The 72,089-nt window shown below is 34.2% G+C and overlaps 1 protein-coding gene and 1 pseudogene across 7 annotated transcripts; one reads left to right on the plus strand and one right to left on the minus strand.

Moving 5' to 3' along the window:
• The first annotated feature begins 13,354 nt into the window (after nucleotides 1–13,354).
• On the plus strand, nucleotides 13,355–36,398 carry LOC145962503 (fatty acid synthase-like; annotated as a pseudogene). The gene is made up of 14 exons (XR_014435870.1): nucleotides 13,355–13,672; nucleotides 14,602–15,101; nucleotides 15,382–15,683; nucleotides 15,779–16,183; nucleotides 16,358–16,887; nucleotides 19,799–20,000; nucleotides 31,897–32,195; nucleotides 32,569–32,810; nucleotides 32,900–33,606; nucleotides 33,718–34,549; nucleotides 34,637–35,103; nucleotides 35,216–35,470; nucleotides 35,851–36,102; nucleotides 36,193–36,398. The product of XR_014435870.1 is annotated as a fatty acid synthase-like (transcript).
• Nucleotides 20,589–31,557, minus strand: LOC145962501 (uncharacterized). Of its 6 annotated transcripts, XM_083083586.1 has the most exons (6): nucleotides 23,999–24,157; nucleotides 23,836–23,925; nucleotides 23,123–23,361; nucleotides 22,846–23,005; nucleotides 21,386–21,499; nucleotides 20,589–21,049 (listed from the first exon to the last, which is right to left on the minus strand). In XM_083083586.1, exons 3-6 carry the CDS (start codon nucleotides 23,204–23,206, stop codon nucleotides 20,919–20,921), a joined length of 489 nt encoding a protein of 162 aa, XP_082939712.1. In that variant the 5' UTR covers nucleotides 23,207–23,361; nucleotides 23,836–23,925; nucleotides 23,999–24,157; the 3' UTR covers nucleotides 20,589–20,918. The 6 variants fall into 6 exon arrangements, 5 of the variants coding, with proteins under 5 accessions (XP_082939712.1, XP_082939710.1, XP_082939709.1 ...); XM_083083584.1 differs by lacking the exons at nucleotides 21,386–21,499; nucleotides 22,846–23,005; nucleotides 23,123–23,361; nucleotides 23,836–23,925; nucleotides 23,999–24,157 and adding exons at nucleotides 26,934–27,155; nucleotides 27,243–27,456; nucleotides 30,002–30,075; nucleotides 31,262–31,557; XM_083083583.1 differs by lacking the exons at nucleotides 21,386–21,499; nucleotides 22,846–23,005; nucleotides 23,123–23,361; nucleotides 23,836–23,925; nucleotides 23,999–24,157 and adding exons at nucleotides 26,934–27,155; nucleotides 27,243–27,447; nucleotides 30,002–30,075; nucleotides 31,262–31,555.
• Nucleotides 36,399–72,089: the final 35,691 nt, after the last annotated feature.

Here is a 72,089-nt window from a genome sequence, read left to right on the forward strand (position 1 = left end):
AGAAACTGAACAACTTTGCGCTTACGTATATTAATGTTACATAAATGCAATAAAATTGATTATTACAGATGCTAAATATGAGTATATTTGGCAAGTTATCAGTTAATTAAAATTTTCTTCTAATGTGACGTATAATATATGTTATATCGTAGTTATATCTCATATAGCCAAGGACTAGTTCAATTTAATTAAATTAATAATAAAGTAAATGGTAAAAGTTATTAATTTATAAAATTTGAGATATAATTTATATTATTTTAGAATTAAATTCTTGCTTTAAATAGGCAGTAAATGAATAATTTTCTATTTATCTTATTTATTTTAATCAGTTTAATATTCTGAATTTCATCTCTGCTTATACCAGATATCAGAAAAGTGAAATAGTTACTATATTTTTGATCTTTTATTAATAATCGCGACTTTATCCACTTTTGTTCCGCTTCTGTCGTCAATCTGCTATCAGAGATTATATGCGTAAATCCTGCTCGATTTCCACCGGCAAACTGACATCAAATTGTATCGTGCAGAACCTGCTCGATTTTTGCTCCCAATCTGCTATGATAATTTTGTGCCAATCCTGTTCGGTTTCTGCTAGTGTCCTGCTATCAAATTATGTCGGATTTTGTAACATTTTTGCTAACATTCTGTTACCATTATCTGATATAACAGGTTTTGCATACAATCTGCAATCTTTCCGCTAGAATAATTTGAAATAGGCACTTGGCAAAATCTGTTAGAACAGATTTGTTAGAACAGTTAGCCAAGACTGGGTATATAATATATATATAAGATGATTCATTTTAATCTTAACAGGCAAATATTTTGAAAAATATGCGAGATACGAAAAAATGTTTCAGACAAAAGTTATATGGTTTTAAAGGAGACATAAGATGGTGTCATCAATTTGACCTTAAATAGTTACTTGAAGGACACGTAAAGGTCACCCTCAATTTTTTAAATGAAACTGCCTATTTTTTATTACATATTCTTGTAGCTTATCTCGAGAGCTATCCAATACACTATAATTAAGTTAGTTTTCATTAAGTACTTTCCGAGTTATGAGGTTTGAAATCGTTTCTTAATTTTACATAAACCGTAAAATATCTTGTAAAATATTCATTTTTCGATTACCTCACCTTAATACTTTTATGTACAAAATAATGAGAGGAATCAATTGGTGTAAAGAAAACATAGTTTTTTTTAAGAAAAAATATGTAATTGTTAATTGCAAATTACATTTTTTTTTTCGAAACAAATATGTGTTTTCTTTACACCAATTCATTCCTTTCATTATTTTGTACATAAAAGTATTAAGGTAATCGTAATTAAGATAAGCGAAAAATGAATATTTTACAAGATATTTTACGGTTTATGTAAAATTAAGAAACGATTTCAAGCCTCATAACTCGGAAAGTACTTAATGAAAACTAACTTAATTATAGTGTTTTGGAAAGTTCTCGAGATAAGCTACAAGAATATGTAATAAAAAATAGGCAGTTCCATTTAAAAAATTGAGGGTGACCTTCACGTGACTATTTAAGGTCAAATTAATGATACCATCTTATGTCTCCTTTAAAACCATATAACTTTTGTCTGAAACATTTTTTCGTATCTCGCATATTTTTCAAAATATTTGCCTGTTAAAATTAAAATGAATCACCATGAATATATATTTGTGTGTGTGTGTGTGTGTGTGTGTGTGTGTGTACAGGGTGTCAGGAAATTTTTCGCAGTCCCCAAGTGTGAAGGTAGATTGGCTCAAATTAAGAAGGAAGGTCTTCTACTGTTTTGCGATATTCGCAATAATTAACGAAAAATTAATTAAAGAAGATCGGCCAATGCGCGTGGCTAGAAATGCGTGGCGATGAACTTCCGGTATGCACTTCCGGTCTGAATCTCCTATTTCCGGCCGGAACCAGAAGTTGAAAATATCACCATTCGATAGAGCACACCCAATTTATAAAGAAAATGTTTTTACTTTTTTGAAATAACCACTTCTCTAGTTTTTAAATGGGTGGTACGGGTGGTCTGAAACACTCTGTATATACAGGGTGTATCTGAAATGATGCACAAAACTTTAGGAGCGTATTCTAGAGATCAAAATAAGACTATTTTTTTCCTATGAACATGGGTCCGCAAATAAACCCCCCTCCGAGCTAGAGGCCCCTAAAGTTTGGGGAAAAAATTAAAAATTGACTGTATTTCAGAAAAAAAATGGCAGAAGGTTGAAATTACCCTCTCTTGAGAGATAAATAAATTTGCGTTGCGGGTGTTTGGTCAATTTCACACATTTTCGAATTTTAGCTCGGAGGGAGGTTCATTTGCGGATCCATGTTCATAAGAAAAAAAGTCTTATTTTGACCTCTAGAATACGCTCCCAAAGTTTAGTGCATCATTTCAGATACACCCTGTATATATATATACATATATATACATATATATAATCTCTTGATTCAACATTTACATAATATTATATATTTATATTCCATATATCAATTCGTACAATATTCGTACGTACAGTAGAATATTACACATATATGATACATATATATATATATATATATATGTGTGTGTGTGTGTGTGTGTGTGTGTGTGTGTGTGTGTGTGTGTGTATAAAATATAAGTCATCCACAGAAGATAATGTTGTGTACAATCTTGCGTTATAATAACATGAAATTAAAACTAATTCGAGAAAACTGCAATTTTATAGACCAATGGTGTTTAATTTTATAATTGCATCTTTTACGTTTGGTTTTGTAAACTCTCTCTAGTTAGTTTCGAAGATTACATATATATTTTGTATGACTCGCGCGATTATGCAGAATAACTGCGCGTATGCGATGTTGTTATACAACTTTTGTATAACAATATTGGTGATTTATAATGCCTTTGTTAAACAAATAGCATATTTCTAGAGTATTTTATCATATTGGAAGGATATTCTTCAATATAAAGTAGTTCTATCGAGAAATTAGTTACATGTCCTTTTTTGTAGCTAAAAGGAATCATATGAAAAAGTGATGACACACAGTTATATACTTTTATGATTACAATAATAACAAAAAAACAATTTATGGATAATTATATAGATGAATAATGTCTCAATATGACATATATACACACACACACATATCTTGAAAATAATTTTGTCTAACAATTTACAAATTTAGGTCGGAGGATTTGATCTTTCATGTGCTAAAGTTAACTAAACGTCATTGTTCATTTCAAATAGAGAATAAAACATGCAGAAATTCAAATCGACAATATTTGTTAGCAATTGAAGGAACAAATAAAAGAATGGATAAATAAAAAATGAGAAGAATAAAGGAATGAATAAAAAAAATGAAAATTATGATATCGCAATCTTTTATGTATAAATTAAATTAATTTCTAAATTAAATTAATAGTCTTATATAATGAAATTCAATTGATAAAAAGTGCTCTAAAAAAGATGAAGAATAGATGAATTGAAATAAATAAAGAAAAAGATTTTTATAGCATTAAGAAATTATTGAGAAATTGATTTAAAGATATTGAGAACTTTAATTATGTAATATCTTAAGTAATATATCCTCTTTTAAATTTTCGACTTTGTTTCATGCGTAAATCAAAATTAATAGTGTTAAAAATAAAGACCTAAAATAGATAGTTAAAACAGTTTTTAATTCGTTTATTTTTTTGTATAAAAGATATGACGTATATTAGTTTCATTTGTTTGTTCCTTCAATTACACAGTTCAACAAGATTTTGCGATTTGACTGAAACTCTTCATTTCTTATTTTTTATGTTGAATCCAAGTTCGGTCACAGAATTACTCTAGAACGTTACAATTTAAAAAAAATAGAGTCGAAATTCTTAAAAATAGGTATTTTGGCAATATTTAGCATATTATAATTTTGGAAGCAAATATAATTAATAGGCCTATGAGATAGCAAAAGAATCGTCAGTAATTTGATTACACTTTCACATAAAATTTAAAAGATTTAAGAGAACAAGATATTTTCAAAATAGAAATAGTTCTAGTCTGATGATGCAACACTGATATCTGATTTAGTACAAATCCATACAGATCCATATCTAATCACGAAGGATGGACAGAAATGATTCATATATATATATATATATATATATATATATATATATATATATATATATATATATATATATTCGATTCTTTGCATTAATTTGAAAAATGATTTAGGATGTAAAAATATTTTGCTAATTTTTTTGTTTAAACAATTATTGTTTAAATAAAAAAAAATGTATGTTATTCATTCTCTTATCTATCTTCCTATTTGCTAATTCATCTATCTACTTGTTACATTCATCTATTTATTTTTATATTATTGTACTTATTTTATTTATCCTCACGTTATCTTATGTAACATCCTCACACTATACACTCTCCATTTTTAAAATATTCTGTTCTATTAAATTTTTTAGATATTAAAATATATAATCACTGGTGATTCTTTTGAGATCTCATAGACCTATGAATTATGTTTGCTTTCAAAGTTATAGTATTTACTTTAAATATTACCAAAAGTATTCCTTTTTCTACATTTTTCTCAAAATTCTCACATGCTAGAGCAATTCTACAGCCGATTTTGGATTCAACATTAAAAAATCTAAAAGAAATGATATGTTTGATTCGGATCGTAAAAGAAAATTAAATTTTCTCGTATTGAGTTATTGCGCTTATTTAACGTTTATCAATCTGCCTATATTGTTTGACCTTGAAATCTAGTTTCTATGTTTAAAAAAAAGTAATTGACAATGTATGTTGCGTTATTACGAAGGAAAAACGTAGTAATAGGAAAATAATATTTTTGAATGTCCCTCTTATACAAGGATTAGTTATGAAATTAAGTATAGAGAATAGCTTTCAGCACCAATTATCGACAATCCACATTTGTCGAATCACAATCGACCATAGAAGCACTCCTCCATGTGCTTGTAAATTTTCTAAAGAAATTCTTGTAAGACGAAAATGGCACATTATCGCGGGACCATTATGTGAAAATGTATTATTTATTCTATTATTTTGTTTATATCTTAATAATGATATATCTCGTATGTCTTCCAATCATCTTAAACGCGATATTGCGTTTATAATGAATTCCTGCGATTATATGTCATTATAAGAAAAAAACACAATTGTATTCCAAATAAAGAAAGATATCACAGTGTGTAGAGATATTTATTATATATTACCATCTTTTGCAATATGTTATATACATGCATTTTATTTTGTTGCGATGATATTTTATACATACTGTTGCGTCCGCGGAACGATGTTTATCGAACGCGCGCGACACAACCGATCGGCACACGCTAATTACGCGGCACCCGCGCACTCGTAAATAATGACACGATTCAAATGATTAAGAGAACTTTAATAACAGAACACAGAACTCAGAGAACACAGAATAACGATATTAATAAGCCGCGGATCGAAACGCGTCCGTTTAGCTTGACAGCTATTTTTCGACACTCTCGTTGTTTATAAACAATTGACCACGGGATCCGGACAACGGCAGGGCCGCAACGACTCGGGCGCGCGCGTAACAATACATACATATATATATATACATATGTGTGTATATATACAAGGTGGCCCACATAACTCTTAACAGCTCAATATCTCGAAAACTATGCCATCGATTTTAAAGTTCTTGGTCTTAAATTGCATGGATCTGAAGGGCCTTTCTAACTACATAAACGTGAAGTGGGCCCCCCCTTCCCCTTTAAGGGGGGCGGGGGTAACTTTATAATTTTAAATGGAACCCCCTATAAAACGTTACATATTTAGATTATATAGGAAAAAACAAGTAAATTTTGTCTGAAACATTTTTTTGTCAGATATTTCCATGATGAGATATAACAGTTTGAAGTTTCGACTTGTAGGTACTTACTTGAAGCGCTCGGAAATAGCGTTGTTGAATTATATGCGCTTGAGTTCTTTGCTTATTCGTGAAGAAACAAAAATAATAATATTTACAATTCTTGAGTTTGACTCAATTATCCATGAAAACGTTTTCAGTTTTAGAGCTGTTATTCAAGCAATAACATTGTGATTATGGCTATTTTTGATACAGAAGTGAATATGTTATTAGTGTTAGGTGAATGCCAAAAAAATTATCGGCGTGCAGCAGTGATGTTTTTTGAACGTTATGGGATCGAAAAATCTCATGTAACATTTTATAATTTAAAAAAGCGGCTTCGTGAGCACGGTGAATTGTGTAAAAATACTCGCAATAAACCTAAACCTGTCACTAATGAAAATAATAGTATCAATATTCTTGCTGCAAATACATTAAATCCTCATATTAGTCAACGTAAATTTGCACAAACATCACATATCAGTCGTTCTTCAATTCAACGAATTTTGAAACGGCAAAAATATCATCCATATCACTTGATTTTATCACAAGAGCTTTCGATGGCAGACTACGATCACCGCGTAACATTTTGTGAGTGGCTGCAGGGTGTTATGGAAAATGACTTTTTGTGCAAAATACTTTTTTCCGATGAGGCTACTTTTATGAATTCAGGACATGTAAATAAACATTATGCATTATTGGGCCGTTGAAAACCTACATTGGATGCGATCTGTTCCCTTTCAACATCGATGGTCTTTAAATGTTTGGTGTGGCATAATAGGAGATTTTGTGATTGGACCTTATTTTTTTGAAGAAACTGTAACATCTGAAAGTTATTGTGATTTATTAAAAAATCATTTGCCTGCGCTTTTGGAAGATGTGCCACTACACATTAGAAGAGAAATGTGGTTTCAACAAGACGGCGCTTCTCCACATTTTGCAATCATCACCAGACAATTTTTGAATGAAAAAAATTTGGGAACAAATGGATAGGTCGTGGGGGACCTCGTCAATGGCCTCCTCGATCCCCCGATCTAACACCATTAGATTTTTTCTTATGGGGATATGTAAAGGACAAAGTTATGTTTGAACCGCCGACGACAAAAGAGAATATGAAACAAAGAATACGTGACGCTTGCGCTTCAGTGACTCCTAAAATATTAACAAATGTTAGAACAACTTTGATGTTTCGAGTGAATAAATGTTTACAAGTCCGTGGTGGACATTTTGAACATTTAATTTAAAGAACATTTTATTTCTTCACGAATAAGCAAAAAACTCAAGCGCGTATAATTCAACAACGCTATTTCCGAGCGCTTCAAGTAAGTATCTACAAGTCGAAACTTCACACTGTTATATCTCATCATGGAAATATCTGACAAAAAAATGTTTCAGACGAAATTTACTTGTTTTTTCCTGTAGAATCTAAATATGTAACGTTTTATAGGGGGTTCCATTTAAAATTATAAAGTTACCCCCGCCCCCCTTAAAGGGGAAGGGGGGCCACTTCACGTTTATGTAGTTAGAAAGGCCCTTCAGATCCATGCAATTTAAGACCAAGAACTTTAAAATCGATGGCGTAGTTTTCGAGATATTGAGCTGTTAAGAGTTATGTGGGCCACCCTGTATATGTATATATATATATATATATATATATATATATATATATATACAGTGATGGGAAAAAGTTCCGGAACGGTTGAATATTTCATAAACTATGCACTTTAGAAAGAAATGTTTCAGACAAAAGTTGTATGGCTTGAAGGGGGCCATAAGATGGCGTCATTGGTTTGACCTTGAAAAGTCGTTTGAAGGTCACGTGAAGGTCACCTTCAATTTCTTAAATGGAACCCTCTATTTTTTGTTACTTATTCTTGTAGCTTATCTCGAGAGCTTTCCAAAACACTATAATAAAGTATTTCTTCATTGAGTACTTTTCGAGTTATGAGGCTTGAAATAATTTCTTAATTTTATATAAACCATAAAATATCTAGTAAAATATTCATTTTTCGATTATCTTACCTTAATACTTTTATGTACAAAATAATGAGAGAACTCAATTGGTGTAAAGAAAATACATAGTTATTTTTAAGAAAAAATATGTAATTGTTAATTGCAAATTACATATTTTTTCTTCGAAACAACTATGTTTTTTCTTTACACCAATTGATTCCTCTCATTATTTTGTACATAAAAGTATTAAGGTAAGATAATCGAAAAATGAATATTTTACTAGATATTTTATGGTTTATGTAAAATTAAGAAATTATTTCAAGCCTCATAACTCGAAAAGTACTCAATGAAGAAATACTTTATTATAGTGTTTTGGAAAGCTCTCGAGATAAGCTGCAAGAATAAGTAACAAAAAATAGGGGATTCCATTTAAGAAATTGAAGGTGACCTTCACGTGACCTTCAAACGACTTTTCAAGGTCAAACCAATGACGCCATCTTATGGCCCCCTTCAAGCCATACAACTCTTGTCTGAAACATTTCTTTCTAAAGTGCATAGTTTATGAAATATTCAACCGTTCCGGAACTTTTTCCCATCACTGTATATATATATATATTTATATCTTTACACACTTAATTTTTAAGTGATATATATTAAAATTTATTTTAAAATTATTTATCGCAGGAAGGGCCTGCTACGTCAGCATCCGCATGGACTTTTAAATTGTTTTTATTAGCGGCGTATAATTTATCCGCCGACATAAGAGATAAATGCTCTTCATTAATGAGCATATTTAAAGCTGTTTCTCCTCTAGTTTTTAATGCGGACTTAAACACACAAATAGCATTAACGGAAACCGTTGTAAAGCTATTACGTGTTTTCGTTTTTAAATTGTTCAAAAGAGAAAACATTCTCTCAGGATCGGCATTAGAATTCGGAAGCGTCCGAATAGTATTTATAATATTCGTTAAATTGGAATATTTAGAAACATTATTCGTGTGCCGACGTTGTAAAATTGCTTTCCACATATTGTCAAAATTTAATTTAGAAAAATTATGTTTTTCTTCCACTGTCTGATGCTAATGCAATCCATTCTTTTTTTAAAGCATCTTCATCAAAACCGCCGAGAGTTTTAGCTACGAAAGAAACATCATCAAATGATGTTTGTCTATTATTATCGAATAAACTTACAGATGGTTGAAAAACTTGTAACTTTAATAAAAATTCATTATTTATAGGTAACCTTTTACAAATTTCTTCTGCAGCTGTCACATAAAATGTTAAACAGTTCTCTCGAACAATTTTAACTATGTTTATGTGATCTTTCAACGTTAATTCGTTCAGATATTCCTCACATTCTGATCCCAAAATAATTTCATTAATAGGTTTTTGATTTTCTTTTAATGAGAATATAATATTTGAAGAAAATGGTTTTAAATATTCTTCTTTTATAAAATTTCCACAGATTTGGAAAAGAAAGTTTTTAGATTTTGGCTGCAATAAATGGATTCTCGTTTCTGACGCTTGAAAGAATGCATTAAATGCGTTAAAAAAATTTAAAACATTAAAAAAAAAAAATACGTTTCAGAAAAAACGTTTGATACAAAAGTTTCTTATTTTTTCATGTACAATTCGAATCTGTAATAAAAAGTACCATGTACCTCTAAAAAAATTCGACTTCCGATGCGGATGGCGTATTTCCGATCGGAATCAGAAGTTGAAAATATCACCATTTGATAGAGCGTACCCGATTTACTTAAAAATTGTTCGCGATTTTTGATAAAAGCCATTTATTTTCATTTTAAAAGGGATGTACGGGTGATCTGGGACACTCTGTATATCCAAATATATATTTAAAATATTATATGTGTTTGACATTGTTTTTTTCTCGACTCATGTCGACTGTTATCGACTAATTGTTGATTGTTGACTGTTGACTGTGCTTGTCTTGCGAATACGTTCGTGACCCAGTCAAAAGATAGTTCAAAGCAATCGACAAAAGATTGGTGATATTGTGCCGACGAGAAAATAAATTAAGTTAAGAATAGATAATCAAAATGTGTGATCAATTAACCAAAAAACGTAAGCGAAATTTTTTAGAAGCTTGGCTTAGTGATGATCGATATAAATCTTGGATACGCAAAGTACCATTCGACGATAGTCTTTATTATTGTAGTATATGCAATAATAATTATTCGTGCAATTCAACACTATCAAGACATGCGGATTCTGCGTGTCACAAAAATAATATTAAGGTAAATACGCTAACTGATAATAATAATAATGTTGATTCGCCAATAAAAAAATTGCGTAAATCAAAATTTCAACAAAAATGGTTAGAAATTCAGCAATTTAAATGTTGGTTACGTGAAGTGCCACATGATGCAAGCTTATTTTTTTGTTCGATTTGTGATAAATCTATCGCTGGCGGTTTATGGCAAATCTATCGTCACGCAGAATCTAATGTTCATATAAATAAAGAAAAAAATTATATTGAAACAAGAGTTTCGAATGAGGATTCAAATATACAAATTAATGAATCACTTTTATCTTTTGATGAGCGTAAGAAATCAGCGGAAATCAGATATGCCGCATTAATTGCCGAGAAAAATATTCCTTATCAAACGGCAAAAGAAATTCTTAATTTTTTCCAACATATAGGAAAAGATCTTAATGTGTTGAATAGTATGAGTATGGGCCGAACAAAATGTAAAAATATTATTACAAACGTTGTATGCCCGGTTGAGACTAATCGTGTTGTCAATATTATTCAAAACACAAAATTTTCGATATTTATCGATGAAACATCTGATCTCACTAATAATAAATGGATGACTTTTTTTGTCCGATACGTGATCCGGAGACATTAGATGTTCGCTCGCAATTTGTTAAATTAATAAATATTGATGCCAAAGATTCAAGCGCAGAAAAGTTGTTCAATGCATTTAAAAGTGAAATGTGGAAATTACAGATACCATTTTTAAATATTGTTGCCCTATCATGCGACAATGCTTCCGTCATGACAGGGAAACATTTATCGTTTAAAAAAAAATTGGAAGAAATATGCCCACATGTTTTAACATTTTCATGCGCGTGCCATTCCTCCGCATTAGCAGCGCATGCTGCTTGTTCCAAAATGCCTGCATATTGCGATGAATTTTTAAAAAAAATTGCAAAATATTTAAATAGCAGTCCAAAACGAACAGCTATTTTCCGCGAATTTTGTGAATGTTTCCAAGAAACAAATCACAAAATATTAAAATTATGTGACACACGCTGGCTTTCTCATTATTTATGCATCGAACGACTTCTTGAATCTTGGGATACAATTAAATATTTTCTTACTGAAATGGTTGCGAGTGAAAAAACAAATTCTGGAAAATATTTATTATCTATGACGAACAACATAGAGATAAAAGCTTATTTTCTTTTTTTAAAATACGTTTTAAATTTTTTTAACGCATTTAATGCATTCTTTCAAGCGTCAGAAACGAGAATCCATTTATTGCAGCCAAAATCTAAAAACTTTCTTTTCCAAATCTGTCGAAATTTTATAAAAGAAGAATATTTAAAACCATTTTCTTCAAATATTATATTCTCATTAAAAGAAAATCAAAAACCTATTAATGAAATTATTTTGGGATCAGATTGTGAGGAATATCTGAACGAATTAACGTTGAAAGATCACATAAACATAGTTAAAATTGTTCGAGAGAACTGTTTAACATTTTATGTGAGTGCTGCAGAAAAAATTTGTAAAAAGTTACCTATAAATAATGAATTTTTATTAAAGTTACAAGTTTTTCAACCATCTGTAAGTTTATTCGATAATAATAGACAAACATCATTTGATGATGTTTCTCTCGTAGCTAAAACTCTCGGCGGTTTTGATGAAGATGCTTTAAAAAAAGAATGGATTGCATTAGCATCAGACCTTACAGTGGAAGAAAAACAAAATTTTTCTAAATTAAATTTTGACAATATGTGGAAAGCAATTTTACAACATCGGCACACGAATAATGTTCCTAAATATTCCAATTTAACGAATATTATAAATACTATTCGAACGCTTCCGAATTCTAATGCCGATCCTGAGAGAATGTTCTCTCTTTTGAACAATTTAAAAACGAAAACACGTAATAGCTTTTCAACGGTTTCCGTTAATGCTATTTGTGTGTTTAAGTCTGCATTAAAAGCTAGAGGAGAAACAGCTTTAAATATGCTCATTAATGAAAAGCATTTATCTCTTATGTCGGCGGATAAATTATATGCCGCTAATAAAAACAATTTAAATGTCCATGCGGATGCTGACGTAGCAGGCCCTTCCTGCGATAAATAATTTTAAAATAAATTTTTATATACACTTAAAAAATAAGTGTGTAAAGATTTTTAAGTGTGTAAAAATTTTTATATACACTTAAGAAATAAGTGTGTAAAGATATATACACACACACACATATATACACACACACACACACACACACACACACACACACACACACACACACACACACATATATATATATATATATATATATATATATATGTATGTATGTATGTATGTATGTATGTATGTATGTAAGGAAATGTGAAATAATCTTTTGACCTTTTATCAATTAGAAAATTGATTATATTTTATTATTTTATTATAATTTTATTTTTTATTTTTATTTATTATTTATCATTATTTTATTATTTTATTTTAATTTTATTTTTATTATTGTTCATTTGTTAAATTTTTTACATTTCCTTTTTAACGGAAGAGACCACCACCTTCTCGCGGTTTCCGTTGAGCAACAAGATGTACGTCATACATTAATACAAAATAATAATAACAAAATACAACTCTATTAAAATAAATTTAAATATTATTTTATTACAATTATTTTTTTAAAGAAATTTTTTTTTAATAAAAAAGCGTACATATTGGCCAAGAGTGGAGAAATTTAGATAAAAATTGAGATAAAAATATGTTAGATAAAAATTTAGATAAAAATATGTAAAATTTGTTTTTGTATATGTTATATTCTCTTTTTTAAACAACATATAAACTTTTATAAAAAAAAATCAATAGGAAAATATTATGTGTGATAAGTATCGCTGCGATACTTGCAACGATGCAACTTGCATCGCCAGCTCGAGATTTCGAGGATCACATAGCTATTGTATTCAGAGAGATAGATAAGATACAATAGACCTCTCAGGAGAGAAGGGGACAAAAGCTAATCTATCCGTCTTCCTCTGTAAACCGAAGATGACCGAACGTCGAGCGTACACGGATGAGAGCTTATGCCTTAGTGCGCGAAAGTGGTGGGGATACAAATCGTGCCGCCGCTGGACGCAGCGTGTGCAATCTGGTAGCCTTGGTGCCAAAGCAGTTTACACACATTTATCGGCATCGTTGCCATTCAGGTAAAATATTATAAATGTATAAATTTACATGAAAATTATATATATAAAGTGAGTCACTAGAAACTGCCTTCAAAGATATTTTAATATTATATTTTATAACTTTGTAGATTGGGTTGGTAGATCTTCTAACATCCTTAGAAATTAATGCAGATTACATGATTAGTCATTCGGCTGGTGAACTTGGTTGCGCATATGCGGATAAATGTTTAACTATTGAACAAACTATTTTATCGGCATATTTTATTGGTTTGGCCTGTATCGAAGAAAATGTGATTCACAGCTCTATGGCAGTTGTGAATCTTAATTATGAATCCCTCAAAAATATATGTCTAGCAAATATTGAAATAGTGTGTTACAATAGCCAAAACAGTAATATTGTAACTGGACCCATAAGATCCATAAAAGAATTTATTAAAAAATTACAGGTATTATTTATCAATTCAATTTTTAATTAGATTGATCTTTGATTTGTCTTTTTATGAAAATATTCAACTTTAAGAGTTTAAAAAATTAAAAAGAAAATGGCATAAGAGCCAACGCGCGGTAGTTGGAGCGCAGAAAAGCAACAACACTTCTTTCTTTTTTCAATATTAGTTTACTAAAAAACACATTATAATAACAAAAAGCGAACGTTTCGGATCATCTTTTGATCCTTCTTCAGCGCGATGTTAACAATATATATTACAGATAGTGACGCGTTACTTTAAACGAATTTGTTCTCGACGCGTAGGTGACGCTAAATTGCATCCCGCGGAGGTCTAGTAAGCGCTCTGCTTCCAACAGTCAATTACAGTCAACAACAGTCATTAAATATACTATGGTTATGCTATGCGACGTCACAGCAGATCTAACAAATCGAGTAAAAATAATAAAATAAATACCGGAAGATATTACACGTGAATAAGCTTTTTTGCTTAAATTAATAGTTAGAAGCATGGCTCACCAGATTCCACGCTTTTTACAATTAATAATATAGTATGCCGCTGTGCGCCTCATGTCGATTCGAGATTCGATGACGAACTCACGTCAGAACAAATCTCGCGTCGAGAACAAATTCATTTAATGTAACGCGTCACTATCTGTAATATATATTGTTAACATCGCGCTGAAGAAGGATCAAAAGATGATCCGAAATGTTCGCTTTTTGTTATTATAATGTGTTTTTTAATAAACTAATATTGAAAAAAGAAAGAAGTGTTGTTGCTTCTCTGCGCTCCAACTATCGCGCATTGGCTCTTATGCCATTTTCTTTTTAATTTTTTGATTACTTGAGCCAAATCTCTAATTATTAAATTTAAGAGTTTATTTTAATTTGCTTTATATTTGTTTACATTAATTAATTTTATTTTGTCAGATTAATAATATTAACGTGAAAGAAATCTCTTACGATATACCATATCACAGTCATTATCTCACACCCGTGGAAACTCAACTTTTATTTAATTTGAACAAAGTAATACCACAACCGAAAAAGAGAAGTCCAAGATGGATCAGTACTTCTGTACCTTGCATTGAATGGTCCAATACGGCAACGAAATTATCTTCAGCAAACTATCATACGCGTAGTATATTAAATACTGTTCTCTTTAAACAAGCAACGAAGTTAATCCCAAATAACGCCGTAACTATCGAAATTGCACCGGATGGTATTCTGCAACATATTTTGAAGGAATCGTTACATCCAGAAGTGACGAATATCGTATTGACTCAGCGCACTGAAAATGTCATCAATGTAACTATGCGAGGAATTGGAAAACTTTATAATTGTGGCTTACAGCCGCAGATCGTTAACTTATATCCACCAGTGAAATTTCCAGTTAGTCGAGGAACTCCTATGATCTCTTCATCTATCAAGTACATACATACAATGTCAAGAAAGATTTCTCTCTCTCTCTTCCCAAGCCTCCCTCCCTCTCTTGTTCGATCGCTCCCTCGATCCTCCCTTCTCTCGCTCCCTTCCTCCCTCCTTCTTTCACTCTCTTGCTCCCTCCCTCCCTTCATCTCTCCTTTTTTGGACACCCTGTAACAAACAAGATTTTGATGCCGGGTTATATACATTAAAATACATTAAAAACGTACCTATAAATGCATTAAAAACATTAAAATCAAATATTGAAAACATTATTCTTTATAGGTGGGATCATTCTGAAGATTGGTTTGTGGCAACTTATCAATCGCAGAGGTATATACAATCCAATGAAAGACACATCGAAATCAATCTCAGCAATGAGAGCTACGATTATATGATTGATCATGTAATCGATGGAAGAAATTTACTACCAGCGACAGGATATCTTGCGCTTGTTTGGGAAACTATCGGCATGATGGAAGGAAAAACATATACAACTATGCCGATAATATTTCGAGATATAAACTTTATTCGTGTTACTCATTTATCGAATAACATTGTAAAATTGACAATTACGATACAAAAAGGTATTTACATCATTCTTATATTATTCTTGAATAGTAACGTTAAAATCATATGATTTTGTAATTATGTGTAATATCAAAAATATAAAATATTACAGATAGCGGAAAATTTGAAATTATTGAAGGAGATAGCGTTGTAGTAATAGGTACAGTACATACTGTATCGAATCCAGAACAAGAAATGATTCCAAACAATCTATTGCCAGAGAATGATAATGAGGAAGAACATATGACTGCTCGAGACATTTACAAAGAACTAAAATTACGTGGTTATCAGTATAGTGGCTGGTTCCGTGGATTAAAAAGCGCATCTCTTTCATGCAACAAAGGACATATTGCTTGGACAAATAACTGGGTGACGTTTATGGATACTATGCTACAACTGCATATTCTTGGATACGATACTAGGAACTTATATGTTCCTACAAGTATTCAAAAATTAGTAATCGATCCTGCGCTTCACTCATTAAAACTGCGGGACATAGTAACAGAAGATGATAAACGTATGTTCATGGTCAATTAGAAAAAAACTTAATAATTTAAAATTAAATATATAAATACATTAAAAACATTAAAATCAAATATTGAAAACATTATTCTTTTTTATCTACTACATTATTACTAATATAATGGAATCTTTGTGTAATGAAATAATTGATTGAATTGTCTCATTATAGAATTATCAATATGAATATACAAAGAAATAGACGCGATTATATCTGGCGGAATAGAGATTTGAGGCGCTAAAGCTACCGTGATTTCTCGCCGGAAATTAATCCAGGATCCCGTTATTGAAGAACACATATTTGTAGCTCATCATGATCGTGCGAAGATTTCTTTAGGCGAAACGATCCAAATATCGGTGCAGCTTGCGTTGGAAGATCATCAGAACATTAAAATAAAAGCCATTGAATTAGTTGAAGATATCGATAATGTAACTTTGGAAGAATTATCATCTCCGCTGTTAATTAAAGCTTTTAATGATATGCCACTAATACAGGCAAATGTCACTTTATTAACATCATCGAGTCGTTTCAGTCCAGCAGAATTGCCACAAAATGTTACGCTCGCAGATTTAAATGCATCTTTAGATGATAAAGTGTTAATAGCTGTTGGATTCAATCTTTTGACGAAACAAATCTCGTTAGAAAGACTTTTACCACTCATAAGAGAAGGTGGATATCTGTTGACACGCGAAAAGTACAACATAATTAACTATAAATGAAAGTAATTTAATCGACCACACCGGCAAAATTTATTGATGAAAAATTCACAACGTTTCGACCATGGGTTTTGGTCCTTATCAAGTGAACTGAAATTATTACATATAATATAAACAATAAATGAATTACAATAAAATGTGACCAAAAAATGGTTTGGCAATACTTACACGACCTTGTTGAAGTCATGGATTAACAATAAGAGGAAGATCTGTACCGCTAATCAACAACTTATTTTCTTACTTCGATGCAGAAGCCACGATTTAATTCCGTCCCATATTGACAAGTTAAAGGCCAATATCACATTTCATAGCAGCAGCATCAACCGTTCTTTTGAAAAAACCATTAAGAAATTCCGCTATAGATTGCTGAATTTAGAAATTAAAGATCTTAATTTTAACCTAAATTATTTGCGTGCCAGCGTTGAAAGGATCGAAAGAGCACTTAGTGAAGGTTTACCACGAGATCTTGTTCTTAGATTTTTTGAGTTCAATGAACGGAAGTTCTTAAGAATTACCAACAGATTAAAATCTAATTTAAGCAAGAAATTCAACAATTTGACTAATAATAATAAAGCTTTTAATCCTTTCAACAATATCGACACAGCGCGTTGGCTGATTAACATTAGTGGTAAGAATATTCCCGATAGAGTTTCTGAACTTCTGAGTCTTGGTGACAATTTTGGTTTACCGGTACATCAGTCTTTTAAGAACGACCGCATGGGTGTTGTTCTTGAGACTTTGAAGAACTTTGAAATCAATTATAATCGCATCCCCAGGGAAGCCGTTGAAATGATCAGAATTTCGATCGCCAATTCTCTCCAAAAATTCCTTTGTGAGAGGAAGCATATTAGCTCTGTAGACAGATATATTCTTAAGGGATTCTCTCTTTGTAGACAGTTCTTGCGTGATAATGATGATTTGTTTGTCACCAGGGCTGATAAGGGTCAAGTCACAGTAATCATGGACAAAAGTGATTATGTGAGTAAGATGGAGGCTCTTTTGGGTGATCAATGTACTTACAGAAAATTGAATAAGGATCCGATCAGAAAATTAACCAATAGAATTAATACTATTATTAAGTCCTGGCGAAGTAACGATTTAATTAATGAGACTACATATAGAAAATTAAACTCTACTAATGGTAACTTGCCGCGGTGTTATGGTCTGCCTAAGATTCACAAAGCGGGTTTTCCACTACGGATTATTGTGTCATCACTTGGCAGTCCGTTATATAATGTTGCGCAATACATTCACGATATACTACAGATTTCGATTTTGGAACCTAAATCTCACATTAAGGATGGTTGGACTTTTGCCAATAGTTTGAAAGATAAATTTATTAACGATGACGATTTAATGATTTCACTTGATGTTGCTGCACTTTTTACTAATATTCCTAAAGATTTAGTTGTAAATGGTGTTACTAAACGTTGGAATTATATTGCGGCTAACACTAAATTTAACTTGTCTCAGTTTTTATACGCGATTGAAACGGTTTTGGATTCCACTAGTTTTTCGTTTAATGGACAGTTTTACGAACAGATTTTTGGTAGCCCTATGGGGTCTCCCTTGTCACCTATTTTGGCAAATATCGTGATGGATGATCTAGAAACGCATTGCTTAAGTTTATTGAGCTTTGACGTGCCGCTGTATTATAGATATGTTGATGACATTTTTACCATTGTTCCACGCTCAAAAATTGACGAGATTATATCGACTTTCAATGACTATCATCAACGTTTGACATTTACACATGAAACTGAGTATGATTCGCGTATTGGTTTTTTGGACACGACTGTTATTCGCTCGGATGGTCGGCTTTTGACGGATTGGTACAGAAAACCTACTTGTTCTAATAGATACACTAATTTTTATTCCAAACATCCGTTTAAATATAAAATTAACACCATTTATAGCCTTGTTGACCGCGCAATTTTATTATCCGACGTTCGATTTCATTTTAAGAACATCGATATTATTAAACAGATTCTTTCCAACAATTGTTTTCCAACTCAAATTACTAACCGTTACGTTAAAAAAAGACTAGAATTTTTGAAACACCGCGACAATGTAAATATGAATACTGAATGTGATAATGCGACTACATCATGTTACATCTCGTTGCCGTTTGTAGAGAGCTTGAGTGATGAGATTAGTCGCCTTTTTAAAAATGTTGGTCTGAAGGTTGTCTATAATGTACCTAATAAACTGAATTCATTAATTAAACGTGGAAAAGATAGATTGCCTATTAATAACAGGACTGAGGTTGTTTACAAGTTAAACTGTAAAAATTGTAATATGTCATATATTGGCCAAACAAAAAGACATTTAGGCACTCATATCAAAGAACATTGCAACAACATTAAATTGCACGAAAGCAATCTTTCTGTGGTTAGCAAACATAAATTGGAACTTAATCATGACTTCGATTGGTCAACACCGGTTATTCTGCATAATGAGAGACATGTGAGAAAGAGAGAAATTGCTGAAATGTTTTTCATCAAAAAGTCTGACAACACTGTTAACTTACAAAAGGACACTGAAAGTTTAAACGATATTTATGATAGACTAATAAAGGTGGTTTAGTCTTTCTCTTTGTGTTGGATCGAGAGGTCGACATGACTTGACACAGTGATTTCTTTATTTCTCACCACGTATTAGTTACCTAAGATAATGTATGTATATGATTTTTTTCTTCTTTCTCCATTTTTTGGTCACATTTTATTGTAATTCATTTATTGTTTATATTATATGTAATAATTTCAGTTCACTTGATAAGGACCAAAACCCATGGTCGAAACGTTGTGAATTTTTCATCAATAAATTTTGCCGGTGTGGTCGATTAAATTACTTTCATTTATTTTATCTACTGGCGACGTTCAAGAATTTATCATTAATAATTAACTATGAAAAATATTTGCAGCAATATGAATTAAATATTATTCTTGAAAAGCGCACTGATACGGAAGTAATCATACTTTTGAAGAAAAAAGTTGAGATAACAAAAACGACTGTTGTCAATATAGATAATAACAATTTTAATTGGCTCCAAAAATTAAAATTACTTTTGAACGATGAGAATCAACTTGTTAAAGACAGTACCCAATAAGCACAAGTACGTCCTATGTACGTACGACGAACGTACATGCTGGACATAGTGTACATCCATTGGATGTCCATATCAAATACAGTAGATGTCTATAGGACGTCCATTGTATGTCCGTTTGCAACTCCAATGGACATCCATAAGACGTCTTTACTGGACAAACTATGGACAAACTATGGACCTGAAATGGACGAACTATGGATCTAATGAACAAATTTTGGATCTTAAATGAACGAATTATGGACCAAATGGATGAATTTTGGATCTTTTATGGACGAAATTCGAATCTTAATTGGACATACTTCGGACAATTATTACGCATGTATAATTCATAAATAATTAAATAATTGGTAATAATTAATAATAATTGAATAGAAAACTGGAAGAATATTTATTTTTGATTTATATTGTTATTCTGTATGTACACTGGCAAACACTGATCTCTGTTTCCTGAGATAAAAAGGTGAAAATTATTATTACATTTTATTATATGCAATAATTTATTCTCCCCTTTTACCTCAAAAAACGAATCAATATCAGCCAATAAACATTATTACACTTTATATGTTTTACACTATCACATGTATTAATTCATATATATTTTGCATATCAACATTTTATCACAATGGTACTTATATATACTTTCAACTTTACAAGTATCATATATCACATTGTTTTACATATTGCATATCACAATATTTTATTATCAAAATATCTATAAACTAAAACTGATAAACTAAACAAATTTATAAACTAAATGCATAAACTAATATATATACGTGTATGTGTGTGTGTGTGTGTAAACTATAAAGTATATAAACTAAAAGAAAAAAATATTAAATTGGAAGGAACAGCAATATATAAAAATTGAAAAGAATAATAATATTACAATAATAATTAAATTAAAAAATTAATTGTTGTTATTTTCTCCTTGGTTTTTATTCTTATTATTGCTGCGTTCCTTTGCTCTTCTTAACCATTTTTGAATCGCTTCTTCGCAATCTTTATTGGTGGAGTTTGGAATACTCTTTTTAGTAGAACCTGTAATATGTTAAAAACAAATTAACAATTAGAAAATTGTACATAGATAATATATTTATCTAAATTATTTGTTTTATTTGTTATATATTTTTATTTATATTTATTTATTATATATTTTTTAATATTTATTTTTTTATTTTATTTGATAATTATCTTGACGTTTTGATCAGTCTAGTCTCTCATAGTATGATTTTTATTCCTTGATATTATTATAATTAATGCAAATTTAATTTTTAAATAAGTTATTAGTAAGAAACGTGATATTTCTAACAGTGTTTAAAGATTAAACAAAATCTTTTTCTTTTAATGATACATAGAAACTCTTTAATTTCTTACCAACTGATGAAATTTCGTTTTGGTTATTTGACATTGATGAGCAGCAAGTCAAAAAAAGGAAGTCGATGAAATTGTTCAGTAATGAATCATCGAAATCACGCGGTTCACTACGGACTTATATAATAATTTAAATTAAAAATATTTAATAATTATAAAAGCGCAGAAAATTCTGCACTAAGTTCAAAATATATCTAAATATACAAAGTATAATTTGATATGCAAGATGTTCCATTTTAACTTACACAGCAAATATCTCTTGAACAATGTATAAAAATATTTCAGACAAAAGTTGTAAAATTTCGAAGAAGAAAGTTAGTGCTATTAATTTTTTCCTAAAGGGTGAGTTTCTAAGTTATTTGAAAGTCTTTTTTTTAATAAAATTATCTTGTTTTTTTATGTGAATAGATTATTAACGCCTTCTTAACAACTTCTTTCTCCTTCGAAATCCTACAACTTTTGTTTGAAATATTTTTCTCTAAAATATATTGTTTAAGAGATATTTTGCTGTGTATATTAAAAAAATGATATACTCTGTATATATTATTAACTCTCTAATGGAATTTAATAGTGTTATAACTACATATATAATTATAAATATTATAACTAAATATAATTAAATATACAAAGTATAATTTGATATATATATATATATATATATATATTATAGTACAGCGGTTCTTAACCTTTTTTACGATGCGGACCCCTTCTTATCACATTATTTTCAAGCAGCCTCCCAAGTATTAAGTAATGTAAAATTAAGTTTCTTGAAAATAAATTTTCAGAAATTTTCATTTTAGAAAAAAAAATCTGGAAGAATCCGCATTTACCTTAATTTAAAGTTGAAAAACAGCATAAACCAATTATTTGTCTAAACGCAATAATTAAAATTATTAGGACATTTAAAAATGTTATCTATTTTCTATTTTGTAATTGTCCGAATTAAAATATTTTTATTACATGTATTTCTTTTAGTCTTTACTGCTAAAATTTACTCATATACAGAAAGAGTAATGCAAGAAAAAAATGACACGCGACTCACAGACTCACACAATCAAGGACGGCTTATGTCATGCGTCCGTGTACGCGCAACCAAGTGCCGCTCGACCAAACGCACATATACGCCTGAGATAAACGGTTCATATACTTCATGTAATTGTTTTTGCATTACTTTTCCAACGAGGATTACATAAGTTCGTAAACTTTGTGTTTTTTCCGCTATTTCTTCGAGCTTTTGCGGATCCCCTGTGAGGACATCGCGGACCGCCAGAGGTTCACGAACCCCAGGTTAAGAACCGCTGCTATAGTGTATATATCAAATAATACACAATATATTTAGTTATAATACCAACAATGAAAATAACTAACAAAAAAGTCAGTTACAATTGATTCAACAATAATCTTCAATCTAAAACAGTGATTTTAAATAAGTTAAGTTAAAGATAATCTAATAAACTATTTACCAATTATTAAATCGGCTATTTTTAGTTTATTAAATATTTTCTTTGCCCGCCTTCCTAACCAGCTGTAAGTAGCTGCAAGATCATTTGTTATTACCAACTGTAAAGCTCTTTGTATAAAATTATATATGGAATATCCACCAATCTTTGAAAGTTCATTCATCTGCAAAATTCAAAATAAGAATAATATATTAATTAAAACTTTTAACTAATAATATTGTAATATAATGTAAAAAAATATAGCATGTATTTGAAAATAATAGATATTATAAAAAATTACCGCAACGTTAAAATTTTTTTCTAAATTTAGATATTCCTCAACACGAGCTAAATCTTCTTCAGTTCGTGCAGGAAAATCAAACATTTGCAAAAAGGAGATTTCTTCTTGTACTTGATTCACATTATTATTTGCAGCGAGATTATTAATAGATGTAGTTAATTCCTAGAGTGCATCTATGTATTGCCACATATTTGCTTTTAGTATATTTTGTTGACGAATAATCTCTTTGAAATATTTCTCTAGAAAAATGGAATTTATTAATAAATTATTGAACATATGCGCGCGCGTAGTACGTAAATTCGATAATAAGTTTAACAAAAAATATATATAAACTGTAGATTAAATATACAGGCGGGTGTCACTTAATTCGCGCCCACTATTTACATAGTAATATTCCTCATGGAAAACCTTGTCAAAAAGTTCTGAACCTTTTTTTCTATAAAACAATAAAGAAATAATTATTGAGTAAAGTATAGTTAAATAGCGCCGAGCTTTAGCCTGGCGTGTGTTAGTGAGCCGCACACTATTAGACCCGCGGTTCATTGACGCGCATTAAACTAAACCTCAGCGCTGTTTGGTTATATTTTACTCAATAATTATTCCTTTATTATGTTATAGAAAAAAATGGTTCAGAACTTTTTGACAAGATTTTCCATGAGGAATATCACTGTGTAAATAGTGGGTACAAATTAAGTGATATCCTCTATACATACCGCAATTGTATTGTAAATGTAATGGACAACATTTGCATTCATTCATAAATGGCCGGTCATTGCTATTCAAATCTTCGTTATTATCAAAATCTACACATTATAATTTTATATTTTAGACACAGTTAATTATTATGAAAATATATTATAAAAATAATTTGAAAACCATTTGATTTTGAAGTGCCCTTTCGAAATTTCTCAGTATTTGACAATGTGCTAATATTAGTAGCTTCATCATTGCTCTTTTTTTTCGGCTTGGTTTTTATAAAAGTATTGTCTTCTGAAGAAAAAAACAATTGAGGATCAAACTTTAAATGTAAATTTTTGAATTCATAAATTGATTGCTACTGTTTTATTCAAGGGGTGTCTCACTGTCGCAATACATGTACATTTTTCCTGGAATTACTTATGCATTACTTCGAATTACTTCGAATTATTTCGAATTACTTCGAATTACTTTGCATTACTTCGAATTACTTCGCATTACGTTGTATTATTTCGCATTTTACCGCGCTTACGTCTGAAGCAGCATCGATAGCATAGGAATGGGGATGAGTGGGGGTCATTTTGGACGGTACACAGTGTCTGTATGCATGTACGGCCGTTCAGAACCATTCCCACTCACATATTGTCGATGTTAAACTTATAGAAAAGTTCAGTCTACAAGATATTGTATCTCCTGATTATTTGAAGCAACTTCTCCTTTTTACTGGATATGACAATATCATATCAATAAGCAAAATAAACGAAGAAAGACTTTTGCCAAAGAAAAGTTAACTTTATTGTTAACTCCTGAAGAAAAAAGATTTTTTTGGTATATACACGACAAAAGAACAATATTTTGAAATTTTATTTAGGCGTAAAGAATTATTAAATATATTAATTAAAAGTAGTAAAAAGTTTCTTGAATCTACTATTCTTGAAAAAACTCAAGAAAAAAATTTAGAATGTTTATGTGACGTTAGTACACAACATCAAAGCACGTCTAATAAACGTAAATGCTTATAAAGATAGAAATATAAAACGTAATAAAAATAATTTTGATGATACAATTAATACATCTAAAAACAAATCTTATTTAACTGAAGACGATAAATCTAAAGCTGTTAATCATATTAAAAACGTAGTTTCAAATTATATTATTAAATTCCTACATATAATATTAAATTCCTACAAAACATCGATTATGATGAAGCTAAAAAATCACAAACTCTTTCTAACTTAGATAATATTAGCATAGAAATAAAAAATCAAACTGCTTATGTAAATTGCACAGAGTGCAATTTTTTTTCTAAAACATTTACACAAATTGAAAATAATAAATATAAATGGGTTCTTTCAAATTTTAATAAGCATTTTAAAACGCATTTTAAAAATAAAAAGTCAAAATATGGTAAAAAATTCTAATATTTTAAATTTTCTTCAAGTAAATCCAAAATCTAATGTAATAGAAAAAAATATTAATGAACAACCTGATGAATGTAATAATAATGTCGTCATAATTCCGTATGATAATGCACTCAAGAAAATACATGTATGGAAGCTGAAAAATTATCAAGTGTCTCATTATGTTCTTCATCAAGTGTTGATGATTCGATTCAAAAAGAAATTAATTTTATTGAAAATGTATCACAAAGTTCTAATTTCATATGTACTCAACTTTATACGGATGATCAACTAACATCATATAATGCAAGTCTTTTCTTGGATTTTTCCTCGGATTTTTCTAAGAGTGAAATTACTAAGGAGGCAAATCAAAATGACAACAGCAATTCTGATGAAATTATCTAGCTTCCACAAAAAATAACAAATTTTCCAAGCAGATTAGATCGAACAAAGACAAAAAGAAATCTTGTTTTAGATATAAATCAAACAAAAATCACAAACTTTGTTGAAATTTGTGAACGTATCAAACAGCATGTAAATGAATGTGAAATAATTTCTCAAGAGTTTGTTTCCAATTTAAGACTTTTGGATGAGGAAAAATATTATGCTGCCTATTATAATAACACATTCTATATTGGAAGAGTCGTTGAAATATTTGAAAATTCTACAAAAATTAAATTTTTAAAATCCGAATTAGATGTTTATAAATGGCCTAAAGAAACAGATATTCAAATAGTACAAAATGAATACTTATTCTTTGGATCAGTTACTCTAATTGGAACCGAACCGTTTTATTTAAATAGACATGAAAAAATATTAATTGAAAAAAGATACAAAGAATTAAAGAGAATATATAATGATTAACTATACGTAACTCAAATATGTGTACAAATATTTGTATTTTATATGTGTTCATGTTCGTAAATTTAAAATGAAAGATTTTTATTCTAAACTTATATATATATAAGTTTAGAATAAAAATCTTATATATATATATATATATAAGTTTAGAATAAAAATCTTTTATTTTAAATTTACGAACATGAACACATAAAATACAAATAAAATTAATACAGATCGGAATAAAATCATTAATGATTTTATAAATTATAATATTTAGTTATACATATATTTTTTAATTATTCATGTATATATTTATTTTATATATATATATATATATATATATATATATATATAAAATAAATATATACATGAATAATTAAAATATATATATATATATATATATATATATAAAATAAATATATACATGAATAATTAAAAAATATATGTATAACTAAATATTATAATTTATAAAATCATTAATGATTTTATTCCGATCTGTACTAATTTTATTTGTATTTTATGTGTTCATGTTCGTAAGTTTAAAATAAAAGATTTTTTTTTAATTAATAATTGGAACAAAGTTTAAAATAAGACATTTTTTTAAATTTATAATATGTATATTTTGCAAAATAAACAATTATAAATAAATATATTTGCATTACATAGAATTACTTTATATTTCATGGAATTGTTTCGTATTACGTCGCATTACTTAGAGTACATGGTGCATTACATGGAATTACTTGAAATTACCTGATAATTCGCAATACATGTACAAATTTTTAGTCAGTGAGACACCCCTTGGTTTTATTTTATTTATAAAATTTTTATAAAATTTCTTTAATATATCAGATAGATAAATGTATACAAACCGTTTGTTGGTTTCATACGTGGAGGAGTCGGTAATTTAGTGGCGAATTGGTTGTCATTGTTATTATCGTCTGACGACGATAAATTACTCTCTTCAAATGAGGAGCCATACGTTTTTATTGTGATTTTCCTTTTAGACACGGCTAATCTACCGCTGACATCAGAATTTATATCAGAAGAATATTCTGCTTTACGACATTTCTCTTTTGCTATTGAATAATTGTCTGAAACAAAATAACAAGTGACATATAACGTAACAAGATACAATAAATAATTTTTTTATTAAAATATAATAAGTAGTATATATTTACCGAAAGTTCCATGTCTTAGAATCCGAACAGGATATGAGGGCCAACAAGTTTTTGGTTCTTCGTGATTTCTAATTGCTGCAGTTATTTTATCAAATGGAAGCGATGGCCAATAACACTTATTGTTAATTAACCAACTAGATGGAACCGCTTCTACGGTATCCTCGTCCGTGAAAATGACGATTGTCCACGTTTTTGCCATATTTTTCTACACATTCTCAACAATTTGTACATAACTGGATGCATCCAGAAGTACGACCTTGAAGTGAGCGGTCGTACTTCTGGATGGACCCAATAATTCCAGATCACAATAATTCCGAATATTATAAATGTAGAATCATACCATCAATAAAATTTATTTCACAAAAGAATAATTAATATATTTTTATTATTTTATATTCATAATTTAATATTAATATTTTTATTAATAATTTGTCAATTTTAATTACAAAATATTATAAATAGAATTAACATTACTTAAATATAAAATATAAAATTCAATCGACATTACTTAAATAATATTAAATTAAAATTTTTTAATATGTAAAAATAAAATCATAATCCGATCATAAAGAGTGAAGTAAAGGAAAAACAACAAATTTATCTTTAAATTGTAATCTGACACATTTATGCAATATTTCATTAATATTCCACCTTTGGAGATTCTTACTAATATTTTCCACTAAATGTATACCTAAATCAGAAGATTTACATAGTTCATTATAAAAATCTGTTATTGATTCATATTTATTTCCTATTATTACTGCATTTTCACTGTCTATACTAGCAATATTTTTAATTAAAATGATGTCACCATTGCTTAATCTACAACAATTATCTGGTTCTTTTATTTTCAAAGTAAAATTAGGAAACACTATTTTTTCCCACTGACTTCTATATAAATTTCGATCTAAAGGGCCATTATTATGTTTATTTAATAATTCGGGTTCGATATTCAATTTATTTTCTTTGTTTAATTCCACGAAGTTTTCTTCATGTATACGATTTATTATTTGTTGTAACGGTTTATCTTTTTTACGAATATATCCTTTTATTTTTTGCATATGATTTTCGAAGGGGTAGGCACTGTAATTTTGTAAAACACCAAATTTTTTTACATCCTCATATACATGTAACAAATTATGTATATTAATTGTACAATTGTCTTTACCATACAAAATGATAAAAGATTTTACAAAATAATTAAAAAGAGAATTAGCATAATCTAAATGTTTAATATGAGGAGATGATAAAATAGTTACAGCAACATTCAAACACATGAAATTGAGATAAATGTCATGACTGAGAACAGATTTTAAAACTACAGGCCCTGTGTATAGTAAAAATTGCCTGAATTCTGTTGCCTTCTACCTTCTACTTTCTTGTAACGATCTCGGTTTACGATTGAATTCCAATGGAATATTTTTAACTTGATTTATTAATAAATCAGAAATTTGTGAAATTTGTGTATGAGAAAATTTTGTTGGTGGTTTACCAAAACACCACAAATGTACTAAAGTTCTTGTAACGCCCAGATCAATTAAATGCATTGGCTCTACAGGAAAATCATTAATCATATTTAAATCTTTAATTAATTCAAGATCTGAAATTTTTAAATTTACATGATGTTCTTCTTGAGTTTTTGATCTAAATTCAAAATCGGTTCTATCACGAAATTTTCTTAAACTCGAAAAACAAACTCTACCATTAATATAATTCCCCTCAATATGACATTTTGTACACGAATAATAACCAGTATGACCTTTAGTAAATTTAATAAACGCCTTAGCAGGCGTATCACATATGAAACCTTTAATTTTAAAAGGATAGTTAGATTCATTTATTGTTATACCATGCGTTGATAAATCGATAGCTTCATTGATAAAATCTTTTAGAAATACATTTGCATCATTTGGTTTTGTTTCTCCGTGATATATGCCTACAATACCTACTTTACAACGATTTTCAACTAAACTGCATAATATTGGCCACAACTGTTGATTTGAACTTTTAAAAAGAGGTAAGCCATCAATATTTATATAAACTTCTACTTGTTGTAAATTTTTTAAAGTTATAAATGAAAAAAGTTTCTGAACGCAATTATTTAAACCGAAATGAAAATAATGTCCTGGTTCAACAATTTTTAAAGCTATTTTTCTAGGAGTTTTCATTAATACGCGAGCATCCGAAGGCAAATCATTATGTTTTGACTTTAAAATACCTAATAATTCATTCAGAGCAATATGAGTAATTTTATTTTTCAGAGCCCAAGTAGCTAATTGAGATGCTAACGAAGATTCATTAGCTGTATTATTGAAATTTTTATTACTAATTAATTCATCGTTATTCAAAGTATTTTCATTATTCGAATCATTGTTGTTATCAGATTCATCATTATCTGAGTCAAAATTTTCTATATCATCTATATTGTTATCTATATTGTTATCTATATTATCTGCTATATTGTTATCTATATTACCTATATATCTATTATCTATATTATTATCTATGTTATCAATCTCAATAGTGATACCTATATACCTATTATCTATATTATTATCTATGTTATCAATCTCAATAGTGAAATCATTATCCAATTCAATGTGACCATCAATGCATGGTGTTGTAATAAATTCTTTATTAATATCATTATTTTTATTTAAAAATTGAGCAAAATCATCAGATTTAATTAAATTTATTGAAATATCTGTACAGGCTTTTGCGCGCCTGTAATATTTAGTAGAAATTTTAGGCATACTTACTTTTTATTTTCTGTATAACAGTCTCTAGTGCAATCTCCCAAAACCTGGTGGTCTTGCGCTCCAGAATTAAAACTCTATAAAATAAAAAATGTCTTAATTTATATTTAAAAGTACTTATTCTAAAGAATATAGAAAATAAGAATGTGTTCATGATGCATTTGTATTTTAAACTTTCATATTTTAAGTCTATGTGCTAACAATAAATTAAATTAATATTTTATTTATATGACAATACATATTTTTTATCAAGCAAGAATAGAGTTTAAGGAGCCTATTCTGTAACTTTTAACAATGTTGTTATGCATTACTGCACAGATTTTGTGTATCATATAATAGCTGCGCAATGATACACAACAACATATCATTAAAATATAGAATAGATTCCTAAGTGTACAGTATTTATTTATTTGCTTATCGTAATTATAATCTCTTTTAAAAATATAAATATATTATGAAATAGTTCTGCTTTGATATTGAATCTATTCAAAAATCATCGTTGGCTGAGATGTATTCACATAAGCTAAACACTGCCACATTTTTGAAATTAATTTATATTTTTAAACATTTTTATTGACATTTTTGTTAATAGTAATAATTATAAGCTAACAAAATCAATAATATACTAGATATATATCAAGCATTTTTCAGATTTTTACATATATTGTATCAAAATTACATATTCTCAATAAAAATACAATATAACAGTAACATATAACATTATAATGTTATAATTTCGTATTCAATAATATGTAACTGCAATGTAATGTGTCTTGTTTATAACAGTTACATTTGTTGAGTAGGAAATTATAACATTAATATATTATATATGTTGTTAGAGTATGATATTTTACTGATGAGAATATGTATATGATTTTGATTCAGCACAGAAATCTAAAATATGCATACATATATAAGATATATAATTCATTTTGTTAGCTTGTCATAATTACTATAACAAAAAATGTCAATAAAATTATCTATCCTAACAGCACATTGTGAATATTTCTCCATCAATGATGACTTATTTCAAACAGAATCAATATTATCGAAGCAGAATTACATCTTTGTTTTAAAATAAATTATAATCACGATAAGCAAATGAATAAATAGTACTGTACACTTAATTGTATTCTATTCTTGTTTGATAACAAGAAATACATGTATCAATAAAATACCAAATTTTTAGGTTATAAAATTGCCCAAATAATTTTTACAAATACGTGTAAAACACATGTACTACACAATTATACATATACTTACAGTTTTAATTCTTGTATCCGTACAGTCGTATCCTCTCTATTTTGTAGCCGTTAAAACGGCTGATTGATTATAATACTTCACTGAATCTCACGATTGGAATCCAAACGTTCACTTTCAGGAAATAGCGGTAATCGAGCATCGATCAACGTGTCGCGCGTGTCGCGCGCTGTGACGACGATCGATATTATTGGCTCTGCCATTTGTAATATTATTTTCTTTTTTACCATTGGCTATGCAACTCGTGAACTAAATATGAATCGTGCATTACACACAATAATTGTTAGTGTTAATTTTTTGATCACAAATGCAAACAATGAATTTTATGTAATACTTATTATCATGTAATACTTATTATTTATTATAATATTACAGATGAATTACGATAAAGAATTTGTAAATTTTCATCCTTTTTGGAACAAAAATGAATAATCCAAAACAAGTCCATGTACGAACATCCATTGGACGTATAGTATATATCCATAAATTAATTATATAAAGTGGATTTCAAATGGATGTCCACTGGATGTACATTTATTATTAGACAATGTACGTACTTATATGGACGTACAATGGACAACTGTTTTATGTCCATGGATATATGATCGTAAAATGGACGTAAAATGAATGTCCATAAGATGTACTGTGCTATTTGGGTAGAATCATAATTGTTGGAGAAAAAGACTTTGAGTGCGGTTTGCTAGGCTTCATTAACTGTTTGAGGAAAGAGTTAGGCGGCGAATTTGTTAGAGGTGTACTTATTCAAGATCAGAAGGCTCCTAAATTCTCTTTACAAAATCCCTTTTATATGCAACAATTGCAAAAAGACATGACTATTCATGTTTTGCGCTCTAATAAAATCTGGGGATCTTACAGGCATTTACAATTACCGCGTCCAGAAGCTCAACTTGTACCTTCCGCTTATGTTTGTCAAATGGTATATACATATTTTTGCGAAGATTTGCAAAGTTTTTTTAATAGTATATAAATACTCTCTATATGTATACATGCGCAATAATAGATAAATCTGCATAAAAGGGAACCATGCTCGTATTACTTTGACCTTGACATATGTTGTCAAGGTCATCCTCCTGAGTAATAGTCAAAAGGTTTTAGCCGTCGGTCGTTGTTTGTTAAAAAGTTATTAACGAAGAAAGTCAAGATCAAAATACGAGCGGGATCTCCTTTTATGCAAGTTTACCTAATAATAATTATATTTTTGTTTTCTGTAATGTATAAATTCACTATTTAAAATTTTACTTTACATATAGTATGTCACATATAATAAAATATTTTCTTATATTTTATAGGTTCGTGGTGATTTAAGTACATTTTGTTGGACGGAAAACGAAATATTTGATTCTCAGCTCGAAGATTTGATACGTATAGTTTATTCGTCTATTAATTTCAGAGATGTAATGTTAGCTACTGCGAAATTAAATTCATTGCCGAACGCAATGTCGCAAGAACGATTTCAAAGTATATCTCTTGGATTGGAATATGTAGGATTCGATACCAATGGACGTCGCGTAATGGGACTTCGTGATAACAAGTAAATATTATTATTATTCAAGCAATCATTATATAAAATATCATTGATCAATTGATCAATCATCAATTAATTAATATTGCTTTTTCTAGATGTATAGCAAACATCGTTGTAAAAGACAAAGATTTATGTTGGAACATACCTGATACATGGACATTTGAAGATGCTACAATCCCATGCTGCTACAATCCCATGCGTTTATAGCACGTGTTACTTGGCTTTATATATTTATGGGAAGATGAAGAAAGGCGATAAAATACTTATACATTCCGGTACTGGAGGCATTGGACAAGCAGCTATCCACCTAGCTCTTAACGAGAGATGCGAGGTGTTTACTACTGTAAGTACAACTGAAAAGCGAGAATTTATTAAGAGAACGTTTCCGACTATTATGGATAAGTATATTGGAAATTCTCGAGACATCAGTTTCGAACAAATGATAATGTTGCAAACAAACGGTCACGGCGTGGATATCGTGTTAAATTCGTTGGCAGAAGAAAAACTAATCGCGTCCGTTCGTTGTCTAGCACGAAATGGTCGTTTCCTGGAGATTGGCAAATTCGATCTTGTTTCTAACAATCCTCTAGATATGATTATGTTTCAAAAAGGTATTAGTTTTCATGGAATTCTATTAGAAAATATATTTCTGGGTTATCACAAGCATAAATCTTTATTATCCAAAATGATGGCTAACGGTTTGAAAAATTGGATCATTAAACCACTTCAGGTGAAAGTTTTTCCAAAATCAGAAATTGAAGCGGCTTTTAGTTACATGTCAAGTGGGAAACATATAGGAAAGGTATGTTAATAATATAACTATTTTACAATATTTATAAACGGTATTACAACAATTTGAAATATTATAATATTACTCTCGACGTCTCTCTAATATATAAATATATATTTTTAGATAATTTTAAAAATTCAGGAGGAAGATCAATCTTTGAACGAACTTGTTGTCGCACATCGTTGTTACTATTGTCTCAGTGATAGAAGCTATATTATATTAGGAGGTCTAGGTGGATTCGGTTTGGAGTTAACTGATTGGCTAATACTACGAGGCGCTAAAAACGTCGTGCTGATTTCGCGAACTGGGATAAAAAATGGTTATCAGCGCATGAAATTTCAATTGTGGAGATCCTACGGTGTAAATGTGATTATTATCAAAAATATCGATACCGCCAACCGTGATGATTGCGAACACCTTTTGCGAACTGCGGAAAAGATAGCACCGGTGGATGCAATATTCAACCTGGCCGTAGTGCTGAAGGATAACATTTTGGAAAATCAAACCATCAATACCTTTGCGGAATCCTTCAAATCGAAGGCCTGGGCGACGCAAATGTTGGACGAGCTGTCCAGAAAAATCTGTCCTAAACTACGGCAGTTTGTAGTGTTCTTTTCCGTCTCTTGCGGTAGAGGAAACGCTGGACAAACTAATTATGGCATGGCTAATTCCGTCATGGAGAGAGTGTGTGAGAAAAGGGCGAAGGATGGATTACCTGGACTGGCGATTCAGTGGGGAGCTATAGGTGACGTAGGTCTTGTCGCTGATATGCAAGAAGAGGATAAGGAACTCGTTATCGGCGGTACTTTGCAACAAAAGATATCTAGCTGCCTTAATGAACTCGATACATTTTTACTTCAAAACCGGCCAGTCGTAAGTAGCATGATTGTAGCCGAGAAGAAAGTAGAATCTTCCAGATTTGACAATATGATGGAAACTGTTGCTAATATTTTAAGTAAGTATTCGCATGCAGACTATTTCATGTGTGTTAAACTATTTCTTGCATAAGATATAGTAAATCTAATATATTTTATATTTACAGATGTAAAGGACATGAAAAAGATAAGCCAAAATACATCTTTATCTGAGCTTGGAATGGATTCTATGATGGTTGTGGAAATTAAGCAAATCCTGGAACGAGAATTTGATATCTTTTTTACTGTGCAAGAAATACGGAATCTTACTTTCGCAAAACTTAATGAGATTTCCAATGCAAACACTGGTGATAATAATACGCAAATTGAAAATTTAATCGATAGAAAACCAAATATTGCGAAATTATTCGGTATTATAAAGGACAAAGATTTTATGACGAAAGTTTGTTTAGATATCTTTAAAAAAGAAGAAAGTACGATCCAAGTATTTCTTATACCGGGAATCGATGGCTGTGTAACTGTATTTAATCACTTGGCATCAAGCGTTAAATTTTCCATGACATCGTTGCAATGTAACACAAACAATATTAACGCTATTAACACACTATCGGAGACGGTTGACTATCTTCTTGAGGTATCGCAATTGTAATTTTTGTGTTTTTGATTGAAAAATTGTTTTTTATTAAAATTTAAAATCGTAAGACAGACATAAAATTTGCTGAATTATTTTAATAATATTTTTATAGCACATATCCTCAAGATTAAAAGATAGAAGAAATTTTGTAATGGTAGGATATTCTTTCGGATCTATTATCGCAATTGAATTAACAAGAAAATTGGAAACTATGAATTTTAAAGGACGACTTGTACTTATCGATGGCGCTCCGGATCAAGTGCAAATAATGTACGAACATTATATGTCAAATTCTAGCGACATAGAACTTCAAAATGACGTTTTAATTACTATTATGGAAATTTATAAAGCAGGATCCAGTGAAAAGGTAAAATCTCCTTTCTTATATAAACAAAAATAATTTCTAGTTACAAATATTATTCCTATATCAGTCTTATATTTTAAACATCTTATGATTCTTACATTTTTATCATTTATTCAATAATCATTTGAAAACAATCAAAATTAAAAGTCTAACTTTTTGCGGCTCGGACTATTTCTAATATTTCTTTTCAGCAAGTTCACGTACAATTCATCTATTTTCTCTTATTGTAAATAGTCATAAATTATTATGTCAAATTAAACTCGATATAGTACTAGTTGGAACAAAAAATAACGTTAAGTTAGATTTGACATAAAACCGAAAAAGGTTAAAAATCTGTAAAAGGTTTGAAAAATCATTTAAAACGGAATATATAAATTCGACAGGTTCTACAGGAATTGAAGAAATATAAAACTTGGAAGGAGCGCTTTAATATTTTTGCCAGACATTTTTTAGCAATAAATACATTACTTTCACCCATAAATCTGAACACGTTGTGTACAACAGTGTATAAACATTTAATCATTGCTCGACAATATAATCCTTCTACATTACCGCGTATTAAATCACCCATAGTGTTGCTAAAAGCTACATTGTCACATGTACATATGATTGAAGAGGATTATGGTCTGCACAAGGTATTTCGGAGAAAGTTTTGTTAAGATGTATATTTAATAAATTAAATTTAACAATACTTTTCGTTTAACGAAATATATATAATATTTAAGATAACTCAAAACAAAGTGGAGGTACATTATATCGAAGGTAATCACTTGACGATCTTGAGAAACGAGAAAGTGGCAGCTGTGATTAATGAGAGACACTATGATCATATTAAATGATTCACTGATATTAAAATTAGAGAATTTAAATGATTTTTAGGAAATCGTCTACGGGCAATTAAGGACATATTTGTATGAAATATTTTGTGACATTTTATCAATAAAAATAACATTCTATTGATAATATTGTTGCGTCCCTGGATTATCGATCCCTGAGCGCCTACTTTCCTGTGATCTCCCATACATCATCGACAAAAGGGCTGTTTATTGACAACCGGCGTGCTGTTGTTTTCCGGCACCATATTTGAGTCCGAAGCCAGCTGTCGGGCTGAGCGGACACGTTTCGATCCGCGGCTTATAAATTTCGTTAATCTGTGTTCTCTGAGTTCTGCGTTGTGTTCATTAAAGTTCTTGAGTTCTTAACAACCGAGTTCTTATTTACGAGTGCGCGAGCGAGTACGCGGATACCGATCCTTGTGTCGCGCGCGTTCAATAAATATCGCTCCGCGGGCGCAACATTTTGGGGGCTCGTCCGGGATAAACGGACACGCAGTGTTTTCTTCGTGCGATGGCAACGCTAGCCGCAAAGAGGAGGAGGCGCGAGCAATCCGAGCCGCCGTCGGAACCGAGAGCGACGGAATCGGCGGCGTCGGAGTCGGCGGCGTCGGAGACGGCGAGGGCAACGGAGACGACGGCTCTGCAGACCGTTCTGCTTGAGATGCGGCGTATGCGCGAGGAGCAGGCGCGGCGAGAAGAAGAAATCGCCGCAACGCTTCGCCGGCAGGATGAGGAGCTGCAGCTTCTGCGGGGGAGCCGGTCTCAGCCACAGCTAAGTCCTTCCAATAATAGAGCTTGCGGGGATGTATCGAATAATGATTTTCGTGCGAGAACGGGCTTCAAATTGAAGCCCGATATTTTTGATGGGAAAGTTCCGCTGCGGAAGTTCCTCTCCCAATTTCTTTTGATCGCGCGCGCAAATAATTGGGATGATTCGACGAAAACGATTGTTTTGGCCGCGAGTCTAAGGGGAAAAGCGCGAACGGTCTTAGAAAACGTGGAGAATTTTGAAAGTCTGAGTTTCCCGGAATTAAAATCAAAGCTTGAACTTCTTTTCGGGGAGGGAAATTTGACTCAGAATTATTATTCTCTCTTCACGAATCGCAAACAAAAGTTCGGGGAAGATTTGGCTTCTTTCGGTGCCGAGTTAGAGATTGTCGCGATTAGCTTACCCGGAGTGTCCTTTCGCGGTAAGAGACAAAATTGCGTGCGCGCAATTTGTTTCGGCTCTTTCGGATAACTTTTTGAGGAGGACTCTACAATTAGAGGGAATAACCTCACTGAATTTGGCTGTCGAGAGAGCAAAGGCGGTTAAAATCATTCAAGGGGAGAGTTCTGATAGAAAAAAGGAAAATTTCGGGAGGTTTAATAGAGATTCTGAAAGAGGAGTTTATCAAAAGGCGGAGAGAAACGACGCGCGAAAGGAAAAAGAGAAGGGAGAAAAGAATGAGGAAAAGAAAAGAGAAAATCCTTCGGGAGGGAGATGGCGAAGGAATAATTTTTCCTCAAAAGGGAAGGAAGGCTGGTCTTGTGGGAAAGCGGGACATTTCCGCGCAGAATGTCCTGAGGAAAGGGGAAACGCGGTTTAGTTGAGCTGCGCGGGGTGAGCTCGACTTATACGCGGGAAGCCCCGATTGTTAATCGATTTGTAGATCTAAGCATTTGTAGAATAGGACAAGATGATTTTTATTATGTTGGAAAGGTTAATGATAAAAAGTGTTCTTTTAAGATAGATATGGGCTCCGATATTTCAGTCTTAAATAAAAAGTTGGTAAATAAAAGTATGAAAAAAATTCGTATTAGAAATTGTAATTTGAGGTACCCGACGGGGGAAAAAGTATTAGTCGAATTTCAGGTTGAGATTAAAGTAGAAATTGGAAAATATTCTATTCTGATTCCCATGTTCGTTGCCAAAATAAATGATGATTGTTTATTGGGAGCTGATTTTCTTCGAAGGATTGGTTTGCAAAATATTTTTGATCGCGAATTCAATGAATCGGGGTCGAGTGAAAAGGAAATTTTTAATTGTTCTCGGATTGAAGATTCTCCTACAGTTCCATCTATCTTGCAAGAACTTTTTGAGAATAATTCTGTGAATTTGGAAATTGCTCAAAAGAATCGCTGACTTCTTGAATAATTTTCATGATGTATTTTCTGGGAAAATCATGGCGGGTAATTGCGATATTGTGGAACATGTTATCAATGTGAAAGACTCTTCCCCCATAAAGCAGGTGCCTCGTCGAATTCCTATACAGATGAGAAAAGAGGTAGATAAAATTCTTGAGGATATGAGGACGCAAGGAGTTATTGAGGAATCGCAGAGTCCCTGGGTTTCTCCGGCTGTTATGGTGAGGAAAAAGGACGGTACTTTGAGATTTTGCGTGGACTACCGGAAATTGAATAATGTGACGGTAAAGGATTCGTACCCTCTTCCCAGAATTGACGATATTTTAGACCAGCTATCAGATAATTCTTGGTTTTCTACGCTTGATCTAAAGAGTGGATATTGGCAATTAAAAGTCCGTCCTGAGGACAAAGAGAAGACGGCTTTCTCTATCGGCAGAGGTCTTTGGCAATTTACGGTAATGCCGTTTGGCTTATGTAACGCTCCTGCTACATTTGAGCGTTTGATGGAAAAAGTTTTACATGGAATGTTATCAAAGAAATGTTTAGTGTATTTGGATGATGTGATTATTTTTGGAAAAAGTTTTGATGAAATGTTAGAAAATTTAAAGATGGTATTTTCGCGATTCAGAGAAGTTAATTTGAAAATTAATCCAAAAAAATGTAGTTTCTTTCAAAATAAGGTTAAATATCTGGGACATATGATTTCTGGGGAGGGCATTACTACGGATCCGGAAAAGATTGCTGCCGTGAGAGATTGGTCGACGCCCCATACGAGGAAACAATTGCGAAGTTTTCTTGGGTTTTGTTCGTACTATCGGAAATTTGTGAAAGGATTTTCTTCTTTGGCAAAACCCCTGTACACATTAACGGGAAACCAGTTTAAATTCGTTTGGAGAAGTGAATGCCAAAATGCTTTTGAGAAATTGAAATTTATGCTAACTTCTTCTCCGGTGTTATCTTTTCCTAAGGGGGAAGATGGATTTATTTTAGATACGGATGCTTCTAATGTCGGTATCGGCGCGGTATTATCCCAGGAGCAAATGGGGAAAGAAAAAGTGATTGCTTATTTTAATAAAGTACTAAGTAAGGCCGAGCGAAATTATTGTGTTACTCGTCGGGAATTGTTAGCGGTAGTTGATTCTTTAAAATCTTTTCGTCATTATCTTTTAGGTCGTAAGTTTGTGATTCGTACCGATCATGTGTCATTAAAGTGGTTGATGTCTTTTAAGGACCTAGAAGGACAATTGGCTCGTTGGCTGGAAAAATTACAAGAATTTGATTTTGAAATAGTACATCGAAAGGGACAGTCCCATAAAAATGCCGATGGATTATCGAGACGGTTTTGTGAGGCAAACGGTTGTGCATATTGTGCCAAGGTCGAAAGGAAGAGCGCGGAAGAGACCGGAAAGGTGGTTGCTCGCATTGTATTGGAAGGCGAAGATCTTGAAGAATGGCGTGAAGCACAACGAAAGGATTCTAGTATTTCGTTTATTTTGCAAGGGAAGGAAACAGGAGGGAGGCCTTTGCATTCAGAGGTTCCTGTCGGAGATGATTCTGCTCAGATTTATTGGTCTTACTGGGATTCTCTGGTCCTAAAGGATGGAGTTCTTTATAAGAAGTGGGAAGCCCCGAATCTAAAAACTAGTTTTCTTCAACTGATCGTTCCTCGTGATCGAGTTAAAGAAATTTTGGAAGAGGCGCACGATTCTCCGTCGGGAGGGCATTTTGGAGTAAATAAAACTCTGGAAAAGATTCGAAAAAGATTCTTCTGGGCTAACTGTAAACAGGACGTGGAGAAATGGTGCAGGACGTGTAAGATTTGTGTTTCGAAATATCGCTCCGCGGGCGCAACAATATATTGGTCGAACATACACAAAAAACCTACAAACAATATGTATTAAAGTGCAATCAATCGATTGATTGTGATCAACTGTGAGGTACTTTAATATATTGTTCTGTGTCGATTTTTATATATATTCGAACAACGTATTACCAATAAAATGCCATGAAATATTTAATTTTATAATTATATAATTTTATTAAGAATTTAAATGATTGTCTAAAATCATTTAAATTCTCTAACTTTGCTTCCTTATAAAGAAAGTTTTGTTTTCGTAGAAAAAATTTTTTTCTAGTTTTCGATGCCAATGTTCAAAATGTTTTAAAATGTTGAAAAAAATACATTTTTAAAAAATGTCCAAAATATATGACTGTATGTATGTAATATTATTCAAACGTCTATAACTTAAAAATTGTTTGAATACTGCATTTCGGCATACAGTAAAACAGTACAATTTTGGTAAAATAGTACCATATTTTTATTTTTCATTTATTTATTTCATCATTTATTTACTATCATTTTTTAAAATTTAAATAGTATGTGTATACATATATATATTTTAGATTTTCAGACAGTTTCTATTTTTCAAAAAATGTTTGTTTATACTCTAACTTCAGCAAATTTTGTGATATCATACTAATTTTTTTTTAATTTTAAGTCAATAGAATATTATTAAAGGACGATTGGTATTAAATTTAGTGAGAATCAATTAAAAGGTTTATTTTTCATGAAATTTTAAATTTTTGAAAATGTTCGTGCACGCTTTAATTAGCGTATATTTTGAGATATCGTGTTAAACTTTTTATACGAATAGAATATCATTAAAGTATAATTAATAAGAGTTGGAATTAAGTCATCGTAGAATTAGTTGTCGGTGAGATAATCAAATCGAGATAATCAAATAATATTACGCATTACAACGCGGAAGCCGCTAATGAAGAAAGATGCGGACATTGAACAACTTGTACAATCGATTGTTGCTTCATTATAGATTCAAGATCTAACAATTGAGGTAATGCATGAATAAAAAGTTATTAAATTGACATCCGATAATTTTTCTTTTTTATACATGAAATCGCCAATATTATTTTATTTATTTAATTTTGAAAATTGTATTGATTATATGTATTATTAGTTATGTGAAAATGTGCATCTCTTGTTAATGAGAAACTTAAACAATTTGTAATTGTTTTGCAACGCAATAATATTACTAATGTGTATGATGCAATAAAGGCGATACGTGAGAGTGATGCGTTCAATAACGCATCAATTGTAGATTGTGAATTATTAACATATGCTGTAAATGATGTTCTTCATAATACATACAATAAATAAATTATTTTTTATCAATTCGATTTATGATTTTAAGTATTTCTTCCTTTTCTTTATGTATGAATTAAAATGTAATAATCGGCAAATTTTGGTCTTTTCTCAACACACTCTGCTAAAGATGCTAGAGAAATGCTAAGATAGATGAAATGTGATATTCTAATTAGAAAGAGATGTGATATTAATGTAATAGATTATGTGATCTTAAAATACATAATGGGATATATACAAAAGATCGTCCCGATTGTGCACATTACCGATCAAATACGACGATATTTCTCGATCGGATACAGTCTCTATCGGATACAATGCGCAATCGCGATTCACTCATAATCAAAAGAAGTCTGCAACATTAGAATATCATCTTGCTAATATCGTTCTTGCGACTTCCGCATTATGACTTCAGAAGATTATTTTTCGTTATTCTTATCGAAGATGATAATTTGATGGAAGTTGACAATAACTTGGACGAATCATCCGACGAAAATCGCGAATTCTTTACGAATAATCTGATTGCGCGATTGTAGTGAAAACTTTACAGAAATAACTCAACAAATTTTAAAATGAACTGAAATTAATGTCATAGATATTGTGAAAAGAATGTGTTTTATATATTTTTTATATTTTTATATATTTTTATTATACAATTTTTTAAAGACAATAACATTTGATTTTGCATATATTATTTTTTACGAATATCGGACTTATTTTCTACTCGTGATATGCAAAAACATGAAATTCTATCTAACCTTGACCTATTCTGAAAATGAACTTTGCTTCGTCTTGCAAAGTGCACGCGTGGACACACGCATGTTCTCCTCTACGAAGAGGGTTCCACTTCGAGAAGATATAACCCATACAGCACTAAAAGATTGCAAAAATATTGCATAAACCTAACATTGAAACATTGTAATACTGCATAGAAGTTGCGAAATGTTTTTGCATCACTACTAAAAGCTTGCAGCAACGTTGAAATATACGTCCTACTAAAAGCTTGCAGCAACGTTAAATTATTACAATGTAAGATTATAGTAATGTTACGGTGCAACGTATTTCTAATATTAAAATATGTTTTGCTACAAATGCAGAACGCCTTAAATTTAATAAATAAACTTTAAAAATATAAGAAGATATTTAAGGAAGATAGGAAAAATGCTTTTAAAAAATGTCTATTAGTTAGTGTTTCTTATTAAATATTTATCTCGATTATCTATATACAATTATTTTACATACACTCGACACCAAATATTTTAATACGTGCAATAATAGCTATTTCCCATTTACCCATTCAATTGAGAAAAATCTATTTAATATTTTTGGTAGTCACAATTTCTACTTTTTACCTAATGTGTGTGTTGCTTACGCACTGCTTATTACTAGCGCAAGTTCTAATTGGCTTTCTGCTTTTCTGTTTTGTTGCCAAGGTGTGAATGTACCCTAAGGGCCATTTCTAGATTTTCCAATGTAATTCGACGCTGACTTGGCTGAATCTGAAAGTAGAAACCAATCACGTTCGATTCGTATTTAGCGGTTGAGTTCGCTGAATGCAGCCTCTCTCTCTCTCTTTTTCTCTTTCTCTTCTTTCTTTCTCTTCTCTCTCTTTCTCTCTCTTTCTCTCTCTGTCAGATTTATCTATTAGGACCATTCCAGAATACGTTGCAAATGTTCCGTTGCCAGTTGCTAAACCATTGCGATCGAATTAACGTCAAGCTAGTTTGACGCTAATTCGATCGCAATGGTTTGTCAACTGGCAACAGGATACTTGCAACGTATTCTGGAATGGTCCTAATAGATAAATCTGACAGAGAGAGAAAGAGAGAGAAAGAGAGAGAAGAGAAAGAAAGAAGAGAAAGAGAAAAAGAGAGAGAGATAGAGAGAGAGAGAGGCTGCATTCAGCGGACTTAACCGCTAAATACCAATCGAACGTGATTGCTTTCTACTTTCAGATCCAGCCAATCAACGTCGAATTACATTAAAAAATCTAGAAATGTTGCTCAATTGTTGAGTCCGCTGAATGCGGGCTTTAAAAATTCATGTGCAAAATAATTAACAATTATTATCAATTAATAGTGTTTATTTTTAAGCTTTTTTATTTTATTTTATGCAATTTTTGTTTTACTAATTTACTCCAAATCATCAGAGTGTTGTAGATTTTGTAATTACATTTACATGTAAATTGTTTACATATTGTTTTTATGATGTTTATACGAATTTTTTTCGTGTGAACTATGTAAACTATTTTAAACTAAATGTCAAGAAAAACAGTAATTAAATAGTTAATATAATATAATAATATATATATATATATATATATGTATATACATATATACAGGGTGTTTCATTTTAATCCGACCAGTCGAATATCTCGAAAACCAAGTCCGGGAGAGAAAAATATTTCAGACAAAAGTTGTTTGGTTTCGAGGGGGCCATAAGATGGTATCATTGGTTTGACCTTGAAGAGTCATTTGAAGGTCACGTGAAGGTCACTTTAATTTTTTTAAATGGAACACCCTATATATTTTTGCACACTCTTGTAGCTTATCTCGAGAGCTTTCCAAAACACTATCATTAAGTACCTTTTCGTTAAGTACTTTTTGAGTTATGAGGGTTGAAATAATTTCTTAATTTTACATAAATCGTAAAATATCTTGTAAAATATTCACTTTTCGATTATCTTACCTTAATACTTTTATGTACAAAATAATGAGAGGAATCAATTGGTGTAAAAAAAACACATAGCTGTTTTTAAGAAAAAATATGGAATTGTTAATTGCAAATTACATATTTTTTCTTCAAAACAACTATGTGTTTTCTTTACACCAATTGATTCCTCTCATTATTTTGTACGTAAAAGTATTAAGGTAAGGTAATCGAAAAATGAATATTTTACTAGATATTTTACGGTTTATGTAGAATTAAGAAATTATTTCAAGCCTCATAACTCAAAAAGTACTTAACGAAAAGGTACTTAATTATAGTGTTTTGGAAAGCTCTCGATGTCAGCTACAAGAATGTGCAAAAATATATAGGATATTCCATTTAAGAAATTTAAGGTGACCTTTATGTGACCTTCAAATGACTGTTCAAGGTCAAATCATTGTCACCATCTTATGGCCCCCTCGAAACCAAACAACTTTTGTCTGAAATATTTTTCTCTTCCAGGCTTGGTTTTCGAGATATTCGACTGGTCGGATTAAAATGAAACACCCTGTATATACAGGGTGAGCCATTTTAATTAACGCACGCAATTATTTCGGAAACAAAGCATTTTAGAGAAAAATGTTTCAGACAAAAGTTTTATGGTTTCGAGGGGGCCATAAGATGGTATCATTGGTTTGACCTTGAAGAGTTATTTGAAGGTCACATGAAGGTCAACTTCAATTTCTTAAATGGAACCTACTATTTGTCATTGCATATTCTTGTAGCTTATCTCGAGAGCTCTCCAAAACACTATAATTAAGTACCTTTTCGTTAAGTACTTTTTGAGTTATGAGGCTTGAAATAATTTCTTAATTTTACATAAACCGTAAAATATCTTGTAAAATATTCATTTTTCGATTATCTTACCTTAATACTTTTACGTACAAAATAATGAGAGGAATCAACTGGTGTAAAGAAAACACATAGTTGTTTTTAAGAAAAAATATGGAATTGTTAATTGCAAATTATATATTTTTTCTTCACATTGATATTGGAACATTAATATTGGATATCAAATCGACGCGGGCGGTTGGAGAAGAAAAATTATACAATCGATTTTAGTTATTTTATCATCGGCAGCAACGGGCCGGTGTACGGGTACAAGCACCGCGGTATCACATGTCCAGCATTGACAAAAAGCGTTGAGAAAGTTTTTGGAATTCCGCGCTATGCGAGGCTTGTCGGAGCCTCGACAGCTAGGAATTTAGACAAATTTTTAATAATGATTACCGCACTACTCGCCCGGTTAATGTTATTTACCCTGCGTGAAAGAAAGAGAGAATTATAAAATTAGAATAAACAGCCGGACGCAAAATAAGTGAATTCTTTACACAATGAATTGGATTATCAATTACCGATATGTTACACGTTAACGAAAAGAATTTAGATACGACTCGATTAATTAATAAAAGACACACTAGATCAAATGCGAACAATTACTCTCTATGATATAATACACGGAATGCGAGTCGACGCTGCAACGCAATTGCCAGCTATCGAATATCGAGATCGCCGTATGTGTGTGAGTTCGGTTACAATACTTTTAACGGGTAAAAATTTACAATCAATAGTAATAATTGTACAAATAATCATTTACAGTGACTGTCGGCGCGCAATTGGGAGAGAGGGCACTTAATTTTACGAAAGCTCGAACAAAGTCTTTCGGCCGGCCGTCGTACTCTAAGACGCAAATATCGAGAACGCAGAAAAAGAATTTCACAAGGAATTTAGTGACGGCAGCTATACGGCACCGACATTGTTCGAGTTAATTCTACCTGAATGATTTAACAAAGACGGCCAGATGGGGTCGACGCTTGTCTCACCGGTGACTCCTTGCGGTTCTCCGTGCTCTCGGCATCCACTTGTCGGATCGATATTTTTGGGCCGTCGTTCCCTTCGCCGGTCCGCCGAACAGTGGCGAGCGGAAGGCCCGTCGGAATCACGCCAGCAAATTAATGCGTAATTAGGCCACCTGTGGCGCTTCCGCAACCCTCAGGATCGTCGTGTGGCCCATTTAATCCTGCGGCCTTCAGGGCTGTACATGTGCTTGTCGCACCCCGTTTCCTCTTTTATTTTCCATAATTCCTCTCGTCGAGGCCCGTCAGGAGGGATACTTTCGGCAGCCACTCGCCGTTATTTAGAATGTTCTTCTTTAGCGCTGTTCCGGCCGAGATGACTCCGACTCGGGGTCTCAGTGTCAGTTTTCGTCCGCTGGTTGGCCTTCCCCGCAATTGTTCCCCGTACCTGCTGGGCATGTGAATGTTTACAGGGGCGGCAGCGGTAGTCTTAAGTGGACTTTATTATTGACGCAATTAAATAATAATACTTAGCTTGGCGTGTTCCTTTTAATCGGCGCCTCCGCTCGCCCGTTTCCTTGTATCCTGGACTTCTTCTTCAAGTTGAGCCACCGGATGAGATCCCGTCAGCGTTTCCCATCGCGTCCGCGCTTAAACCTAATCTTATCACGCTAATACATAAATTTTTACGCAAGGGAGGCGAGTTTAATCTCGCCTCCAATAGCCGCTCTCTCCCTAAATCCGGGGAGAACGAGGGCCCACGACTATCCTCGGTCAGATCTCGCGATCCTTGTGACGGACCGTCAAGTGTCACGTCACAACTCCCCCCTCCTAGGAGAGGACCGAAGAGGTCTCGACTACCGACCAACGTCGACAGCCGCTTAATTTTCTCAGATCCAGCTAATCTCTCGAGGATTTTCCTCGTGGCGTTCCTTAAACAAAATTCTAACATTAGTCCGCTCTCTTCCGCAGTGGATTGCGCTTTCAGTCAAATTTATTCGGGCTAGGAGCATGCGACACAACCAGCAACCATTCAATCACAAAATCGAAAGCAAAAACACAGGATGAGCGAAGCGGATCCCATAGTCAAGTACGCTGGTTATTAGCGGTGTGGAGAGAGGAGGGTGGTAGTCAAGCAAGATGATGATTCGGCTCTTCAATCCATTTATTATTTAGGAGAGGACCCGGTCAGGTTATACAAAGTGAAAAGAGAAAAGAAAAGAAAAATATTTTTGAAGTGGGCGGCAGCTAATTCTTGCCCAGATGTCCACGGTCCGGGTGGTCGCCCTCCGGCGGTCCCGGTCCTCCGCCAGATCTCGGGGTTCCGTCCAAAACCCGGGGTAACGGTCATGGACCTCCTCGATCAACGCTCGGTAGCGGAGCCTGAAACGCCGCCTCTCCATGTAGGCTCCCTTTCTCTCTCCTCGCTGAGCTATTGTCGGCAGCTATCTATGGGGGGGAATATGGTATGGCTTGAGATCTTGCACATGCACTTTACCAGCAAAATCACCATTCAAATGGACGAGCTCACACACAACAGGCGAAAGCATGCCATCAATGCGAAAAGATCCGTGGAATTTCGGGGACAATTTTGCGGCAATATTTTGAGCCGCCGACGATAATACATGTTGACGCTTTAATACTAAGTCGCCAACCTGAAATTCAACATCGCGTCTTTTACGGTCGTAATATTTGGATTGTCTATCGTAGGCCTGCTCCAAGTTCTCCGTTACCCAATCGTATAGCGCGCGCAGTTTCTTCATGCGGTCCGTCCACGTAACCGGGTCTCGCGGTTCGACCTCGCTCACTGCAGTGCAACGCGCGCGGAGTGTGTGTGAAGGTTCTATCTCGCGCCTCAAATTTAGGAAAACCGGCGAAGTGCCGATGGAGGAGTGATGGGCCGAGTTATATGCAAAACGGAAGTCTTTCAGGTGTTCATCCCATTCCCGGTGATCTCGATCCAAAAACGCGACAATCATGGTTTTCAGCATGCGGTTTACGCGTTCCACGGGATTGGCTTGCGGATGATACGGCGGAATAGTGGTAATTTTTATCCCGTGCTCGTCCGCGAATGCTTGAAGGGTTCGATTCGCGAACTCGGTGTCGTTATCAGTTAATAAAAACTTCGGCGTACCCCACCGCGAGGTAACCTCCTCCAGAGCCTCACAGATTTTCTTCCCGTTCGCAGCCCGCAAGGGAAAACATTCCACCCATTTGGTGAAAAGATCTTGCACCACTAAGACGTATGCAAAACCCGCTTTACTCTTGGGGAACGGCCCCATAATGTCGGCAGCAATCACGGTCCAGGGGCCCTCCACGACGCGGTGGCCCATAAGTCCGATCGGAGGAGCTTGCTCCACCTTGGTGCGCTGACACGTATCGCATCGCTTTACGTATTTCCCGACGTCCCGGAACATGTTCGGCCAGAAATATTTAACGGCGAGTCTCTGAAATGTTTTCTCTACTCCCAAATGTCCCGCTTGTGGCTCATCGTGCGCCTCTCTCAAAGCCTCCTCCCGTAATTCGCGTGGCAAGACCAATTTCCACCTATCGAGGTCTTCCACGATATCCGATATGATCTCTCTCGGCCGACAGTAATACAGCTGGTCGTCCACTACTTTCCAGTCTGTATATCTTTTAGTCTTGTCGGCCACCTCCCCGAAACGCTTGCGATACCACTCATCCGCGGTATTTGCGGCTATGTCCGCCTCTACGGCAACTAACGATCTAACCTCGGTGTCACCCTCGTACATTCTCGACAGAGCATCCGGTACATGATGTAACGCCCCCCTTCGATGCACGATTTCATAGTCGTACTCGAGCATTTCTAACGCCCATCTCGCGAGTCGGCCCGTAGGGTTTTTAAGATTGTGTAGCCATCGCAAGCTACTATGATCCGTCACTACGGTGAATTTGTAGCCCTCTAAATACGGTCTAAATTTCTTAATTGCCCATACTACCGCCAAACATTCCTGCTCTGTCACGGAGTATTTTCGTTCAGGATCCGATAAGGCTCGACTCGCGAAAGCAATTACGTTTTCTTTCCCGTCAATAATTTGAGTTAGGACGGCTCCTATCCCGACGGAACTCGCGTCGGTTTGTAACGTAAATGGAATACTAAAATCAGGACATGATAGCGTAGGCGCAGTCATTAAATGTGAACGGATCTGTTCAAACGCACGGATTTGGTCTTCCGCCCACTCCCAGCGTTGATTCTTCTTTAGCAATCGCGTTAATGGTTCACTAACCGTCGCGAACTGCGGAATGAATCGTCTGTACCAGGAGGACATACCCAATAAACAACGTAACTGCTTAATGTTCCGCGGGGCCGGATATTCTAAGATCGGTTGTACTTTTTCGGGATCTACTGTTAGCCCGTCTCTCTGTACAATAAACCCGAGATACCGAACTTGTGAGCGGCAAAACTCACATTTCGACGGATTTATAGTAAGACCGGCAGCAAAAATTTTATCCAACACGCGTCCTAACCATTCCAGGTGTTCCTCGAAAGTCGGCGTCACGATCACGATATCGTCTAGATACGCGAACGCGTGCGGTTCCATTTCCGGCCCTATCAATTTATCCAACAGTCGCTGGAATGTCGCGGGTGCTCCTGTAAGTCCATAAGGCATTTGCGTGAAGTGGTACAACCCCTTTCCGGGAACACTAAAGGCAGTAATCTCTCTGCTCTCCTCGGCCAACGGTATTTGAAAGTACGCCTGGCTCAAGTCGAGAGTTGAGATATATTTAGCAGATCTTAGCTTATCTAAGATACCGTTCATATTCGGCAGCGGATACGCATCTTTTTTTGAGATGCCATTCACTTTCCGAAAGTCCAAACAGAATCTATATTTCCCGTTAGATTTCTTTACCATAACGACAGGATTTGACCACTCACTAAAAGAAGGCTCTATAATTCCAGCCTCTAACATTTTATTCACTTCATCGCGAATAGCCTCCTGAACCTTAGGCGAAATCAAATAACATCGCTGTTTAATAGGTCGATGTTGGCCAACGTCAATAACATGCTCCGTAAGAGAAGTGACACCGGGATTTTCGACTGCTTCGGGTATTCGGTTCTTTAAGAACGACTGTAATTGTTCGTTTTGCAAAGACGTTAACTCGGGGAGTCCACAGCATACTCGCGATTCCTCGTTCTCCGACTCAAACGGATATCTCACGGCAGGACTATCTCTAAAATTCCATTCCGATAGCTCATAATCCACAACTACGCCAAATTTTCGCAAAAAATCCATGCCGATTAAACACGAGACGGTCAAGTCCGGCAGCAAACAAGCTGAAATGGTACGAATCCGATCCCCCAATCGAAACGATAGATCGACCTCTTCGCGCGCTCTCGCTATCTGCCCGTTCGCGGTGCGAATCCGAGTAACTCGTTGGCGAGTAGGCAGATTTAATCTTCGAACGATCTGAATGGCCTCGGCTCCAAGGATCGTACGAGTCGATCCCGAATCGACGAGCGCCCTTAAAGGTTCTTTATTAACGGCAACTATAAGATAATGTAATGGTGGTAGCTCTAAAGAATCGGTGGGATCGACCATGTTCGAAGACAGGACCATCTCGCGCGTGGAGTTCGCGACGCGGGCCTCCCCTTCATTATTCAGAGTCGCAGCGGCCCTCCCTAACGACTCTCGGCCTCGTTTCCCGAGCACGAGGGGCAAGTTTTCACGGTGACATTCGCCTTGCCGCAGCGGTAGCAGTATTGGCGACGCGATTCCGAGCATTCACGCGCTATATGGCCGGTCTTTTCACAATTCCAACACTTCACCTTTCGGTTAGACGACACTGAGGCGCTAGAAGTTGGAACGGAAGTACCTGTGGTCGCGGCCGCGGGAGGCGCAACGGCAACGGTCGCCGGTGCAGCCCGGGTATCGGGTGCCCCTTTCTGGGCTCGCTTGTCGTTCCTTTTCTTCTTAGTGGACTGCACGTCAGCTATTCCGGCGGCAGCTACGGCAGTCGGGCCTTTCGCGGTCTTGCGCGGAGGACGATACGCTAGATCAGGAAAAATAGACTGGTCCGGAGCTGGCGGAGGGCGATACTGCGCTAAAGCGTCGTAGCTACGTTCAACACGCGTAGTCGCATATTCCAGCGAGGCGAAATCGTAAACATTACAGCGGTGGACCGAAATCTGTAAGCGCGGCAGCATATTACGATGGGCGTAATTTAACTGTTCCTCCAAACTCCACGGAGGACTTAATCTATCGAAAAGAGCGCGAATACAGGTTAAATAATCCGCGATAAGTTCGTGTTCGCCCTGCGTACGCCGCATGATCTCGTCTCGTAAGACAAATTGGAAGTCAGGATTCCCGAATCTTTCACGCCATGCAGTCTCAAAATCTCGCCATGTCCTCCACCGATTACGTTCCCCACGGTATCAATATAGCGCGATGCCCGATAAAAAGAACGGAATGCATTTAAAAATTTCTTCGTCGCTGACCGTTATCAACGCGCGGCCCTCCTCGATACGTGTTAAAAACGTTTCCGCGTCGCTACCTCTCGCGCCGGAAAATTGCAAGTTCCACCGATGCATGATATGATAAACGTCCATGGCGGAAGACGTCGATCTCGGAGTGGCTCGGTTATCCGTGGGCTGCGGGGGTGGTTCTATCCGCGGGGGTCGTACGCGCAACCGAGAGCGATCCCCTTCTGCCGCCCCTTCGGCAGCTATGGACCGCTCTTCTATATCATGAGGCCTTCTAGGCGCCCCTTCCGGCTGTTCGAACGCTTCCAAATCGACTCCGGTGGGTGTCCGCGACGTCTCCCATCCCAGTAGTGTGTAGTTCTCATGTTTGATTAATCGAGCCCTTAACGCGGGGATGGTACCCTCACTACTCTGACCCCGTCGCTCCAACTCCGCCCTAAGCTGGTCCACCGACAGCGCGTGAACCCATTCCGTATCGTTCCTATTTTCTACGCTCATCGCGAACACTCGATCTCGGAATAAAATTCAAAATTGGCCGTTATCTCACGGCAACTATACGAGTCGAAAATATAACGTGTTTCGATCGACGAAGGCTGTGGTTCCCCGAGGACGCAAATATTTATGATATGCTGCGAAGGCTTTATTCGAGAGATCCCTGAGAGAAGATAACAATGACAATCGTTAAATTCGACAATAATAGGCGATCGCCCCGAACGGTAACACAAAAAAAATATAAACACTAACGCGAAGACAAATGACGCTAACGTTCCGAAAACTCCGAGCAAGCAATCCTTACTAATAATATAATTTTCCCCCAATGATTTCCTCTTACAAAATCACACCGAAATTCTACAGATAAGAAAAAAGGCAAAGATTGATTCAAAATAAGAATTTTACTACAGTAATTAGATCCTGAAAGAAAGGTACATTAATACACAGAATATACATCAAGATAAATAATCTCAATCGCCAACAAGGCAAACAGTAAAAGAGAAAAAAAATACACAAGAAAAAGAATCCAAAAATAGCACACATCAATATACAAGGTATAAAGCCGAATATTATAGTGGTAGGCAGCAATTAATGCGCCAATAAACGGAAAGAAAAGAAGAGGGGTGCGCAAGCATTCCAAAATTAAATAAATAATGAAGTTCTCTATATTGACTTTTAATTCGCTATATCGATTTTCCAACAGTCTAATAAAAGAAACGAAAAATTAGCCATAGTATGAAAAATTAATCAAAAGTTTACGAAGTTTCCCGAAAGTTATCCCCTATCATTAATAATAACCGAAAAATAATGATAAAGACTCTAGAAACTAATAAAATTCTTGAAAAGTTAAATTCTAATATATAATGTCTCAGAATTTTCAATACTTGTAAAAAAAAATTAATATTTTCATTAAATTAAAACTAATTGCGAAATTTTTCCACCAAGGCAGCTATAATTTAAAATATTCCATTAAATCGATTAAATAGAAGGTATGACTAATATTCGAAAAGTTTCTCGTACGGGAAAAATATTAATATAGATCACATATATACGCTTCTGAGAATTTCCGATACTTTCAAAACGATTGTTTTCAAAATCGTATTTGCTTGCGACCCTCAAATATGCGCGAATAATACAAAGCACAGTATATCAGAGAAAAAAAATACAAATAATATCCAAACTTAATACTAACATGTTAACCTTGCTATTCTCGATCTCCTTTCCGTCTTAACGGATTTTATTTAAAAGATAATGCTAGCAATTTTCGATATGCCCTTTGTTTTTTTTTTGTAGTGGGCCCCACGTTGGGCGCCAATTTATGACCGTTTATTTTTTTGATATTGGGCTGATAATTGTGGCCGGTGATTTTGACCCACGGCACACCTTCGGCGCGATTTCTCTTCAAAACTTCAACTCTAAATCTGCATGGGCGCCAGGTGCCGGAATACGCACCGCTCTAATAAAGTCTTTGGACGATATACGATACTTAAAAGAAAGCGAAAGAATTTCAAAGCTATCGCGACGGACACTCGGCTAGCCCCGTATCGAGAATGGTAGAGGGGCGGTCCGTTTAATTTCCAATTTAATTAGGAAGGATCGAGAATGCAAGGTCGCTGAAAATAACACAAGCTATTAAGATAATAAAAGTTAAAATATATTTGGCGTAGATAATTATGAACATTAATATTGGATATCAAATCGACGCGGGCGGTTGGAGAAGAAAAATTATACAATCGATTTTAGTTATTTTATCATCGGCAGCAACGGGCCGGTGTACGGGTACAAGCACCGCGGTATCACATGTCCAGCATTGACAAAAAGCGTTGAGAAAGTTTTTGGAATTCCGCGCTAGCTGCGAGGCTTGTCGGAGCCTCGACAGCTAGGAATTTAGACAAATTTTTAATAATGATTACCGCACTACTCGCCCGGTTAATGTTATTTACCCTGCGTGAAAGAAAGAGAGCGAATTATAAAATTAGAATAAACAGCCGGACGCAAAATGAGTGAATTCTTTACACAATGAATTGGATTATCAATTACCGATATGTTACACGTTAACGAAAAGAATTTAGATACGACTCGATTAATTAATAAAAGACACACTAGATCAAACGCGAACAATTACTCTCTATGATATAATACACGGAATGCGAGTCGACGCTGCAACGCAATTGCCAGCTATCGAATATCGAGATCGCCGTATGTGTGTGAGTTCGGTTACAATACTTTTAACGGGTAAAAATTTACAATCAACAGTAATAATTGTACAAATAAACATTTACAGTGACTGTCGGCGCGCAACTGGGAGAGAGGGCACTTAATTTTACGAAAGCTCGAACAAAGTCTTTCGGCCGGCCGTCGTACTCTAAGACGCAAATATCGAGAACGCAGAAAAAGAATTTCACAAGGAATTTAGTGACGGCAGCTATACGGCACCGACATTGTTCGAGTTAATTCTACCTGAATGATTTAACAAAGACGGCCAGATGGGGTCGACGCTTGTCTCACCGGTGACTCCTTGCGGTTCTCCGTGCTCTCGGCATCCACTTGTCGGATCGATATTTTTGGGCCGTCGTTCCCTTCGCCGGTCCGCCGAACAGTGGCGAGCGGAAGGCCCGTCGGAATCACGCCAGCAAATTAATGCGTAATTAGGCCACCTGTGGCGCTTCCGCAACCCTCAGGATCGTCGTGTGGCCCATTTAATCCTGCGGCCTTCAGGGCTGTACATGTGCTTGTCGCACCCCGTTTCCTCTTTTATTTTCCATAATTCCTCTCGTCGAGGCCCGTCAGGAGGGATACTTTCGGCAGCCACTCGCCGTTATTTAGAATGTTCTTCTTTAGCGCTGTTCCGGCCGAGATGACTCCGACTCGGGGTCTCAGTGTCAGTTTTCGTCCGCTGGTTGGCCTTCCCCGCAATTGTTCCCCGTACCTGCTGGGCATGTGAATGTTTACAGGGGCGGCAGCGGTAGTCTTAAGTGGACTTTATTATTGACGCAATTAAATAATAATACTTAGCTTGGCGTGTTCCTTTTAATCGGCGCCTCCGCTCGCCCGTTTCCTTGTATCCTGGACTTCTTCTTCAAGTTGAGCCGCCGGATGAGATCCCGTCAGCGTTTCCCATCGCGTCCGCGCTTAAACCTAATCTTATCACGCTAATACATAAATTTTTACGCAAGGGAGGCGAGTTTAATCTCGCCTCCAATAGCCGCTCTCTCCCTAAATCCGGGGAGAACGAGGACCCACGACTATTCTCGGTCAGATCTCGCGATTCTTGTACGGACCGTCAAGTGTCACGTCACAATATATATATATATATATATATATATATATATACAGGGTGTCCCTGAATGGTCTGTACAAACTTTGTGAATAAGTTCCAGGGACCTAAACAAGCAGAAAATGTCCCATAAACATGGGGTCGGAAACGCTTGCTTCTGGAGTTACGACGGTTCGAAGTTTTCCTGCAATAGCTGGAGAAATTATCACGTTAAATCGCATAGGTGTTACAAAACTGTGTTTAAAAACATGAATGAATCAAATTATTCATTTGATGAACTGGCGGATATCCATCTGGTATATGGCCGTGCCGGTGGAAATGGACGGTTCGCCAGACAATACGGCGACATGCGCAAGCTTCCTTGGAATCTAACGGAGGCCATTTCGAACATTAGCTATAGCAAGTGTACTGTCCTGTTATGTCCGTGGCAAAACCGAGGAAATAAATAAATACAGTTTTGTAACACCTATGCGATTTGACGTGATAATTTCTCCAGCTATTGCAAGAAAACTTCGAACCGTCGTAACTCCAGAAGCAAGCGTTTCCGACCTCATATTTATGGGACATTTTCTGCTTGTTTAGGTCCCTGGAACTTATTCACAAAGTTTGTACAGACCATTCAGGGACACCCTGTATATACAGGGTGTTCGGAAATTCAATCGACAAATTTTCAGAAATTGTCGGGGGCACTATAAGAATCATTTTTTGCAAATGAACCTGGGGTCGGAAACGTGTCATTACATCGCTACGGCATACGGAGTGTTCGAAAGAGTCGGAACCTCGAAATATCACAAAAAATAGAAGTTTTACAAAAAATTGTTTCAAACAAAAGTTGTAGGGTGTAAAAAGGTCTATTTACTGATGCCATGTGTTTGACCTTGGATGGCGTCGCCAAAGTCACGACAAGGCCACCTTGAATTTTTGAAATGGAACCCTCCACTTTTTATTGCATATTCTTGTAGCTCTTCTCGAGACCTTTTCAAAGCATACTCGTTCCAAGAGTATCGCTCCATGTCGCATTTGGTCAGAAAGAAATAATATCAGAAATAAAATACTTTATTTTCTAGATGATGATTTCAATCGGATACGTGCTTTAACAACAGTGCACAACAGTACTGTTTGGAGTACAAACTCAAGTCTACAAGGTTTTTATTTGTTCGAATGTCTGTAATAAAAAATGGCCCAAAATATCATACGCATCGGTCAGTTATTAAAGTAGATTCACCATCATTTACCACTTCTACCTTTATTCGCGGATAATAATACGATAGCTACAGTCGTCGACTTATCAGGAAAAACTTTATAACTTCAATAACTTCGAAACGGCTTACTTAAAGTTGGTAAAATTAGTGCGTTGAAAAGGTCTCGAGAAGGCTACAAGAATCTGCAATAAAAAGTGGAGGGTTCCATTTTAAAAATTCAAGGTGGCCTTGTCGTGACCTTGGCGACGCCATCCAAGGTCAAACACATGGCGCCAGTAAATAGTCCTTTTTACACCCTACAACTTTTGTTTGAAACAATTTTTTGTAAAACTTCTATTTTTTGTGATATTTCGAGGTCCCGACTCTTTCGAACACTCCGTATGCCGTAACGATGTAATGACACGTTTCCGACCCCAGGTTCATTTGCAAAAAATGATTCTTATGGTGCCCCGACAATCTATGAAAATTTGTCGATTGAATTTCCAAACACTGTATATATATATATAACACTGTATATATGTATATATACAGGGTGAGCCATTTTAATTAACGCACGCAATTATTTCGGAAACAAAGCATTTTAGAGAAAAATGTTTCAGACAAAAGTTTTATGGTTTCGAGGGAGCCATAAGATGGTATCATTGGTTTGACCTTGAAGAGTTATTTGAAGGTCACATGAAGGTCACCTTCAATTTCTTAAATGGAACCTACTATTTGTCATTGCATATTCTTGTAGCTTATCTCGAGAGCTTTCCAAAACACTATAATTAAGTACCTTTTCGTTAAGTACTTTTTGTTGTTATGAGGCTTGAAATAATTTCTTAATTTTACATAAACCGTAAAATATCTTGTAAAATATTCATTTTTCGATTATCTTATCTTAATACTTTTATGTACAAAATAATGAGAGGAATCAATTGGTGTAAAGAAAATACATAGTTGTTTTTAAGAAAAAATATGGAATTGTTAATTGCAAATTATATATTTTTTCTTCAAAACAACTATGTGTTTTCTTTACACCAGTTGATTCCTCTCATTATTTTGTACGTAAAAGTATTAAGGTAAGATAATCGAAAAATGAATATTTTACAAGATATTTTACGGTTTATGTAAAATTAAGAAATTATTTCAAGCCTCATAACTCAAAAAGTACTTAACGAAAAGGTACTTAATTATAGTGTTTTGGAAAGCTCTCGAGATAAGCTACAAGAATATGCAATGACAAATAGTAGGTTCCATTTAAGAAATTGAAGGTGACCTTCATGTGACCTTCAAATAACTCTTCAAGGTCAAACCAATGATACCATCTTATGGCCCCCTCGAAACCATAAAACTTTTGTCTGAAACATTTTTCTCTAAAATGCTTTGTTTCCGAAATAATTGCGTGCGTTAATTAAAATGGCTCACTCTGTATATATATATATATATATACAGGGTGTCATGGAGATTTTAGCCCATACGAAGTAAGGAGGTAGATTGGCTTAAATTAAGAAGAAAGGACTTGTACTGCTTTGTGATATTCGCAATAATTAACGAAAAATTAAATAAAGAATATCGGCCAATCTGCGTGAGTAGAAGCGCGCGGCGACGAGAATCGTCCCACTGTAATCCTATACTAGGCGCACGGCGAAGCGATGGGCGGATCGCTCTCCGAGACATGATGGTGGCGTGCGATATATCGCAATACCGCGCCGAAAAATGACCCGTCCTTTTAGTGGCGAGAAAATGATGCGCTATCATTTCCACACCACCTTGCGGTAGATAGCATGGTGTGCTTTTTTTATAGTGGTTTCCCCCATAGGCCTATTCCACTCTCAATTTAAATATTTGTGAAAATTGTTCAAAATTTTACTGTACGCTGAATATATCGTAAATGTAAAAAATTGATGATGACCTTCACAAAAATTGATCCGTTGTTGAAAATCCCTCGATAAAATGTGTTGCACACGTTGGTAATGATACGGACGTAATCCATTACACGTGATGTACTGCGTATCGCGAAAAATCAAATTCGTGTGCCACATGACGCACGCTAGTTCCAGGATTTTCATAAAATGTTTCCAGAATTTTTTCTTCATTTCGTACACGAAGACGCACTGCTGGACCGGTTATCCCGATATTATGCACGATACCTATTGGGTTGTTCGGAAAGTAATTTCGTTTTTTCCCAACAGAGAACTTAATTGTATTTTTTCACAGCCAACTTCACACTTAAGCCGCATAATCATTATATATTTTAACAGCTGATAAGCAAGGCTTGCTTGTGAAAAAGTTCGATTGATTCTACGCAGTAGTTTTTGGTTGGTACCCTTTCAAATATGGAAAGCGAAAAGCAGCATTTTCGGCATATTTTACTTTTTTACTATCGAAAAGGTAAAAATGCTGTTCAAGCAAGAAAAAAATTATCCGATGTGTATGGAGATGTATTGACAGAACGCCAGTGCCAAAACTGGTTTGCAAAATTTCGATCCAGCAATTTTGATGTTGAAGATGCACCACGTTCTGAAAGGCCAGTTAAAGCTGATGAAGACACAATAAAGGCATTAATTGATGCAAACCGGCGAATAACAACTCGTGAGATCGCTGAGAGATTAAATTTATCGAATTCGACCGTTCATGATCATTTAAAACGCCTAGGTTTAATCTCAAAGCTCGACATATGGGTTCCTCATGTTCTTACGGAAAGAAATTTGTGTGTTCGCGTTGACGTCTGTGATTTGCTTCTCAAACGTCAAGAAAATGATTCATTTTTGAAGCGCATCATCACTGGGGACGAGAAATGGGTTGTCTACAACAATGCTAAACACAAGAGATCATGGAGTAAAAAAGATGAACCGGCTCAAAGCACTTCGAAAGCCGATATTCATCAAAAAAAGGTGATGCTATCTGTTTGGTGGGATTTCAAAGGAATCGTTTTTTTTTGAGCTTCTACCGGACAACACAACGATCAATTTTGAAGTGTACTGTCATCAGCTGGACAAATTGAATGATTCACTTAAACAGAAAAGACCAGAATTGATCAATAGAAAAGGTGTAGTGTTCCACCAAGATAATGCGAGACCTCATACAAGTTTGTTAACTCGCCAAAAGCTTTTACAGCTTGGATGGAATATACTGCCACACCCACCATATTCTCCAGATCTGGCACCTTCTGATTATTATTTGTTCCGGTCTCTACAAAATTTTTTAGACGGTAAAACCTTTACTTCAAATGAGGAGGTCAAAAATCACCTGGATCAGTTTTTTGCCAGCAAAAAACAAAAATTTTATGAGCGTGGAATCATGCTACTGCCAGAAAGATGGTAAAAGGTATTGGACCAGAATGGATAATATATAATTCAATAAAATATTTATTCATTATAAGAAAATCGTCTTTCATTTTCATAAAAAAAAACGAAATTACTTTCCGAACAACCCGAAATTAATCATAATGCGCAGGCGCCGAGCTCACACGTACGCTTACACTCGCATGTCCGCTCAGCTGTAGTTGCATGCTGCTGGCGTATGCACTCTGGCAACAGCCTGCGAGAGCTGAGACAGTTTTAGTAAAAATCATGTGTTCGCGTAGTAAATTAACAGTGAAAATGAAGTGTACTCTGCAGGAATATACGGATATGATTGTGGCATACGGGCTAGCGGGAGAAAATATTTATCGCGCGGCCGCAATTTACGTGGAATGATTTCCCGGGCGTGCACGAAAACCAAGTGGACGTACAATATTACGTGTTGTGCAATAATTATGTGAAACTGGGTGTCGTGCATAATATCGGGATAACCGGTCCAGCAGTGCGTCTTCGTGTACGAGATGAAGAAAGGATTCTGGAAGCATTTTATGAAAATCCTGAAACTAGCGTACGTCATGTGGCACACGAATTTGGTTTTTCGCGATACGCAGTACATCACGCTTTACGTGTAACGGATTACGTCCGTATCATTACCAACGTGTGTAACACATTTTATCGAGGGATTTTCAACCACGGATCAATTTTTGTGAAGGTACTGTCATCATCAATTTTTTACATTTACGATACATTCAGCGTACAATAACGACATTTTGAACAATTTTCACAAATATTTAAATTGAGAATGGAATAGGCCTGTGGGGGAAACCACTATAAAAAAAGCGCACCATGCTATCTACCGCAAGGTGGTGTGGAAATGATAGCGCATCATTTTCTCGCCACTAAAAGGACGGATTTTTCGACGCGGTATTGCGATATATCGCACGCCACCATCATGTCTCGGAGAGCGATCCGCCCATCGCTTCGCCGCGCGCCTAGTATAGGATTACAGTGGGACGACTCTCGTCGCCGCGCGCTTCTACTCACGCAGATTGGCCGATATTCTTTATTTAATTTTTCGTTAATTATTGCGAATATCACAAAGCAGTACAAGTCCTTCCTTCTTAATTTGAGCCAATCTACCTCCTTACTTCGTATGGGCTAAAATCTCCATGACACCCTGTATATATATATATATATATATATATATATATATATATATATATATATACAGGGCGATCCTGAAAAACGTTATGTCTTTAAAATGACGTATTCCTGACACCATTCTAAGACAATTTTTCCTTTACCAAAATTTGATTTGAAGCGTAGTTTTTGAATTATGAGCAAAAATAGTTAGTAAATCACGCGTCGGGTACAGAAGGCAGGCAGGAGCGGCGCGGCGTGCCGCGAGCGCGGGCGCAGCTGACCGCCCGACGGGTGATTATCACCGCATGAGTCGCTAACTATTTTATCTTATAACATAAAATTATGCTTTAAATAAAATTTTGGTAAAGAAGAAAATGTCTTAGAATTACGTCAGAAATACGTGTTCCTTAAAATAACGTTATTTTAATAATGAAAAGTTCCGGATCGCCGGCCGTCCGACGTTGCAATCAGCTGATTGCTACACGCGATGTGTGTATGGCGGAGTGTGTGCGTAAGAGAGAGAGAGAGAAAGAGAGAGAGAGGGAGGGTAGGAGGGACAGACATTCATACACACGCACGCACTTTTTTTCTCGCTCTCTTTCTTTCTTTTACGCAACACTCATACACTCTCTCATTCAGTCTCTCACTCACACTCTCTCGGTCACTCACTCACTCACTCACCTGCTTACTCACTTGCTCACTCACCTTGTAGCAGCGTAGCGAATCTTCATGCTATGTATTGTTGTTATCTGCTGCACGGTTATAATTGCTAGAGATGCGCGACACATCGAAATTTTTTCGATTATTAGTCTCACACTCGATTGACACAATACAGATTACACGATAACGAGTTTACTGTTTATTCACTCACTATTGATTTATCGATACCAAAAATTACTTTCAAAGAAACGCGAATGCAAACAGCACATGACTCGACGCGAAGCGACGGACCGCGGAGACTGCGCGACCACAAGAGTTATGTTGCCAGAAACGCGACACGCGACATCTAACAAACGACTTGCGCGTGGCGCGTGATTGACGCGAGATAAGACGAACGATCGGCTAAGAATTAAAATTACATTATTCTTGCGATTGACTTAAATCTTCGCATCGTGAATGCAATAATTTCGAAAACGTAATAACGTACAACACATGCTTTTTAAAATAATAATTATTTATTATAATTAGAAATAGTTATTATTTATAATAAATAATTAATTTTTTAAGTATGTCATTATACGTGTCATGTTTTCTACCGCATTCGCAATGCGAAGGTTTTAGCCGATCGTTCGTCTTATCTCGCGTCAATCACGCGCCACGCGCAAGTCGTTTGTTAGATGTCGCGTGTCGTGTTTCTGGCAACATAACTCTTGTGGTCGCGCAGTCTCCGCGGTCCGTCGCTTCGCATCGAGTCATGTGCTGTTTGCATTCGCGTTTCTGTGAAAGTAATTTTTAGTATCGATAAATCAATAGTGAGTGAATAAACAGTAAACTCGTTATCGTGTAATCTGTATTGTGTCAATCGAGTGTGAGACTAATAATCGAAAAAATTTCGATGTGTCGCGCATCTCTAGCAATCATAACCGTGCAGCAGATAACAACAATACATAGCATGAAGATTCGCTACGCTGCTACAAGGTGAGTGAGCAAGTGAGTAAGCAGGTGAGTGAGTGAGTGAGTGACCGAGAGAGTGTGAGTGAGAGACTGAATGAGAGAGTGTATGAGTGTTGCGTGAAAGAGAGCGAGAAAAAAAGTGCGTGCGTGTGTATGAATGTCTGTCCCTCCTACCCTCCCTCTCTCTCTCTTTCTCTCTCTCTCTTACGCACACACTCCGCCATACACACATCGCGTGTAGCAATCAGCTGATTGCAACGTCGGACGGCCGGCGATCCGGAACTTTTCATTATTAAAATAACGTTATTTTAAGGAACACGTATTTCTGACGTAATTCTAAGACATTTTCTTCTTTACCAAAATTTTATTTAAAGCATAATTTTATGTTATAAGATAAAATAGTTAGCGACTCATGCGGTGATAATCACCCGTCGGGCGGTCAGCTGCGCCCGCGCTCGCGGCACGCCGCGCCGCTCCTGCCTGCCTTCTGTACCCGACGCGTGATTTACTAACTATTTTTGCTCATAATTCAAAAACTACGCTTCAAATCAAATTTTGGTAAAGGAAAAATTGTCTTAGAATGGTGTCAGGAATACGTCATTTTAAAGACATAACGTTTTTCAGGATCGCCCTGTATATATACAGGGTGACCCATTTTAACTTAGGCAGCCAAATAACTCGAAAAATAAGCAAGATAGAGAAAAATGTTTTAGACAAAAGTTGTATGGTTTCGAGGGGGCCATAAGATGGTATCATTGGTTTGACCTTGAAGAGTCATTTGAAGGTCACGTGAAGGTCACTTCAATTTTTTTAAATGGAATACCCTATATATTTTTGTACATTCTTGTAGCTTATTTCGAGAGCTTTCCAAAACACTATAATTAAGTATCTTTCCGTTAAGTACTTTTTGAGTTATGATGCTTGAAATAATTTCTTAATTTTACATAAACCGTAAAATATCTTGTAAAATATTCATTTTTCGATTATCTTACCTTAATACTTTTATGTACAAAATAATGAGAGGAATCAATTGGTGTAAAGAAAACACATAGTTGTTTTTAAGAAAAAATATGGAATTGTTAATTGCAAATTACATATTTTTTCTTCACTCCTAATCCGAAGCTAGCCGAAGCGCCAAGCTCACACGTACGCTTACGCTCACATCCTCATTACCCCCTCCACGCCGTGTTGCATGTTGCTTGCGGCGGAGATCTGGCAGCTTTGCTTCCGACTGGCCTTCCGTAAGAAACGGCACCGACGAGCACAACGTCGTAGAGTGACTACATCCCCCAAGATTCCTCTAATAAATACTAATATCCCCACTGTGCCAATAATAGTGGTGGATGGATCCTAAATAGGGCCGTGGCAATATAATATCTCTATAATTTACAGGATATTTCTTCATACCTTTTTTTAATATTGGTACAGTAATGTTAGCTTTCCAGTCTGTAGGTATCGATCCTGATTTTCCGATTGCTTGGAAGAGGTGTGTGATCTGTAGTATCAATTCGTGGCCGTCGTATTTGATCATTAGTAATGTTACCGATACCCGGAGATTTTCTGTTTTTTAATTTGCTTATGGTCGCCTGCACTTCTTTTAGGCCCAGTTCTACAACTTATTCTAACCGAAGTTTAGCTCGTTAAAGGAGGATTTACATTGCGTCCTAAACCCATTGTATCCAATCGGACGTCATACGTCGGACATTGAACGCAATGTAAATCCTCCTTTAACGAGTTAAATTTCAGTTAAAGTAAGTTGTGGAACTGGGTCTTAGGCCCAGTTCCACAACTCGAGTTAACCCGAGTTTAATACGTTAAACTGGGTCCTGATTGGTCCATTCGCCACTTAAACTCGAGTTAACTGGATTGTGGAACTGGGCCTTAGTGTGTGATACCTTGATGTCGTTCTTCATGCTATATTCGATTTCCTTCATTGTTTCGGCATTTTCCTCCTGGTGATAATCAAAGCTTTCAAAGTGAGATACTCAGGTTTCTCTAGTTTTATCGACGTTTTTTTTTAAATTTTCTTTTTAAGTTCAATAAATTATATACACTCAGTCCAAAGAAAGCGATACACTTAAAATTTGGGAAAAAAATCACCAAATTTCATATGACGATAACTTCGTAAATAATAAAGATAGAAAGATCTGTAAAAAATGAAAATGGAGCTCGGAATTTCTACTTTAAGAATCGATTTATTTCAATGTTGCGAAATAAATTTATTTATAAAATGGCGGATAACAAAGCAAGAGCATGCGAAATTGAAAAAGAATAGTCCGAGTTTGCCACGGCACGTGGCGTGAGTCAAATGTCACAACTCAATGGAATAAAAAGCATATGATAGTACAGAGTTTCTTCTTTAAAATGCTTTTTTATTCATCTCGATACGATGATTTTTCGCCGAGACATTCGCATTTGAATAAGAAGGCAGCTTTTTACTGTAAATGCGAATAACTCACACGTCGACTTGCTCTCGCTAATCAGCTAAACATAACATCCGCATATCAAGCTCTGGTCGATCGATATTCCAACGGACAAAGAAGATGACGAAATTTGCATTATCTAATCCCCCACCAAATCGTACTAAGGAGGATCAGCGTCTACCGGCATTGTCACGGAGGACCAGACGTTTTTTCTCCGACTTACAGTCAAGACGTACTCTGATTTTCGCTGATTGTTCACTGCATTATTCACTGACTTGATTGTAACAACTTATACACTTCTATTCTATACAATATAAACGTATAGTTAATTGGAAAGTTCTACGAGAGATTTTACTGAGAACCACTCTTTACCGTCGAATTTTAAAATCCATTATCCATTGGAGAATTCACACTGCGGGATCTTTGAATTTCGAGCGATACTTCTGACAGATCTAGAAGGAAGGAAGAACATCAATTATAATCCCAGTAAGTACGGGGTAATTAGAAATTAGGTGAGTTAAGTTTATTTTAATTTTCTTTTTCATTATTATTGTTATTATTAATATCATTAATTTAATATCTATTTGATTATTTAACATAACTTTGTCATTATTATTTTACTCGATTTAATTATTTTGTATGATTTATAATTATTATCCTATTACTTGATTTTATTATTATTATTTGATTATCATCATTTATTAATAAATGTAATGATTCAGTTAATAACATTTATATTAATCTTGATTATTTTAATTTTATTCATTCTTTTGGCATTACTTTATGATCAATTGTGTTTTTTTATTTACTCTAATCATTTAGCTGTATTATATTATTTTATTTTATCTTTTTATTCTGCCTATCCTCATTTATTATTTAATTTTAAATTTGATAATAGATCATAATCTCCTTCATCCCCAGTAAACCCGGTGAATGCAGAGTGATTGAAAAATATGGGAGGCATTTGAATAAAATAATTAAGTTAACCATCTCGGTATTGTAGTTTTCTATTATTTTTGTAACCGGGACGCAACATTAGAATAAAAAGACATATATATATTGTGATGTCCCGACCAATAATTTTCTTCTTTTTATATGAGTAAATTTCCTCTTTATCTTATAGAAATTTGTACAATTTCATCTAATAAAGGAGCAAGATTGAAGGAAATATCACCTCTTGTTAGCATTAGCGTCATAAATATATTTATCCTAATTGTATTTTAATTAATTATTTTAATCAAATCTATTAAAGTTATAGTATTAATTTTATAAGGATACTTACATTAAAAAATTATAAGTTCATCAACGAATAATGCACTGTGCGAGGGAGCGATATTAAAATGCCTTTAAAATTCGGCGAGCGCTTTTATCTACACTCGTCAACAAAATTATCGCATAGATAATTTCATGTCAAATTTTCGCATAACTTCAACTAAGTATAACTTTGTTAAAAATGGTCGTATTTGAAAAATTTTTTTTCATTCTCAAGCTTAAAGCCTCTATTTTAAAAATCATTTGTCAGATTTAGAATTTATTCTCTCCCCTCTCGTCATCTCCTTAACCAGTTCACTGGTACACCCGAAATCAACGTTTTGTGCCAAAACTGGTGAGAGTAAATAAATTCGTATTTTACATGAAAGTTTATCTATAAGAGGTTTTTTGCGTCGCTGGTGACGAATCAAAGGTCGAAATTTCAAAATTCAAAATGGCGAATCCAATATGGTGGACTAATTTTATTTCATTATGGAGAAGATCAAATTCGATATGTTCGCGTTTTTCGAGTCTCTTATGATGAATCTATAGACAAAATTGCAAAATTTAAACTGACAGATCTAATATGGCGGTTTCTAGTGATTAACTTTGATATTCCATTATGGAAATATATTACACTCGGTACGTTTTTTGGTCGCAGATAACGGATTAGTTCAAGACATTCAAACTTGAACATATCGAATTTGAATCTTCTCTAATGGAATAACAAATATAATAATAGAATAACAAAATTAATTCACCATACTAAATCCGCCATTTTGAATTTTAAAATTTCGATCCCAAATTTGTCATCAGCGACCCGAAAAATGTGGGTGTATCAAGTTTCATTCAAATCCGTTGAAAATTGGCAAAGTTATTCATAGTCGACATATATGGGCCATTACCAGTTGTGGCACTTTTTTTTTGGCCATATATGGGCTATTACCAGTGAACTGGTTAAAAGTAAGGACGTGTTTCGTCTCCAAAAAATTGCATAATTTGATGCATTCCACAGGATGGAATAAATTTTTTTCGCAAATTTCATGATAATCATCATAAAATATGGACTTTTATGTGTGAATTGAAAAAAATGAAGTTTGTACGATTTTTTTTCGCGGAGTTATGACACATCAAAGTTACCTATATATTTTTGTTCATTTACCGCCAACATTAGCATTACCTGATGCGTCCCACGAGGAGGTTGCTGGTCGGATTTGGCACATCGTGTGTGTCTGGGTGTGTGTATGTGTGTGTGTGTTGGAGGACGGGAATGTGGACACTGCACGATTGGACACTGCACGATTGGACACTGAATGATTGGGCACTGTACGATTGGACACCGTTCCACATGGGTTTGTAATATTCCACGCGAAACGAGGTTCAACACACACCGCCGTGTGCTTTCAGTATTAAACGAGATTTATTATTGTACGGTTCCACATGGGTTTGCAATATTCCACGCGAAACGAGGTTCAATCGTGCAGTGTCCAATCGTACAATGTCCAATCGTTCAGTGTCCAATTGTTCCGTGTCCAATACTACGTGTCCAATGGAGCGGTGTCCAATCGTTACGTGTCCAAAGAAGTGTTATCCGTTTTTCATATATTCGTGAATATCCTTAGGGTGCCGTCACATGCGGCGTAACTTGCGTAAGCGTAACTTGCGCCGACCAATCACATCGTTTCATTTAAGTATCAGCTTCCGCCTAGTTATTTTACGCTCTTTACGCTATTATCGTTATGCCGAATCCAATTTTTGGCGGAAGAAACGCTGATGTATGTGTATTAGTAAGCGTATCGTACAGTGTTGTTCAAGACATAGGATAGTGCATGGTGTAAGTAGAAAGGTGAACCATTCCGATGGATGCGCAGTAGGTTAAAATAAGTGGGGGACAGTCAGCTAATTACGCTTTGAGCTTTTATGCGAAATTTAATATGGCTGCTTATATACTTTCACTGCTTATATACTTTCACATTGAATGAGTTGAACATGAGTTGAACTGATCGTTATTAATTATCGGTTGAATGTTGTTCTCATCGTGATTAAAATGTGCTGAAAATGCCAGTGTGCTGCATTAAAAATTGCAAGAGCCGGACCGGTTGTGGTAACAGAGAAAATTACAACGCATTGTTGTGTTATTTTCCCAAAGAGCCTGTACTAAAAAAGAAAAAAGAAAACTCAAACATATGTGCAATAAACAGTCTGTATAGTCATACTTCGCTTCTGTAATATTTATATTAAATACAACATATTTTTATCCAAATTGCGTTAGATACAATCTCATTTCATTTTTGAAACTTTCAAACAGCGCGCTGCCTAAAAGCTCAAGTTCTGATTGGTCAAGATCTCAGACCTTCACCATTATGCGCAATGGTTCACCTTTCTACTTACACCATGGGATAATGTAGGTTGAAGAGGCATCAAAATGTTTTAATAAAATATGAAAAACGATCAAATCTTCCACTTTTGCCATCGTTTCCAAATAATTATTAATATTAAGTTAGGATCCATTATTATATACTTTTCTGTGGGTTAAAACCTCTGAATTACTTTCTAAATATGTAAATACTAATATTCAAATTTTAACTTTAAATTTTAATTTTAACTAAATTATTATAACATAATTATGATTAATACAAAATTAATAATAGATTTAATTATTATTTTTTTAAATAATGAGCCTACTGGTATCATCGATCGTCCTTAACATGGCCTCAAGAACACATGTACTGTTTTAAAGTTAAAAAGATTGAAGTAAATATATACTTCAATCTTTTTAACTTTATAAATATTGCACACATTCCGCTTCACACATACTTGCAGAGCATCGGTTTCCCATGATGCGTACTTTTCGAGATGCGTAGATTACGAAGACCAATCGCAAATCTTCTTAGCATTTCCATTAGAGTGTACAACGGAAAATCTAATCTACAATTGGTTATATTTATTACGCATTCCGCACAATACGCCTCATGTGAAAGCCGACTTTCAAAATGACGTAACTTCAATTAAAAGTTACTAGAATACGCAAGTTACGCTTACGCAAGTTACGCTGCATGTGACGGCACCCTTAGTGCCCATAAAGAATATCTAGTGGATATCTAATACCAATTATTTTCTGTATGGGCGTGAAACGCAATAATATATGTATTTTTTCATTTCTTCGATATATGCAAATGAGATTTGCATTGAGGCGTCTTTTTCCAACGATATTCATTAGAATATCGTGATCAAATATGATAAATGTTTACCATTTTGAAAGAGACAATCTATTTTCTGCTATAATTTTTAAGAAAATGTTGCTTTATACACATATTTTACATTATTGGAATATTTCTCCTTACAAAAATTTTCTTCTAAGACTATAGTTTATAGTAGTATAGCGAAAGCTGTAATATAAATTTCACAGCATATGCTATCAGGTTGTTGAAGCTTTTCAAATATTATATCATTTGTAGGCAACGGCGATGAAAGTAATTTTTTTGGACACCAATTTATCATATGTACAGCCTGGTAGGCTATCGTACACTCGAAGTTTGGTGTCATAAAAAAAAATCGCTAGCGATCACTATAATTTCCTTATAATTTGTTAGCTTTTGTCGCTATAACATGCTACAATTATATGAGAATTATCGAAATATAGCACACTTTCGAAATAAGAATCATCTCTTATGACGCGTAAAAATCAATCCAATGATTCATCTTATCTGGATTTTTTTTGAATAATCAGCACACGAATTAATCGCCTCTGGAATACTTTTTGAATAACCAGCACCCGATTAGATCGCTTCTGGATTTTTTTTTAATAATCAGCTCACGAAAAGATCGCCTCCGAGACAAATATTTTCATAACCAGAGCGCATATGCAAACCGTGTCTAGTGTGAAATATTTCTAAAAATAACCAGTCCACGAATTAAATCGCCTCTGATTTTTTTTAAACCAGCACACAAATTAGATCACCTGTAGATTTTTTTTGAATAATCAGCTCACGAATAGATCGCCTCTGAGATATTTTAATAATCAGAGCGCATATGCAAACTGCATCCACTGATGCCAGTTTCGAGACGTTGTCCCAGCGCTTGGCTAGCTTTGAGTAATAGAAGAGTGCAGGTTTATCCGCTGTACACGCCGCCCAGCGCTTGGCTAGCTTCGGGTAATAGAAGAGCGCAGATATATCCGCTGTCTCTTTCTTTCTCGAGCTAGGGCTGACGTCACCAAGCAGAAGATCGAGATCTCAAGGAAATTATATATGTTAGAATTATATATCTTTTCAATTAGATGTCCCTTCTCTCCTAACTTAATTATTCACAATTAATACTTAAATAATTATTTAAATATATAAAAAATTAAAACATTAATATTTAAATTAATATTTAAATAAATATTTAAATAAAAAATTGAAACATTAATATTTAAATTAATATTTAAATAATTTCTATAAATAAATAAATTATATAAATTCTAATTATATTTATTATGTATATAAAAGATATAAATCAATTAAAGAAATAAAGAATGAAAGAAGCGTAAATGATAGAAATCCACTCTTAGCCAATATGTACGTCTTTCTCTAAAAAAAATCATCTTATTAATTTAAAAGAATACTTACTATTAAAATAAAAATTAAATTTCAAACAAATACAAAATCAAACATATGCAAAATATTTCAAACACATATACAAAATATATATTATATATATTATAACAAGCAACATATAACATAAACATTAAATTATTATATGCAATGTTTTAAACAAGTTATTCTAATAACTTTTTACTTTAATAATAAATATATAATAAAATAAAAAAGTATATATCATTTTTGCATAATATGGTTTATTTTTTTTATAATTAAGCAACGTATATATTATTACAATGATAAATTATTATTTACAATGTCACGGACGACTTCCACGAACGCCGGCGGATAGTCGCAGTCGGGATCAGGATTCGGTTTCTTAGGCAAGCTTAAGAATTTCTCTCGGTGGTTATGTCAGAAATTAAAATGGGTTTATTTAGCGTTGAGTGTGTATGTATGAAAGTACAAATGTGTCTTGTGTATTGTATGATATAAATATGCGGTGCGAATGTGCAGTATAAATGTACGGTGTACGGTGTGCGATTTTACGGTATGCAGTCTGTGCGTGTACTTTCTCATTGGTATGCTATCGGGATTGTGCGCGATTTACTTTGTGTGCTATCGGGACGTGGGCTATCGGGACGTGGGCTATCAGGAATTGTGTTCAATTTTTCGTGTGCTATCGCACACACAATATGTTTGATTTTTGGTGCGCTATCGCACCGTGCGCTAACGGATCCCGCTCTCTTCGGGCGCCCTCGGCTGTCGTCGGCGCGGCTTGCCGACGGCTTCGGCCGTTGATCGGTTCGAAATTAACAGTTAATCGGCGCGATGCGGCGCGCCCCTGCCCCTGCCCGGCGGTTGTTTTCCGAGCGGCAGCTTCCGGCTGATATTCGGCCGGGAACAGTAACATGCACTAGGGGTGCATCGTTACATATTGTTCAATAGAAACCGCGAGAAGGTGGTGGTCTCTTCCGTCAAGAGGAAATGTAAAAAACGTTTTCTTTAATATTATATTAGATATAATAATTATATATAATAATATAATATAAGAAAAATATAAAATATTTTATATATAATGATTTCAATATAATATAAAGAAAAAACATAATATTTTACATTACTAATTTACGTGTATAATAATAATTTTTAGACACTACCTTTTGGGGATGAAATCTAATATTTCAGAAACGGTGCACAAAAATATAAAACATGTGCCGTTAATTAAGGTATTTATAAAGACTAATTTACCGTATAATAATAATTTTTAAAAATCACCCCTTGA

The sequence above is a fragment of the Camponotus vicinus genome, unplaced genomic scaffold (genome assembly GCF_025532165.1).
Source record: "Camponotus vicinus isolate PSW18456_S1 unplaced genomic scaffold, iyCamVici1.0 SCAF_12, whole genome shotgun sequence".
Classification (NCBI taxonomy): domain Eukaryota; kingdom Metazoa; phylum Arthropoda; class Insecta; order Hymenoptera; family Formicidae; genus Camponotus; species Camponotus vicinus.

Coding starts and splice junctions, on each gene's coding strand:
- LOC145962501 (XM_083083584.1), bottom strand. CDS start 27,441: ATGGCAAAAACGTGGACAATCGTCATTTTCACGGACGAGGATACCGTA. Junction 27,156..27,242: donor TCTAAGACATGGAACTTTCG/GTAAATATATAC, acceptor ATTTTGTTTCAG/ACAATTATTCAATAGCAAAA. Junction 21,050..26,933: donor ACGTATGAAACCAACAAACG/GTTTGTATACAT, acceptor AACATATTACAG/GTTCTACTAAAAAGAGTATT.